Consider the following 72,089-nt stretch of genomic DNA (forward strand, 5'->3'; position numbering starts at 1 on the left):
TATTGAAATGGGTACATTTTGCAAAACTGCAAAGGAAACAGTCGGATGTTACTACTGGCGAAAATGACAAAGCAGATGACGACAGGAAGTAGTACGAGGATGATGGTTTGGTTTTGCTTTTTACAGACAATGTGTAGCTGGTTCCACCAGAGCTCTCGTATCATCACATAGTTCATAAAAAGTTGCGTGTTTTTTGAACGCGTTGGATCCATAACCCTTCTGTAAAATCACAGACTGCAATTTCCACAAAACGCCGCATAAGTAGGTGCAACTAGGCGGGGCTTGTCGCTCCAACGCTTGAATAATATTTGGTCAATAACACGGCAACGTCTCCTCACATGGCTGATAGATGAAGAGCGCTAACGCATTGCATGAATTATGAATATATCTCTGTTTACATCCATCACCACCATGATTTTTAATGGCTTATCGTGTGAACAATAAGCCGCTTGTGATTTTCATTTTATTTCGTATTCAATGGAAATACAAGTCTTTTCAACATCAGCAGAATATCTACAAAGATTTGCGCACATCAGTAATGTAAACACAGCTACATAAATCCATAAATTCCTTTAAAGTGCTGCTGGATGACTGGAGGAGTAGGGTGATATCTATTTAAGCCCATCCTCCCACATCCATGGAGTCAAGATGTTAGACCGGGGGTTCCAGGAACCTGGGGAGAGGCAACAGCCTGCTGTGGGCAAAGTTGCTCCCGGAGCCCAGAAATGCTCAGCCTCAAAAGCCACAGCTGGCTAAAAGAGCGATGACATCAGCGTCTCTCTGCACCACGTTTCTCTCTGCGCAGCACATGAGCTGCATATGTGTGGCACAATAGAAAACAGACATGGCTTGTGGTGTTGGGGCGTCGGGTGCCGGGCGGCATAGCAGGAAAGGCCTCTACTGTACGAACAAGCGCAGAGAGACGCACCCCTGCGACTGACTCCAATAAAAACCCCTTTCCAAAACGGCGCTAATAAAGCAATTAGAGCTTCTGTTTTAAGAAATTACCAACGTGTTGCTCTTTGCTTCTATGAGGTAATTATGGATGTTTTTCTTCCTCTATTGCAGGACATGTAAAAGCCAACAACTGCAACAATGGCTCGCTTTACAGGAAGCGACATAATCAAGTAGCAGGCGATTCAAAGCGAACCACCGTTTATGTAAACACGACTCTTATTGTTAAGGACAAGCCCAGTAACAGCTGCGATCAGTCCAAACGGGAGGTCAAAGCAAACCCCAGCGGTCAGCCGGGGACAACTGAAGCCCACCCTCCTACATTTGGAGGAATTCAGTGATATGGAGCACCTGTGTCAATATTATAGGGGGGGTTACAGGTCCTCTGGGTCTCCAGCTCTGAAGAGCTCGGAGCCAGATGGGCGTGAAGTAGGTTTTGGCAAAGTTGCGCGGAGAACCAAAAAATAAGAAAGACTTGATTAACTGTTGCAAATAACTTTTTGTAATAACAGTGGAGCACGCAAACACTTGTTGCTTATTATGAGAAGGCCACAAGGTAATGTTAGAACTCATGATTTTTTTAAATTAGTAAAACAATTGCTGACAATCAGTAGTAATGAGTTTTGAAAATTTGGAAAAATGAGAAACCCCACTGAAAAATTAGAAACACGAGATTGTTGCTTTTTTTTCTCATAAATTAAGCTAATGCTAAGTAAGCTAATTGTTAGCTTTTTAACAAACAATTGTTTAAGCACACCCATGCTCAAACAGTGCTTAAACTATGCTAGTTTAAGCACTCCTGTAACTATGGAGTGTTTTAACTATTTAGCTACATTGCTAAAGTGCTTAAACAATTAAGCAATTAGCTAATTAGCATTAGCTAATTAGGAGTGAAAATTAAACAAACAGCAGCTGTCTTTTTTTGGGGAGGGGGTGGGGGGGGGGGGGGGGGTAGTTTATTTTGCTAGTCTGTTCTAAATGAGGAGTTAGTGATCAAATTTACCTTTACAATAAATCAGTTTCATGCATGTAAGCTTGAGATGTCATATTAGTCGTTCTTCTCCACCACAGACTATAGTAAATTAGTCAGTAAAAACAACTGTTTGTAGTTTCACATTGAGGGCTCCACTGAAATTGGCTAACTTTATGTTAAAGTACCAAATATTTGCCTTCCAGGCAGCTGTAGAAAAACTGCATTATCCATGAATGATTGGCAGATAGACTGACGGCTCGCTCAGTGGTACCAGCTTCCTCCGCAATCATTATCCAAGGTGAGTTTTAATCTGCAGCGTGAACAGTCCTGTTGTGGATAATGGTTCTTATTGCAGCTTGCTGGAGTCCCAAAACTTTCCAACTACCTTTGCAACCGTTTCCAGACTAATAGATGTTAGTGACTTAGTTTCTAACTTGTTTTTCGAATGTTTTTCACTCTAAGGTGTACTTGGAGCGCTTCAAGTTGTCAGACACGACAAGTGTGTCACGACAGCTTAAATTGTCAGACACGTCCAATTTAAGTTATCTATTCTACAAGGTTGCAGAAATCAAAAGAAGAGGAAAACGATTGGTTTAAATAAGATTTTCCCTAATAAAAGAAATTATTTGGAGAGGGGTTTTTTTTGTAATCACCCTGACTTTAATAATGAAATTTGTTTGATTATGTGAAACATTTAGTGTGACAAAAAAACAATAGAAAAAATCTGTAAGGAGACAAACATATAGCTACTTGTCAAAGGAAAAATTATCAACCATAAGCATAAATTAGGGTTTCAAAACTCAACATAATTTGATTAAATGAACCTTCCACATGATGGAATGTTTCCTATGACAGCAATAAGTCATGTAATTTTGGTCTGCGCATATTCTGCACCACAAAGGCGCATGGTTCGCCAAGTAGGATGTTCCTTCAGAACTCTGGCCCAATCAATGTCAAGTCTCCAAGAGACAACTAAACTAAACATTAAATTGTTAAAGATGTGACAAAGGAATTGCTTATCATACAATGACTTGAGGTTTCTTAGTTAGTTAATCAGAATACTTACAAAATGCAACTGGAGGTTGGTCGGGCTTCCAGAAAATTTTGCAAGAGTGGGTCAGATGGGGGCCCATTAATACTCTTGTGGTGCCACAACACAACCAAAACTGGCAACAGAATATTAGATTTGTTTTTTGTTTTTTTTACATTTGGCTTGTTGCTATGACAGAAGTTGAAATTTAGGAGCCTTCTAAGGATTTTTAATAACATATTAAAACATTTTAAAAGTCTCTAAATTCATGTTTTCAAGTACCAACATGCCATAAACCTTCTCATTTAGCATGTTACAACCTACCTTTTTATTTTTACCTTTCTAATTCTGACTTCAGAAAATGCCGCACCATTAACTAAAGGTGGCCTCTAGTAAAATTCTCCCAGGTCCCACACAATCTTGGATCGGCCCTGATGATAAACATTCAGTGAAGGTGACTTTTTTTATTATTATTTTTTTTTTCATATCAAGCAATTCCGACCTCAGTAAGGGCCAACATCAATCAATGTCATGTCAGGCATGCAAATTGTGCAAGATTTGATTTTCCGCGCTGCGCGTGCGTCGAAATACATTTAAGGTTTTGTCCTGAAGTGCGGGAAGTAAAGTGACCTTATTGCTGGGCAGAATCCAGCTGCCTACCGGTTTAGAGAAGAGGGATGTTTCCACAGAGCTGTGCTGTAGTAAAGAGGGGCTGTTCCCTCAGCAGATCCCAGCTCAGCTCAGTCTGTCCAGACCAGCGGCTGGGTTGAAAGCTGGGGACTAGGCGGCGACGCAGCGACGCATTTCACAGGTAAAAGTGGCTCCAAGTCGAGCTACGCTCTATATTCTGACATTTATTTGTAGGGGGTTTGCACGCGCGCGTGTTTGTGTGTTATGTTGGGTTTTTTTCCCCCTCGTGTCACGACACATGCAGCGACTGAAGAGGGAAGCTGCTGCTGCTGCTGCTGTGTGGAAGCAGATAGTCGCTCTGCTTTCAACAACCTTCCAGAGGTTTTTCCCCACAAGTTAAAGCCAGCTGTCTCGGACTGAGCGCGTGCCCTTACTCGCTGTCCTTTCCTGATCCTCCGGAGAATGAAACCGTGTCTCTAACCCCGGACAGACGCGGCGTCAGGAGGCGACGCCAGCTGGAGAGGATGGCGGTCTGTTCCCCTTCCCGTCTCTCCCTCTCCCTCTCTCTCTCTCTCCGTTTCTCTCTCAGCTGAAACTTGCAGCTGCTGTTTGCGGACGCGCTCCCATCAGCTGAAGGTTAAAGATTGCCGATGGAGCTAACCGGGCTAGCCTTAGCCCGAATATGTCGGAGAAACACTTAATTTCTCCAAAAATTACGCGGTTTTATTTCCCCCCTGCTCACGCTTAAAGACTAAAATCAAACTGAACACTGATTGGAGAGTGGAATTAAAACGCTACTTCATTTGGGCTTAATGTTTAATTACTCCAAACTACAGTTAGTGACATCCAGGTTTAACTTGTGGAACAGCTCTGCCTTGTATCCTGCTCTCAGTGTTTCTGTGATGGAGGCAGAGTTCTAAAAAAAACACCGCTGTCATCAAAACACTGCATGTGTGCTGGAGCACCAACACGCCGAATTCAACCAGGGACCCTCTCCGATACGCTGATGCACTCATGACTTTGGTCGATCTGATCGGGATGTCGTTTACTCGGTGAAACCTTATTCAGACGGATATTCAGAGGGACTTTCGCCATCTCTCCACATCTGCTCACAGCGCGCTTGTTCGGGGTGGCCCGCAGTCAGACACCGACCTGCCACGGAACCAGAGCGCGAGGTTAGCATCTCTCCCGAACCCATCAATCATTCCCTTAATGACGCGGCGACCATCCTCTTCGGCCCCGGCTGCTCGTGCGGTTCTGGCCGGATGCGGGGGAGCGACCAAATGGCGATGGAAATGAGCTGCTGAATAGCCGCCTCTGGCAAACGGTGTGCCAAGTTTAGGCTGCTTTGATGTTTGCATGTTGTCACTTTGTCACACCTGCAGCATGTTTGCGTGATAATGATGCTTGACCTCTCCTCTCCTTCCTCCACATGCACTCGCTTGCACGCGGGGCGAGTTAAAGCAGCCGCCCTGCTGTCTAGCGTGGAGAAACGGCTAAAAGATGTGATTGGTTCTCCGGAATTCGGCCCTGAATTTAGCTGCTGATTTAAATATCACTCAAGGGTGGATGACCTAAAACACTTGGCTCTGATCTTCCTTCTGTGTCTGTGTTTACAATGGCTCAGTAATTCAGGAGCCAGGCGTTGAAGAAGTCAATTAAAACTTGGAATGTGATTCGGATATTTTTCAGATGGGGATAAGGGTAGAAGAAGAAAAATGGAGCGTGGAAAAGTATCTTTATTTTTAGACTTTGATCCTTGTATTGTCAATGAGTATAATGTTAGCTTCTATCTATATCTACAACATTAGGTCTTGAGTATTAGGTAAAGCATCTTCAGTTTCTAAGGTTGTTACTGAAAACTCACCTTTATACGCTCAAGCACCTCTGAAGGTTAGAAGAACAGCTGATAACAGGCGTTAATTTTTAGAGAAAACACATAAATTCTTGGAAGTGTCATATCTATCCATATGTGCGTCTGTCAATGTGACCTTTCTGCTTCTCCTATACATCCATCCATTCATCCATCTGCATCTCTCCATCTGTTCATATATCCATCAATCTATCCGTTCAGCCGTCTGTATGTTTCCTTATATCTGTATAGCTATTCATCGATTTATCTATCAATCCGTCTATCCATCCATTCAAGTGTCAGCTCATTCATACAACCATCCGTTCATCTGTCCACCCATCAAACTGTTTATATCCATCTCTCCATCCAACCATCCATTCATCCATCAGTCCTTCCATCATCCAGTTGTCTGTTTATCCATCCATCTGTCCATCTATCATCAAACTGATTATTTCATCCATCCGTCTGTCCATCCTTTCATTCATCTATCTGGCCATTTAACTGTTTATAACTGTTTATCCATCTGTCCATCCATCTATCCTTAGTCTGTGGTTTCACAATGAATGCCTGATCAACTGAAGGTTTTAACAAACCTTTTTTTTTTTGTTTTGTTTTTAGCATACACTTTCTAAGTGGACCTAAAAGTGATTGCGGCGTCTTGTCAATTTAATTCTGGAAAAGTGACATTTTCAAATGGAAGGTGTGTAGGAACCTTGGGGACCTCTAGAGGCCAGACTTTCATAATTTTAGTCTGTTCCATGACTTCCATTTTAGTCTGTTCTATTATTTGGTTATTCCAGTACCTCTTCTGTAACTGGGAACATTCCTCACATTCTCTCACTTGATCACTCGTACATGTGCTTTCACAAAAGAGCCGATACTTACAGGAGGCTTTTTGGTTCTGTTTTTACAGTATGACTCTTAACATCGGCCAGAAGTGATCCGTTCCTGCTCACTGGGACTTTTCACAGCTCAGAGAGCCAACATCAAAAGCTGTTAGGAAATGTCAGCACAGACATTATTTTCTGATCTCCATAGTGAGCTGTAGAAAGTGGGGAGTGAAACAGCTAAACCGTTACAGAAATGTAGCCCACGTCAGCACTCCTGGGTTGGCATCTTGAATATTAAATTGTGATTGAAGTATGGGCTTGTACAGAGGTGCTGCTGGAGGGATGTTTTGCACACCTCTTAAACCTGGGATGTTGTGGGAACAAGAGACCCTGCGAGTTGCCCTGAGGAAGAAGGGCGTGGAGCCTGCTGGGATGGGGAGCGTATTAGGAGGGGAAGAAGCTCATTAATTCCTTCCAGCAGTGAGAGGAAAAGGCCTGGTCAGCAAAAAGTGGAGGGGCCCTCCATGACTATGAAATGAATGGCATGGGTTCAGTTTTCACTAATGCTCCTAGTAGCCAGATAAGTTCTTCAATGATACGTGTGCATGGTTTCTACAGCGGCAAACAGCTTTGTCCTTTCTTTTCCAATCCGTAGTGTCACATCTGTAGAACAAGCATGTCTGCCACCGGGTTGCCGTAGCCTTTGAAAGTCATGCAATGTTTTGCCCGGCTACTGGAATCCCCCCTCCGAGGTCTTGCCTGATGTCGCATGGTGATGTCAGAGCAGAGGTGACGCAGCCGGGCTTCTGGCGGATGAAGCCAGCCAGAAACGTGTGAAAGCTCCTGACGTTTGACTGTGGGAGGAGGCAGAATCAGTGGTATAAAATTACCGCTCTGCGTAAATTCTGTTGGATCCCGGCTGCTGGTTGAAGGGGGGGGGGACCAAGGCGGTGTTTGTTTCTGATTCCTGTTCGTCCTCCAACGTTGGAACAGTGTTCCACGACATGGTCCAGCCTGTTTGTTATTGTGCGCTCATGTGGCCTTTTTTTCTCCTTTCCTCAGGTGAAACATGCTTGTTTTTGCAGCATGTCGGCTCCCGATTTGTGAAAGTTGCTGCTGATGAGGCATGAGTGCAATTCTGTGTTGGGGAGGACATATTTTTGCCGGATTGTTTGCTGCCTTCCCGTTCGTGGTGCTGAGAAGGAGGCATGCCAAGTCCACATCTGATTAGCAGAAAGGCAGAGCGTGCTGCCCCTTTGATCATACTGTTTCTGGCTGATAAACCATGCCACTGTCATCTCTAGCAGAGCCCCAGACCTTGACAGACACTAATTACCATGAAGCCCATTTGGCAGGCTCTGGAACAGGCGCAGGGCTCGGAGTAGTTCAGGGCAGGTGGAGCCTACGGGCCATGTGTGGTGGTGGAGATTAGCATGCTTAATAATCTTTACTTAAGAGTTAAAGCAGCTCTCAAAAAGTTTATGCTAAAAAAAAAAACACGTTTTTCTTATTTAACCCTAAGTCATTTTAGAACTTTTACCAGTTTTCCTGTGAAAGATATCCCTCAGCCATTTCTTTCCAGAGAGCTTACAAAGCATTGAAATGATCTCATTGTACAAATGTCTCAGTCAGGAGAAGAAGACAAAACAATTCCACAGCATATAAGCCACGGGAAGCATCCAAGACATCAAAACTGCACGAGCCAAGCGCTGGTTGTGTTCTACAGGTGATGGCAATCTTTTGCTCTTTGGAGACCAAAACAGGCCTTTCTTTCAAAGAAAATACGCAGATCTGCCTTAAACCTCCCAAAACCTTTTGGGCAATTGTGCTATGGTCAGATGAAATCAGACTTATGCCAGGAAGTAGGGCTTCTTCCTTTAACTTTTGGGTCACCAATTTGAACAGTCCATCTCAGTCACTTCGCTGTTGTGTCCTTGGGCAAGACACTTCACCATCAGCAAGCAAAGAAGGTAGTCAGAGGGATCCGTGGTGTCAATTCATTCATTAGACATTCCATGCTCACTGTAAATCATGGGGGTGAACAGTGGGTACAGAATCAAACATACTCAGAGTACCACTTTCACTCATTCATGTATGTTGGAGCAATTCTTGAATCTTCCGTGGCAGCCATTACGTGGTGCCTTAGCGCTTGTTCCTACAATGCACTTCCTGTTTGGAACTTCAGTTCACAGCCAAACTCCTGCCCCACACAGCACCCCTTTGTCAGGCCTCTCTCACACAGCTCCTCTAAACTAGCAGCAGCAATCAGCCAACACCTAGAGCAGGCATGTCCAAAGTCCGGCCCGGGGGCCAATCATGGCCCGCGGTCAGATTTCATACGGCCCGCAGCTTCAGTCTTATAATGTATTATTTATGGCCCGCCTGCACTGTCAAACAGAATAAATAAATCATAAAACTTGAAACTGTAATTCCTCCTTTCACCAAATGGTGGCAGTACCACTTTAATACTATCAGTCTGCCTTCGTGCAGCGAACCCCTCTCCACTCATTTCTGCCATGGCCACTGCAAAGAAAACAAGTTAACAGTGAGGGCCGCCGCTTTCAAGAGAGATGGGAATTACAATACTTCTTCACTGAAAATCAAGGCAATTGTGCTTGTCTAATTTGTGAGACGGTTGCCTTGTTTAAGGATTTCAACGTAAAGAGACACTACCAGACTAAACATGCTAACGCATACAACAAGCTAACAGGGAGTGACCGTGCTGAAAAACTGAAGCAGCTCCAAGCTGCACTGGCATCACAACAGCAATTCTTCACGCAGGCCTGAGTCAAAAGAAAATACCACCAAAGCAAGCTACGAAGTGGCCATGTTAATAGCTAAACATGGCAAACCTTTTACTGAAGATACTTTTATCAAAGACTGTGTTATGAAAATGGTGGAGAACATTTGCCCTGAGAAGAAGCAAGAATTTGCGAATGTTTGCCTGGCACGTAACAGTGTGGCACGGAGAGTTGAGGACATGAAATTGAGTATTTTGAACGATAACATCTGTCACTATCAACAGTGAAGAGCCAAAAGAACATTTATGCACTTGGATTTATGGCACTTATTTTTATTAAACTCTTGAGTAAGATTTGGTTATTACTGTTGATGTTATGAACCTGTAGATGTGACACAAACTATTACTTTCTGAAAGATATTGTAAATGACAAGAGCAAAATTAACTTGTTTTAAGATTTAATAATAACAGACAACTTTGCATTACTTATAACTCCTGTTTAAAATGTTCTTGAGGCAAAGATATTTTTAAACTCATGTAAATTTAAGGTATTTCATACAGTTTGTTCAATGTTATCTGACTCTCCAGATATGAAAGAATTGCAGAATTTGTGTTTTTAGAGTTGTTCTCATCTGCCTGAGTGGCTTATGTTTGGTTTTTTTGTCATTTGAAAGATAAAGATAATTGTGACAATGAAAATAGTTTTATAACAGAGTGTATTTGCATGAAACTTTTGTAGTTAAAAAATGTCCGAACAAACTATTGGCCCCCGGGCATCTTCACTTGATCAAATCTGGCCCTCTTTGCAAAAAGTTTGGACACCCCTGACCTAGAGGAACTGCACGTCTGCTGAGCTCATGCAAACTACCACGCTCTGAAAAACGATTGAAAACATCAATGGATGGCATGAAGAAGCGTTATTGTGATGGCGTGCTAAAAGCAGCAGTGTCGGAAGGTTCTTAAAGAGACAGAAGCAAATTTTAAGGCATCAGATGCAAAGTGAAATTTCTTTTGACTTTCTTTTAATAGCATTTTCATAACAAGTGAATGTAATATTCACACTACTTGATTATAGTATAAAATGGCACTATGTGACTGGAAAATGCATAATTCCCCATCCTTTAATATTTTTATAGGTCAATAAAATTATGAGCAGCTCCGAATATCAGTCACTTTAGATACAAAACCTTCAGGTGTCTACCAGAAAGCCAAAGATGAAGAAGGATTCTTTAGCACCAGTTTGAGTTGAATCATACAACCAAATAAAACAAAATATAATGTAAGAGAATGTTTAAAGTTTTTGGAATGTTGTAGTCGAGTCCAGAACTAAATCTTGCAGCAAGTCTACATGGTTAGCTGTGGACAAGAGATGTCCTCAAAATCTATTTGATTTGGACAACCTTTATTAGCAACTATGTATGCTGATAATTTTGTGCTAAAGAAAATCTAATGCTCAAATCACCTGAAGAAGTGCATGAACAAAGAGTTAGTTTAAGGGTGTATATACTAATTGAGCTAGAGTATGGCAGCTTTATTGTTCTGTCATGTTTCCCTTAGATTTGTTTGGTTTTTCTCAGTTATTTTTATGCAAGCTAGATTTCACAGTAAGGGTAAGAAAAAGGGTATTTCACACCATGAGCTTCACACTTTTAAGATGCAGTATGCCTTTCACACCCCTTTAGGATGCACACAGACGGAGAAAATCTCTTGACGTCAAATCGCTGCGTAAGAGCTGGACCGAGCTAAGCCTCGTTGCACAATGGAAGAGAATTCCACTGACACAATTCTCGTCACATCATCAGTATCCTTCTGTTTTTTACTCTGCCTTGAGCCTGGAAGACAAATCCAAGACTGGGCTGCTTCTCCAAAGCCTAAAATGAATCTTGCAGACTTGTGATCTTTTGGAATACGGTGGGATAAATCTACCCCACCCACCGCCTCACTAAAACACACCCCGACTCCAACCCCCCTTTTTTTCTTCTCTAACCCATCTTGCCTTTGATTTCTGTGCCAGTAGAGTCTGACTGTAATAAGTTTTGGACCAAAACGATGCAGAGGGAATATCTCAGCGGCCCACACACTATTGTCTGCCGTTCATGAAAGCAAAACAACTGGTGCCACGAAGTATGTTTAGCAAAATTATGCCAGTGGGTGTGTCTTTTTATTTATTTTTTTGGCTAAACCTTTGTTCATTAGCTCATGGTGCCGTTTGTGCTGCTCTGTCTAGGAGGGCGTGCCTTATTGAGAAAGCACATGGGGTTGCAACGTGGTGGTGAGCTCTGCTTTATATTTAACTTCTCTTGGATTGATGTGATGGTAAATTTTCATTGCTTCAGTAGGTCATGCTGTATCTGTGCCAAACTGTAATGTCTGCCGAGATCAATAGGACTCTCTTGATGGATGGCAAGTGTCCAGAGGGCGCATGAATCTTTGGGTAAACCACACGTTTTGCTGCTGAGTCACTGCCATACCTGTAGAGGGGGAAACAAACGCAGGGTCACTCTTAGTAAAATATGACTCGAACCACTTCAGGCGCTTTATTCTTCAGAAAACAGAAAAAAAAACATGCCTCCGACCTCTTCCCCTCGGGACAAACAAGTCCCTGATTGGAAACACTTGCGACAACCCTCCAGTTGAAAACAGACGCGCTTCCTCAGGAAGCGAGGCGGCCCATCCGCTGGACACAGTGATGTCACGTAGATAAACAGTCTTCCAAGCGGCGCTGCTCGCAGAGTGCGATGGGCTTGTCATGCCTCAGAAATGCCTGCACACTCTGAGCAGATGCAGCACAAGAGTCCTGCCAAGTGCACACCCATTCGGGTCGCTTAGAGATCCAAGGAGACCGGGAACAATGTGCTGAAGAGGCGCGGCTCTCTGAGGTTATTTTAGAACGAAGGCTAGTTGTCTTTTTTTTTGGTTCCAGGCAACAGTGTTTAAGCACGTAGTTGTTTTTTTTTTTTTTCAAGAAATAGCAAAACTAACAGTATAGACAGTTTTGGGAGGTTTGAAGCATTATTTGAAAATTAGTGTGTCAACGATAAATCAAAACGCTTGTCATGACAAAAAAATGATCTGTTGTTGCCTATTGTTCTCTCTTTGAATATCGCTAGACCAAGCCTTTTGTGACATTCCACAGTACAAAATAAGTGACAAAAGTATGTATGATTTGCATTGATATTGCATCGGGTCAACATCGATATTGGCCAGTGCTCAAAATTGCAATATCGGTATCGTATCGGAAGTGAAAAAGTTGTACCGTGACACCCTCAGTTGCAATCAATGACTTTTTAAATAATAGTAATAGTAACTATTATTATTTTACTGATTATTCTAACAAAAAATTGCTGATGTATCATTGAACCACTTAAGCTTATATTACGCAATATTAGAAATGTTTTAAAGTATGTCCTTTTTAGAAAAGAAAGTAAGAAAACAGTTCACTAAAAAAAAAAAATCCTAATATGCAATAACATTGAATTCTTGTAGTGTGGCAAAGAATGCATCTGCCGATAAAAATACTGCTAACATCAACATGTGAAAAGCTCGGCCCTATCTGTTTTACTGAACATCAATACACCATAGGGCTGATCTGTTGGTTATTTTTTGGACCAAATGAGTAATAACTGGACAGAAAAAGGTGCTTAATAGATTTTTTTTTTTTTCTTTTTTTCAGAACTTGAACCAAAAAATTTTTAAGCAAAATCTGTGCCACTTGAGAAGTTCTGGATTATTTACAAAAAAAAAAAAAAAAGATTTATCTTAAATCAGTCAACAGTTTTCCTGTTGACTGATTGTCCAAGTTGAGCGTTTTTTCATATACTCCCCCTTCCCTTTCTGGGAAGAGTTTTGCAATACTCTTCCTAGATAATACAAATTCATGCCTTCTACACCTGATTGTTAATTGAAACTATTCAAACTATGCATCATTCTCCTTCGATTTCTCACTTAACTCTGTGTTGGTCTATCACATGAGATTCCTTTGAGATCCATTGCTCGGTCTCCTTCAGTTTCAGTCAGGATTTCTTGACTCTTTTCATGTAGTTTATGCAATATGACAACATAAGCGTCAGTGAGTTAAATCATTCAGCCATCCTTCGCCACATTATGCGCGTTATCAGTCTATTCTCGGATGTTTGCTTAAACACGCCGACTCTGCTCTGTAGTTAGCTCCTCCCCCCGAGGGCCTGATTTAGGCATCTGTGCTGCATTGTCCTACCCAGGCTGCCCCCCGCACCCCTCGGGCTCCTCACCATGCCCCTCATCTCTGCCGGGGCCAGGAATAAGGAGCTGACACCAAACTGTCAACCTGCAACCTGTCATACCCCTGCAGCCTGGGCAAAACATTTCAAACGTTCAGCCAAAACCTCGCCGCTTCCCTGGTTTTTTATGAACCTAACAACCCCTGACAACCCTTCGTTTGACCCATTCCTACTGAATCCTGTAAGGACACTGCTGCCCCACATATGGTTAGATGTATTTTTAGTTTACATACCTGCATGTGTTATCCATATGCTTATATCAGTCTGTCTTTGACTGAGCCATATCATTAAAGACACTGCCAATCCATCTTCCCCTCTTTTCTTTTCTTTTTTTTTTGTCTCCCCGATGCCAAATCCGGATGGCTGTGGTGTCTTTTCACACAAGCGGGCATTGTAGAGGAACACAATGTTGTTGTGTTTTGGGGAATGAAAGCTGGCCATTGTTGTGGACTGTTGCATGAATCACGATTCTTATGTGATATAAAACGGGTAATTCCATTGTGTAATGGCATTAACGGTATTCTGGCAGAGGGGGGGAGGAGGAAAGGAAGAGGGAAGGTGGACGGGACGTACGACAACAGCTCAACTTTTAGAGGAAGACATACTCAACTTTTCACCGATATTGGAGATAATCCTCATTTAGTGATGACTCCGGGGGTAAGCGGCTCAGATTTGGGTTTCGGCTAGAGGGAAACCCAGGGGCTATGAGCTAGAACCAGGGTTATAATAGTTTTTATTGTAGATTAGATTTATTTTGTTGTGACCTTCTGTTTGACCTTGGTTAAAGCAAGTTGATATCTGGTAACATTAAGGACAGGTGACCTACAACTCTCTTTATTAAGCCTTTGCCTGTTTGGAATGATAGTCCTCATCTACTGCTGGCAAACCTGCGGATTGTTCTGAAATTAAATTTCAACTGAAGAAAGTTTTCAACAGCCAGGGATAGGAAAATACATATTGAATACGTCAACTTTTTTCAAGAAATATGATCTTAATGGGACTGTTGACATGAAAGTCGCATCAGATTTAAGTAACAACCCAAACCGTGTTTTTAATAATATGGCTCAGTCAAAGACAGAATGATATAAGAAATCAACTGAATTTAGTCCAATGTGCAATAACAATGGAATGGTGCAAGTATTGAACATACTTACTGAAATGTATTCAATACTTAGGCAAATGTTTCTTTGGTCATGAGAACCTCATTACATTTTCTGTTTGGAGAGACACATTGGATGAAATACTACTGTGTCATTTTGACCCTTTCTTCCACACAAAGAGTCATTTTAGTCTAAATGGTTCTGGTGCTTCTGTGAATGCACTTTCAAATTGTGTGCAATGACAGGAGACCTGAAAGCACACAATTGAACCTTCAGATCTTTTGCTGAAATGAAGATCAGCAAAAGACCTGCTGACCTTCAGGTCTTTTGAACATTTTGAGTTGTGGTTTAGTCGGGAGTTTGACTGGGCCATTAGCTTTATTTCCTTTCACCAAACCAGATTTGGTTTCTTCTCCTTTCCATGTTGGAAAAACAGCCCACTCCATGATATTTTTCTCCACCTCCAACCTTAACTGTTGCTATGGTGTTTTTGGGGTGATGCTTCATCCTCCAAACGTGTCCAAAAAAGTTAAAATTGGTCTCATTGTGGCATAACTAGTTTTAGTATCTCATTTGCTTATTTGCATGTTCTAAAGCAATCTTGAAACCAAGTTCTCCTCAGTTTTCCGTCAGCAGTGGAGTTGTGTGCAGTGATTGGGTTGAGAAACTGTCCTTACTAATTCCAGATGTTTTTAAAGCTCACTGGAAGTTGTCATTGGCTCTTCTAATCATTCTTTTGGCTCCTCTGTCAAAATTCTTGTGAGAAGAACCTGGTCATGGCCAGTTTAAGGTGTGACAAGTTTCTGTCTCCAGTCAAAGTGTCAAGTTCAGTGTTTATTTTTCCCACTATCATTATCTTTCATGATCTTTTACTGCCATTTGTAGCGTTTCCATGAGATAATGTCAGATCAAAGGCATCATGACCATGTTTTTTTTTTTTGCCCAACACAAGTTCAGCTGAAGTTCAGGAAATAATGATGAGTAAAATGCTGTGCATCCTATGTCTGCGCACTCATCCGTAAGCAAATTAATTGCAGCCCCTCCCCTTTGTTTCTTTAGCATTGACATTGCTTCAACAGGAAGGTCCTTAGAAACTCCGAACCGGCCTCTTCTTGAGGGGATTACTCAAATCACAAACGGGAAGAGTTAAACTCAACAAAAGTATTAACTGGCTAAGCGCCAAGAGTCAATCCTCCAAAACTAACAGGTTTAAGGTTTTAAATGAAAAAAAAAAAAAGAGATAATCGTATTAGAGAGCCAGATGCACAAAGGGAGCGGCGTTTTCACGGTGCCGGATCCCGTTAATCACCTAATCACCTAGCGGGCTGTCCCGGGGTTCAGGTACGAGGAAGCCATGCTGCCCTCTCAGATGGCTTTTTATAGCTCCGTTTCATTCTGCCTGTATGGAACTATGATGGCTAAACAAACACAGACGAGCAAAACAAATGCTAATCAGTTTGCAGCTGAATACATTTTGTCGAGGCTGCGTCAGCCGTCTGTTTTTTCAAAAGATGGGGGACGGAGGACGGAGGGGGGGGGAACAAGCGATTTGGCTCTGCCTTTTAACAATCCCAGTGTGATTGGCTTTAAAACCGTCTGCGCGGCGTTTGATTCTGGCAGCAAGTCACACGCCGCTTTTCTTTTATGCTGTTTCTTTTTGAGGACAGCCAGGTTGTTTGCATGAATGAGTGGGCTGCAGCAGCATCTCTGCCTCTGACAAGGCATCAAGCATGACTTCATCAAGGGCATTACATCATGAGAGGATGCACACTGGGTATCCCTAATGCAATCATTCATTAGTCCTTCAAGATAAGAGTCATTGTAATTTTTGTTGGGGGGGGGGGGGGGGGCACAGAGAGTATGTATAAGTTTGACTTTGTAAAACATTTATTGTTTGGCTTTACTTAATGGATAGGAAGAGATTTTTGTAGTTGAATCCTTTACAACTTTCTCCTGTTTAATAAGGCAGTTGTTTTAGTATTTGCTGCTAGCGAATGAATTGGAATTGAAAAAGAAAATGTTCCAGTAGATGTTCTTCTAACACACCCTTCATTTCTACTGTTTTACATATGAGGACATATTTAATAAAAAAATAAATAAAAAAGATTTGGTCGTAGCTTGACACACCAGATTCCGCACAGTTATTATTCCCTGACCAAAAATGGAACCCCAAAATGGAAAAAGCTATTTGTGAAAATACGAAATAGTCCTTGGCTCTTTCTGTAGAATTTGTAAGGGAAAGTAGTAGTTAGGTGCTGCTAATTTATTCACTTAAGTGATCGTCACCAAGCGTGTGAAGAAATTTCTACCAGCAGCAAACTTCACATCGATGATCCCAAGCACAGCAGAAAATCTACAATGGAAAGACTAATAAACAATCACTGGGTGCAACGTTCCTGTCAAAGTCTGGACCTGATCTAAGAGATGTCCCCAATGATGTGAGACTGAAAGTCATGCTATTCATTTCGGTTCAATTTAATTAAATTCGCTGAATCAATCCCAAAGAGAAATTAAGCGTAGCCATAACTCGTATCATCCAGGTGGATACACTATCCACTGGATAGTGATGCAGCAGCCAGCCTCTGTTACTGTATGACAGTCTTGTGACTGTCGTGACATGCTAACAGCTCAGTTTCCATTTAATTTCAGTGTCTGTATGGTCAGAAAGTCGGCCACCAAAACTTTGGAGTTTGCAATATGATTGTTATTTTTGTGTCGTTTCTTTTAGCAGTTATTGGTGCTGCGTCACCACAGGCGAGGAGATTCAAAGGGTTTGGTTGGTTCGACATAGTGCAGTGTGAAAGCAAACCACACCAGCTGAAAATGTAACAAATGTTGCAATTTGGGTCCCCAATCGAACCGAGTCTACCAGACTATCAGGTGTGAACCCCTTATTGTAATAGTTCTCAATTTTGTCCAGACAAACACTTATCCTGCTGGGAAGCCCATTGGCTGAGTGCATGTCTGGAAAATCCTCCATCTATTTATTTTATTCTACTTATTTGAGATTTATTCGAGGTTCTCAAATAAGTAGAGAAAAGTTCCAGTTGGGGAAACACTGACATTCCTCTCCCCCAATGACTTCCACATTATAAGGCATTCACTAACCAGAGGAGAGAGGCAACCAGGAAGCATCCTGATGAGATATCAAAACCTCCTGTACTGAACCCTTTGAATTTTTTGCTCCATCCTAGACAACAACATACATGAAATCTTCCAGTTGAGGAAGAGGCTGACCTGGATGGAGAAGTCAACCTTTCTTTTTTCTGGTTGAAAACCATGATCTTACTCTACCTCAACCCTTCACACTCAGCTGCAGGGGAAGGGTGCTGAGGGTCATAGCTTGAAGGCACCAAGAGAACCATATCATCTGAAAAGGACAAAAATGAAACCCCTAAAGTCTCAAACCAGACCCCCATACTCTCTGCGACTAATTTTCCACCCATGAACCTCGCAAACAGGATCAGGGACAAGGGGGCAGCCCTGACGGAGTCCAACCAGTGCTTTGAACAAGCTCCACTTTGTCCCGGGAGTTGGGCACAGGCTCTTGCTTGCGGACACACTTTAGTGATGCTGAGGTGAACACAAGAGGGATACTGTCCTCCAGCAGTTTTGGTGATGCAAAACATGGGCTTGGGAATGCTGGTACCAGCTGGAAGTCTGTGGGAATCCAAACGCAAACACTGGCCTTGCTTTTTACGCAGCAGCACAGGCTCTGAAACTCCTCTTGCAGCTGTTGATGATGCCGCACAGGAGGAGACGAGGGAACAGTTGGGGAGCTGGCGGGGGTTCACTTATGTCCTGGCGCCTTCTTTTTTCCCCCCGTTGTCTCAAATTTCCATAAAGGTCTTGACAACATTCGGACACGGATTTCGAGGATAATAGTTTTACCCTCACCTTTTTTTCCCCCTTCTGTCTCTCTTCAAGTGTGTTCACACTAACCTCTTTTCTGTCTGTCGCTCTCCCAGTGATGGCCTCCGCTGTGCAGCTGTGCCGGTAATCCTGCCGGTGTGTGTAAGGGAAGAAGAGGAGACGCCTTGAAAAGCAACCTTCCTAAAGGCAGAGAGGGGGTGGGAGGAAACACCAGCACCAGCAGAAACAAATGCCACCATGTACAGCGTGGAGGACCTCCTCATCTCTCATGGATACAAACTGCCCAGACATGCCGCCTCCTCCACCCCTACGCCAGTCCCCGCATCGTCATCTGCCCGTCAACCACCCTCGTCCTCGCCACCGTCCTACAGCAAACACCACGAAATCCTGGAGAACAGGTCCGGCCCCAGGACAGTGAACGGCTACGAGCGGGGGCCCGCGTCGGCCATGGGGAACAGCGGCGGAACAAGGCAGCCCCAGGTGTACGTCGGCGGCTGCCCCAGCAACAACAATGAACCCAGGGAGGGGAACCAGCCGAAACGAGACGGTGAGAACCGGGGCCAAACCGATACCCACTCCTTGGGGGAGTCGCTGACGTCGGACAGCGGGTAAGACCTGATGCTACGATGGCTTCCTGTACTGTAAAAACATATTTCTGTATGTGATTTTCATAAACGGTGTGGTTTTCTTTATTTACATATTTGTTAAAACTGTTCACCGTATCCTGACAGTACAACATGACATAGATATCTGTGAAAAATTAGAGCTCCTCTGCCTCCTCCCTGTGATCCTATTGCCATCTGCAGGGATGCACCACTTGGATAGAAACAGCCAATCATAGAAAAGAGGAGGGTCTTAGCATTGTTAGTCATGCTCATGCACGCGTTGCTCAGTGTGCTAATGGTGGAGAAACAATGTACTGTTTCAGGAAAACTGACCGTCGTCATCAGCAGCCAAGCTAACCAGCTTTAGCATTCCTATGTTATGGAAAATTGTAGCATAATTGAGCAAGGCGGAGACTATGATCTGAGTTTTGTAATAAACAATTATTCAATTAATCACCTAATAAATTAAAATGAGCTTGATAACTACTATACTGATAATTTATGTTTTATGAAGGGTAGTTATGTTTACAGAGACAAAATTAATCTATTTTATCTATTTTTTCTTTATGATTTGGGTTGTGTGTGTGTGTTTTACTTATTGTTTTTGTTGTTGTGTTTTATTTTGGATGCTTAAAAAACCTTCCAGGTCCAGTGTGGAGTTTTTGTTACAGAATTAATTATTGATCTTGAAGAAATGCTGTCATTAGCTGGAAGGTCTGTCGACATGTTACTTGAAAATGATCTCCAAACAACATTTATTTCAATAGTTATTGGGACAATAACAATAGATTGTAGAATCTATTGTTGTGACAGGCTCAAGTGTGAGGATGATGACTGGCTCCGATTGGCTGTTTCAGAGCCAAACAGCTCTGATTGGCTGTGTATTTCTGCAGATGGCTGTAGGACCACAGGAAGGAGGCGGAGCTTGATGTTTTTCAGATGATCTGTCTGACATTAAATGTCATGACATACGGACAGTTTTTATAAATATCTAGAAAAAAAATTGTTTATAAAAATTACATATATAGTTTTAATTACTGAACACTAATTTTGTATGACAGACTAACACAAAGTAGGGCATAACTTTTATTTAACTTTAGCAAAAGTATTTAACTTTTTTTATTAAAAGTTAACAATTGTGGCATTCATTTATTGACCCAACTCTGTTTTCTAGAACCACTTTTGCTGCAGTCTGTATTTGCTTCGCATGTCTGAATACTTTTTATCCATTCGCCCTCCTAAATAGGTCAAGCTCAGTCCGACAGGATGCAGGGTGCCAGAATATCAATTTAAAATCCTTGGTACTGACTCTGAAGTGGATTTAGATTGACTCATGCATACATTTTGATCTAAACCTTTCCACTGTAGCTCTGTGTGTTCTGAATTGCTCTCCTGGTGGAAGGTAAACCTCCACCGCAGGATTAACTTTAGCTCCATGTTTAACTCTGATCTGTTATACATCTCCACACCATGGTGATGATTTCACAGGAGGAATGCTGTGTTTCAGGTGATGTGCTTTGTCAGCTTCCCTCCATATGTAGCCAGAAAATTTAATTTTGGTCTCATCTAACCAGAACGCTTTCTTCCATTGCTAGTGGCAAAAATTGTAATGGCTTTCTTTCCACAAATGCTTTCATCTCGCCAATTTTTACATAAAAAACAAATTAGCAGAGTGCACATCTAATAATTGCAGATTGTCCCAGCTGAGCTGTGGATATCGGCTCCTCCTCCAGAATAACCTGGACCCCTTGGCTGCTTCCCTAATTAGTTCTGTTTTACCTGGCCAGCCAGTGTACATGGAAGGCCAAGTGCAGATGTACTGTGGTTTTCCCATTTTTGAGTGATGGATTGAGCAGGGCTCTGTTGGATGTTAAAACTTTGGAAAATTGCTTTTAAACTTCACCACAACTGTATCTGACCTGATTGATGAGTTCCTCAGACTTCTAAGAGAGCATAAAATGATTGGCAGCAATAGCTCAGCTGTTGGCCTTGTCTTTGACTGCACCACAGCTACACTTCTAAAAGAGAAACAAATCTGAGACAGAACATAAAGTAATAATGGCAGCACTCACCATCCTCTGTTGCTCTGCCATGACAGAGGTTTGACTGACAGACCCGTCCACCGCTTCTTCACAGCCACTCCACTGCAACTAATCAGACCAGTTCTGCAGTGATTCATTGAATGATTTGAGAGCCTCTATTATTAAAATTCCTCCAGGCAAATCATCTGCCTCGAAGCTTTGTTAAAGTATGTTTCACTACTTAGCACTGTGCGCTATGGTCGAACGATTATTTGTGTTGCGCAACGCAGGCGGAAGACATTTACTAATTAGGTGGCTTCTTATGGCAATTGATTGGTTGGAATTGTATTTAGGAGTATCAGAGTAAAGAGGACATGTCTTTAAAAACTTTGATAATTGACAATATTCCTTCTGTTTGGTCTGGTGGTTGTAATATTACAGATAATAGAGGCGTGTGGGTACTTCACATCATGACGCAAAACTTCTTAACACCCCAGCTTGATCCGTCGCTCACTTCTAAAATTCACCCTTGTGCGTAAACTCCTCTCATTACTTTTCTCTTCTCATCTCTCCTCTTCTTCTAAGGCCGTTTTTTTATTTTTTAAGCAGGAGAGGAATAATATATGCTCGTGTGTTAATCTCCCTTGTGGGACCTCTTGGAATTGTAATCACAGCTTTTGGGCAAACCCGCGCTGCTCTCCTCAACCCCCCGTTTCAGCGCGCCCCACGTTTACACAGGTTGCCAGGTTTGTCAGAATTCCTCCCCGCTTCCGTGTTTTCCACTCACATAAACCAATATGCCTAACTGGCTCCCGGCGTTTCACACGTAATGCACCTGTCTCCATAATGGATACGTCATGAATTAAACAGCAGTTATATAGGGAATATTTAAACATGCAGATGGAGGATTGGCTATATTTAGCCTCTCAGATAGGGAGACGCTGGAGTGTGGGATATTTTCCAGGGATGTTGCCCCACTTTAGCCAGTCTGGGACTTTTATAGCAAAGCTGTTGATCTTGTATATTTGCATCTGTTCACTGTAAATAAGACTAAAGTCAATACAGCTGTTTTCTTGTCTAGATAATTAGTCCGGGCTGCTGGATTTATTTCCCCCCCAAAATATGTTGTTAGGGCAAATTTGAGTTTTTCCTCAACAAACTGCTACCGAGGCAGACTCCTGAAATGTGTCATGTAACCCATAATTAGCTTCGGTGGTTGTGCGTTTTCTCAGCTGTTTTGTTGTATCGTGTAGCTGGGATGCCGTTGCTGTTGGGAATGTGGGAATTACAGACATATGTTCCGCAATTTCAATCTGTTGTTTGTTCATCCATCTTCGGCCCCAACGTGTTTAGCCTGGCAGCTTTGGTTTAGATAAGGACCAGACCTATCTTTACACTCCCTCCAGACCAGTTCTGTTTAACCCAATTAGACTGATGATGATGGCAACTCATCATTAAATGTCCTCAGATTTACCAGACTGTTGTGGCCCCATTCCGCCCCTACCCTCCTCTATCCTCCTCTTCCCTCCCCAATCTCTTCCAGTAAACATTCATTGGCCGGTAATGATCGCAGATGGAAATGTCAAGGACGCTCGGCAGCCGAGGCCTCTGGAGGATGTGCACATGTGCGCTTGCGTCTTGTTTACATTTCCAGTCAGTCTGGATCACCAGGAACGGTCTGAAACGACTGTGTCGCGTTGTTGCCCATGCGGCCCGCGGTTGAGCGTCATCGGAGTGAAATTTGGCTCGCTGTTTGAGGCGGGGAGCGAAAAAATGAAATCGCGACAGAAAGGCCGTCAGTGAAACAGCGTCTGAAGCCCTGATGTGTTCAGGACGGCGGTGTAGGAGTAACAGACACAGTGTGTCATTGTGTAATGTGTTCACTGTGCTCCATAGGAAAACTCAATTACCTAACATTACACGGCTATTTATAGGCATCTGTCTCCATCTAGTGGGACAGGATTTCTGTTTTTTATTTTATTTTGTTTTTTTCCCATCTGTTTATGTTTCTGAGTATTTTGTCAATATGATGGTACCTGGATTGCTGTGAAAATTTGTTGTTCTCTTATGGACTTTCTTTTTTATTTGTCACATTTAAATGTTTCAGGTCATCAAACAAATCTAATATATATCTAATCTAATAGTCAACTTGAGTGAATACAAAAATCATATTTGGCATATAAAGCATTTGTTTAACAACTGAAAGCAATTGTGCTATAAAATGGCACCTTATGCCAGGAAAGTACATAATACTGCCCCTTTAAAGGAAATTAGCTGTCCAAATAGGAGTGGGCGATTTAGATTTACAGTTCTATCAAGATATTTTGTGGTTCTATTGTGATAATGACAAAAGTGATTATAAAAACTATTTATTACTTATTTTTTAGGTCACTGTATGACTGTGACTGCATGATAGTAATCATTATTATTTTATACTATATAGTATATAGAATAAAAGTTTGTTCAGTATAACTTAGGGCTGGAAGATATGGCTGAAAAAACTTACCACGATACTAGCATTTCATATCAATATCAGTAATTATTTATACATTTTTTGTTTTAAATATCTGAAATGCCAAACTGATTTGAGCTTTCCTGTTTCAGAATGCTGTGCAGTTCTGGATCAGAGTTCAGTGAAATTAATTAATATTCTATCAGAATATTGATACTGATCTATTGCAATATAAATTGTTACTGATGTATTGTCCAGCCGTAGTATAGCTTTATTATTTCTTTTTTCTTTTGCATTATTGTTGTTTTCTAGGTATTCATTTTATAATGACTACTATCAGCACTGACTAAAGATTCTCACTAAAAAATCTTACAGAGTGTCTATAACGGGCGTATGAAACCTCTCGAATCTTGTCCACTTTTTGTTCAGTTCACAGAAGGCATTCTGACATTTTCATTTATTTGGCTTTCCTTCAAGGTTTTGTGATGGCAACAGAGGCCCACAGCCACAATCCAAGGATGTTTCATACTGGAGGAGGAGAGGACAGGATTTCAGCGTGCTGCTGGACTACGCTGACATCAGGGAACCCCATGGAAAGGGACAGGGAGGGTACAGCAGGCCAGAAGGGCCTCAGCAGGCCAGAGGTCAAGAGCTCTCTGTGGAGGACCGTCAGAGAGCAGCTCAGGAAAGGCAGCGCTGGGCAGCCCACGCCCAAGCCCAAGCCCTGGCCCAGACACAGGGCCGCTCTAGAGAAAGGGAGGCCGCCCTCCAGCAATGGAGGATGGCAACTGAGAGGAAATGCCAGAGCCTGGGGACGGAGGAGTGGCACCCAGCTGTGAGCTTCGGCCGTCAGATGTCTCAGAGCGAGGCGGAGCGTTGGGGACAGGAGCAGCAGCGACTCCATGCCAGAACGCCGGAGGGCATGGTAGTCCACCCCAGGACCAAAGCTAAGTCCCAGTCTCTGCCCAGAGTGTTGCAGCCCGAGAGCCTGCAATACGTGGACATAGCATTGTCTGGTAAGGAAATGTTCAGGCGGGTCAACGGCCACCCGCTGACCCACCAAGACTTTTACCGAGCACCTCGCTGGCCAGAAAACGGGAGGCCGGCCAGTGCCAACCAACTCTCAATCACACCAAAGGCCCGCTTCACCCGACCCCCCAGACCTCCTTCTTACGAGATGCACCAGCAGATCAGGGGAAGCTGCGAGATTCTGTCCGGCAGAGAGTCAGTGACCCCCATGGCAAGAGACAGAACTCCCATCCCCACATCGAGAAGTAAAGACCCTCAGTTGGACTATTTTGCACAGGATTCTGGGCCTCCGGGGTATATCCCTCCTCCGTCTTATAAAAGAGCTCCAATAATGGGAGGGGCGTTCCGAGGATATGGAGATGTTCCTTTTGAGTACAGGTTATTATCGCCTTTTTTCATAAGACATTTGCATTCTATTATTAAACTTAAACATGGGAGAGCTAAGTTTAAAAGAGCCACTGTTGGATTTAAATGTCTGAAAATTATCACAAAAATAACAACAGACACTGTTTAAAATGATATTTTTGTCAGGTATTTGGTTAAAACTTTAGGACCTGACTTAATTGTCTGTCATCTGTTTTATTTAAATTTGGTCTCATTCTCATGAAAATTCATTTATTAAGCAGAAACAAGGATCATAGTTTAGTTTTATCATATAACATCTCAGCATAGTCCTTTCTCATTCAAGATATTTGAATTAGCTTAGTAATAATTTCAAACATATGTTTTTGCCCCTTAAGCCTCAGTCTGTGTCTAACACACATGAACATCATTCATGTGTGTTAACCTCTGCCTTTCACTAACAGACAGGATGTTTTCTCTACAGCCTAACCAGTGCAGCGGGTTCTACATTATCTTCTCAGAGAAGAACAAAAGGAAAAGATCTCAATATAAAACTTGAAGTAAACCTAAGATGGTCCAATTCAGGGTATTTTAATAGATTGACACTAGAGTCCCCATGAAATGCAAATCCTATCGACTGTTGTTAGTCTGCTATAAGTAATTTTGTAATCTGCTGCACCCATAGTGTTGATTAGCAAAAGATCCTGCTAGCTAACACTGTGGTATTAGCTATAGCAGCATCGAATGGGTTTCAAAAATCCACATCCGATTTGTCAAGTGTCCTATAATTTCATGGCTTCCTACACTTGAAAAGGAGGACTTGAAGACTTCAGGAATTCACTCAATCTTTTTTATTTTCACCAATGAGTGAGAACCAATGAACAGAACAGGTGAAAAACCTACAAAACACATACAAAATATTTTAACATACATTTTTAGACATTTGGGTCAAAGTTAATAATTTATCTTAATGACTAATTCCATTTTTAACCTTAAACATACATTTCTCTTACAATTTTAACCATAAATTCACAGTATTAAATTATTAAATTTCATGTCTGGTTGAATTTGAATCAAACAAATCCACACATTTTAGAATTACATTTTTTTTCTTTTCCTTAGGACATGAGGTTTTCCATTAAATATTAGTTGCTGTGAGTTTAACATACATTTAGTGGAACCAAACTATAAAACTAGCAATGCAAACTGTTACTTCAATAAATTCTTCATTTCATTTCTCAAATGCAAAACTACAGTCAAATTACATTCAATTAAGCCCAGTTAGTGGCTTACCGGTAGTCCTTATAAGTCCTTTTCCATGAAATGCTGCTTTGGAGGCTGTGTTTGCCTTCCTCAGCTCTGTTGCAAAACCAGTAAAGTGGTTAGTGGATTCCTTATATACCTGAGTTGAGGGTGCTGCTGATTGGGCCAGATTTCTTTCACCTGCTGAGAAGTGCTGCAGAGTGGCACACTAATGTGTGTATGTGTGCACACACAAATGTCTCTTCATGCACCCACATCTGAACTAATGAGCAGATCTGCACAACACGATTTGAAACATTTTGGACCAGTTCCTAGTGCATTCCTCATAATACATGCATGTATCAAAGTGATGTAAGTGAATTATCAGACAATTTAAACATAAGCCAATAAAATTTCAAAAGGCCAAGATTAAAAAGCAGGCAAGCAACTTGTTCTATTTGTCCAACTGACGAAAACTGCATTAAACTATCTTAAGAGCCAAATTGTCAGTCATTTCAATCGACTAATTCAGATGAAAACATTGTCAGCTGTAACAAGTTGTGGGTTTATTGCATAAAGATAAAAAAATACAGTAGTCCAATCAGATATTTGAGACGGAAACATTTTTTTTATTAATAATCTTTAATTATTGATGCTTTATATGTCTAAATGTGCAGCAGAATAGTGCTACATATTTATTCAAGTGTATCTGTTCATAAAACCGTTGTATTGATTTTTATGTTTTCTTTGTTCCTTTAACTTTTAGGTACAGAGGGGATATGTATCCACAGGTACAAGTGGCTCCTGATGGATCTCATTGGTTCATCAGGCATCCAGCTTGTTCCTGGCCTGGTCCCCACAGAGACAGAAGTGCATCCAGCCAGAAGCAGCTTTACCCTGTGTATTCGACCCAGGAGCATTCAGGAGGAGGAGTTCAGTATATCTCCTTTGATGATCCTCGCATTCGTCACATTTCCTCAGCTCTGGGTGGTAACTCTCTGACGGACGCTGACAAAATCCGCCACATCCGTAATGAGCTTCCCAGCGTCACCGTATCAGAGCCTGCACCCGACGACAGTGCCTTTTTGCCCCCGCCACTGGGGCCTTTTGTCTCTGCCAAACTGGCAGGTGAAAATAACCAGACGTCTTCTAGCAATGTGGACAATGAAAATAAAAGGTGGCGAAGTGATTTGCACAAAGACTCTATAAGTAACTTCCGAGCACCTGACCAAAACTGCAACAACAGACATCTCAACACTCTACCATCGCCGTCGTCCCCCTCTTCAGCTTTTCAGCTCCCATTAACAAGGACCTTTTCTCGTCAGGGGTCCAGTTCGGACCAGGTCTTTGCAGAAACTATCACACAAGTAAAGACAATTGTTCCAGAGTCAGGACAAGAAATCCAAAGGAACACCAAAAGAAGAGTGAGTGAAACCATTTTTTGCCTCGTGTCCGTCCCCGTTCACACGCCGACAAACATTAATAAAGGCTTAGCAGCTGATCAGAACAATAATGAGGCAATGCCAAACCTGACCGTTACGAACACTGACACTTTTGCTGTAGGTCTCAAAGAAAGCCCCAACATCCGTAGCAAGTCTGTGAATGAGATACCTATCAAGTCACACTACTCTCACTACCACACTACCAGCACGTCCTCAATGAGGAATTACAAAAGAGCTCCGTTAAGAAAGGAGGTCATAGACGCCTGGGTACTTCAAGCAAATGAGGACAAAGAGTTAGGCTATGGTGGATCTTGGCCTGGAAACCAATACCGTAACCAGGAAACCCAAACAGGCTCACCCGTGACAGGTTTTAAAAGTCCAGAAACCCAAAGCCCCACCAAGAGACAGGAGGCTATTCATTCAGCCTCAGATACAACTATGGATAGTGCCTCCTCTTATGGATACCCAATGACGGGTCAAAAGAACCTTCATCTTTCCAGTAACAGCGCCTTCTCCCGTCTTAGCCTAAGCCCAACACAAACAGAATCACTTCAGCACACACAACAGGACTCATCATCTCCTACCAAGACACATAATCAGGGAGAACATCAGTTATCTTCTCCTAAGAAGAGCAGTCCACCTGAAAGTGAAGAACAACTGGTCTTTGGGCAATTTCTCTTGAAGCCAGTGAACCGACGACCCTGTGACGCAATTGGTGAATTGGAGACTATTAACAAAGAGATGGAAGATACGATTAGCAAAAGACCAAATGTGAGTCGATTTAAAAATGACAGTGTGGATGAAAGACTGGCTTGTTTTAAATCAGGAGAACATTTCACTGGTGGGCCAGAACCAGGCCGGGAAGCAATTAGTCTCCCACCAATGCACATCGAAAGGCCCAATAATATAAAAAAGCGATCAAAGTCCTTTGCCTCTAGTGCTGATCTAGAATCGATGGAAATGCGTGGAACTTTCTCCAAGCCACAGGCCAATAACATCCCACTAACAAGTAAGCAGCCCCCTCTTCCCAAACCAACCCGAAGCAACAATTTTCTCTTGTCTTTTGTCCCCCCTTGCAGTGATTCAAACCATCTCTACAGGCAGGACATCCCAGTTCCTCAAGAGTCCTTGTTGAGGGATGTGGGGCTTACTGTCTACACAGAAACTCCTGGTGGTCCTGGAGAGCCAATGCAGCGCTCACTTTCAGTCCCATCTCCACTCAATCATAAAGATCATAGTCAGTCCATGACAGCTCTTGTGAGAAGTAGTGGCATCTTTGAGCACAATTCAAGAGAAGAAGTTGATCGTAACTTGAAAGGACACTCTAAATCAGACCTCTCACCATACGGTGGTGAGTCAAAGGTCTGCGGAATAGACAGGGAAAGTTGCATATCGCCTGAAAAAGGCAACTCGCTACATACTACAAGACGGACAATGGAGGTGTCTTATGCGTTTAGAGATGATGATAATGATGAAAGATATGCGCTCTCTGAACCTCTAACATATAAAAATGACTCAACAATAGCAGATAAGCACTTAGAGAGCCTACTTATTCAGGAAAAAGCTAACACTTTGCCTACGGAAGACCTCAGCAACCTGTATGAGGTGAAATTTGCAAAAGGAATCCCTGAAAATGAGTCTATAGAGGAGAGGGCTGCAAGGATCTTAGGTATTACTGTTCCAGTTGAGGCTTTATGTGTTGAAGACAAACAGTCTGATGGCGACGAGCCTGAAATAGACACTGCTTTGGTTGACAAACAGCTAAGTTCCAATGAAGAAACACAGCAAGTAACAAGAGCGATTGTGCAAGTCCAAGAGGGATCCCTGATGGTCCAGGGACCAGATATGGAGGAGATCAAGGAGACAGGGTCTAGAGTGGTGCAAGAGGAAGAAGACAGACTAAAGCACACAAATGACCACAGTGATGGCCAGCAGAATCAGGATATAGAAACTCCATCAGTTCTAGACATCCCCGAGTTCCCACCAAGTAAGCTTCCTCTGTCCCTACCCGTCACACCAGACAAGACCTTATCACTGAGCATATGTAGTGGGGAGAAGAAAGGGAGAGGCGGAACATGCAAACTTATTGAATCGCTGCAAGATAAGCTGAACTGTTCTGCAGCTTCATCTGCTGCTGCTTCGACTGGGTTGACTACAGACAGAATGGCCCGTTTTAAAGAACTGGACTCTGTGTCTAGAATAAGACGCCTTAGCCTGAAAACCCCAGAGCCTGTACAGGAACCAGAATCTAAAGTAGTAGAAGATCTAACAATGAAAGTTTGTAACGAGACAAGGGAGAATGTTGCGCAGCAAGGCATTGACAAGGAGGAGCAGGAAGAGAATCGAAAAATAAGTCAAGAAGAGGAAAGCCAGGAAGAATGTGTCAACTTAAAGAAGTTTGAAGAACCAAAAGAAGTGGCTGATGAAATCTGTAGGGAAGAGCAAAGACATTTAGAGGTGGTACATGACATGACCGATGAAACTGGACAAAAGGCAAGCATCGAGATGATTGAAGAGCATTTTAAACATGAAGCTGAGGAAAGAATGATGGAATTGAGAATTGTAGAAGATGTTGAAAACACCTCGGAGAACGTGCCAGAAGCATTGGTATGTACAGCTGAGACTACCAAACATGCAGAGGAAGGAAAGTTACCAATACCAAAGCAGCGCACCAAGCTCCAGAAGCCTCCTCTGCTTCCTAAACCTCGCAGCGTTCCCAAGAGAGAAATCACTCTGCCACTGAGCTTCAGTACCGGAACCTGTGGCACCTCCGATGTGGAGGATGAAGAAATGCTCTCTGTCTCAGGTGGGTGTGAAAATCATTAGAGGATTATGACTTTTCATACATACATGTCCCCATCATAGTGAGTCATCCATTATAAAAAACATAAATATGTCATGTTTGTTACTTTACATGTACTGTATATGATATTACCCATTCTCTTATATAACGTCAGTGCTCTTTGCCCAGCAGCTTGGGTGGATGCATTGTCATCTTGAAAAATAGCTTCATCATCACCAGACCTACTTTAGATTAATTGAGTTAGTAAAGTGTCCAAAGGTTCAATGCCCTTCCTGCAGAAGTAATGACTGCCATCTGTCCTACTCCGTTGTCTGACGTGCAGTCTTGTATTATTAGTGGCTGTGGAAATGTGCTTGTTTTTTGCATGCAGTCACTGTTATACAGTGCTGCAAAAATGTTAAGAGAAACGTGCTATCCCAACCCAACCTGGCCTTTTGTGAAAAGTAGACAGTTGACAGGGAGCCTTTTATATCACTGTGGAGGATTATTGGCCCACTCCTTTTTGCAGAATTGTTTTTATTCAATAAAAAGCATGAACTTATTTGATTGAAGTTATCCCATAGCTTCTAAGTCATATTCAAGTCCAACCTTTGACTAGGCCAGTCCAAAGCCTTCCCATTGCATTGTGGTAAGCTATTTAGAGGTGGTTTTGCTTGTGTGCTTCAGAATATTGTCCTGCTGCATGGTGGCTTGACAATTAGGGGTATACGAGCCAGTTTAATGCTGTACTAGTTAAGTGTTGATCCGTTGCTGATTTGTTATGACATGCTGAGCGTGCGTACCGTACGTTGTTCCGGGTGTGTAAAGTCAATCCCAGGGGTCTTTTTTGAAGAGCAAATTCAGAATTTATTCTGTTCAAATGAAACCAGTTGTGCACAAATCCAGTTACTCCGCATGGCAACAGCATTAAAAATGACTCCACCACAGCTGTCAAAAACTTGTATGCCCTTCCGGGTTCAACACCTGTCTACTACCTGTCACCCATTGGCTTATATACTGGAGGCCACAGCCCCATCTAGTGACCACACCCAAAAATACACATATTTGGCTCCTATAAGGGGTTTTTGCAAGGGAGCAGAATTCATTGTTCCATTTGTTACAGCAAGTTGTCCAGGTCTCAAAGCAGCAAAACATCCGGAGCATCACAGAACACCACCATGTTTGACTGTTTGTGTGAGGTTTTTTGTCTGAAAAGTGGGTTAATTTTACACCTGGTTCATTTTGCACTAAACTAATCTTTTAGTTACGGGAACCTGTAACTAAAAGATTGGCATTCTGTTGGCCGGCATTTGCAAAGCAGCCAATCTGAAAGCGCCATTCACTCTCCTTGATGCGGATTGGTTGTATCCAAAAGAGCAACGATGAGGAAGACTGTTAAATAGGCAGTTCAGAGTGTTTCTAGAGGTAATCTCGAGTATTTTGGGAGTTCATGGGTGGGTGTAGTCCTTAGTCATTGCGAGTACCAGAGGTTCACCATATGTTAAAATTCAAACAAAGATGCTGAGCCTAGCTAAACCACTGCTTGGCTAAAGTAGGAAAATGTGGAAAGGTAAACAGAAAAACTAGTGGGCATGTTCTATGTTGGCCCCTTTGACATTGCATCATTGAGGTCATCATAGCAAACGTTTACTTTGGAAAGCCTGATGATCTGTGTATACCTAAACCCAGAAGCAAGTGGAGTATTAATATCCAGGTCAGTGTGGACAGGCCCTGAATCCTGCTAATATTTGCTACCACGAAAAGAGAATCATAGTTGACAGTGTCTGTTTTATTTTTTCTCCGACGTTTTACTGAGTTAGCCTCGGCATGAAATGGAAACACACTTTTCTGTAGATGAAATGAAATAAAAACAAATCTGATCTTTTTAGATGACTCTTGGACCCAATCTGACCAAGCTGTGACTCCAGCTCTCTCTCTCTCTCTCTCTCTCTCTTTCTCTCTGTAACAAAGCAAACACTGTTGAACTCTTCCTTTCAGGTCCCATTTGCTGAAAGTCTGCCCTCGTTTTCAGGGATGCCCTCTCATCTCTTCTTTCCTCTCCTTTTCTCATCAGACTCATACGACCCCAGTCGAGTAGAAAGGGTGTGACCTCCAACCACTGCCTTCACCACTGCGGAAATCTGTTTTTCTCCCATTAACAGCTTTTTTACCACCGACAAAGACTTCCATCTCGCCTCGTAGCTCAGTCGGCTCTCCCTCCCACCTCCTTCCAACATCTCCAAGAACCGACTGTCCTGGTGCTGAAAGAGCATATTTACAGCCAATAAAAGCTACAGCTGGGTGCTGCTTCTTTAGGTCGTATCAGACATGTCACCCCGTCGTCTTCGCCTCTAAAACAAGAGGCAAGAACTCAAGCAAGTGGACTTCCTCCTCTCAGAAGTCGTCTTTCCGTTTCAGAAGAATGTGTGTCGTTGATTCCCGTCCGCACTTCTTGGGAGCTTCCTTGTCGAAACCTGAATGTAAGAGTGCTTCTGTTTATCGAGCGAGCAAAAGAAATGTAACAGAAAAAAAAACACACACGCCCACAAGGTGACAGTATTGCATTACAATCAGTATTAACCTACACCAAATGTAAATAAAAGAGTTATAAGATTTTATTAAGATTATAAAGAAAAAAATATCAATCTAAGACAATAAATTGAAATGTATATTTTCTTATGTATGTTGAGAGATTAGATTTGTTTTTCAAAGTGTAATCCTTACGTGTATGAGCAGTAATAAAACTCCTAACCGTTTTTGTTCCCCCCTCCTATACGTGTGTGATCGAGAATGTACTAAGAGTTTGGGTTGCAAAGAGAAACACTGTGGTCCTTGAATAGTTTCACTCAAGAGCAATATAGTCGTCATATACAGGGCATAATACCAGTAGTAAAGTCTATTTCAAGGAGCTAATCTCATTTGCTTTGAAGCTCTACCTTTAGGTACAAGTGTTAGATTTGCACTGCGGAGATTATTGGCTCCGTGTTATTCCCAAACACCTGGTAATCTCCTCACGTACTCGGAGATTACGCTCAGAGCGATCCCCCTTTGTTCGCTCGCAGTATCAGCAAGCCTCACTGTGTTAGAAATGTCTTTAGTTAAACCGCATACTGTTCCAAAAAAAAAAAAAAAGTCATTCCATGCGTAATGTGTGGCATTAAGAGATCTGTACATGCAGTTCCGCCGAGAAGTTTACATCTTAACTTTGGGCTTTTAATGATTTATTTCAACCAGGTTTTCCACCAGAGCGAATAACTTTAGAAAGGGATTTAGGTGCCTGGGTTTGAGTAAAAGGGTCAAATTATGTGTTTGCAGGCTCATATGTATCCACATACTTTGACTAATCTTTGGTTAAATTTACCTCAAGCAGAAACTTGTCATGGCCAACACCACGTTTTTGGCATAACTTTGGCCTCTTATCACCAATGGTTGTTTTCTAATTGATGTTAGGACATTAAAGGCGTTTATTGGTAGCCATCTTTCTTCCATTTCAAAATCAGTGTTGGTGCAACAAGCTACTGTCAGCAAGTTTCAGTCGTCTAGTTGTTATTTGAGATACATTTGTAGAATTTGGAACTACCTCTCTTTCTTCACACACCAGAACCACTGGCAGCAGAGCGACCGCATCGTGTTGCTGCCCCTTCTATGTTCAGTATCATATAATTGCGCAATTTGACATTTTCACTTAATGGAAACGCGGCAAGTTAAAAAAAACAACTAATTTTTGATGAAGGGTTTGGTGCTAGGATGAGGTGTTTTTATTTGGCAGTAGCGAAACTGCAATGGAAAGACTTTTCTCGCATCACATGATCAACAACCAGATGTAGCCGCTGGCACAAACCATGAAGAAGAAAACGGCAGGAAGTGGTAGGAGGATGATGGGGTAACATGTTTTATGAATATTGTGTGAATAAACATATTCACGTGTGATTTTGTATTTCTTAGTCAATGAAAACATTTCAATTTCAAAAGTTGTGTCTTTTCAACACAATTTCACAATATTTGTCAATATTTAGCGATACTGACAAAGTTTCGCCCACGTTTGCATTAGAAGCGCAGCTCAGTTTTTGTTTTGTCTGACCCTAAAATTCTCCAGAATTTATTTGATTTGTTCATGTGAGAAACTAGCGGGGAAAAAACAGCCATGTTTTGAAGGTGTTGAATATGCAGACTGGTATAATTCTTGGTTGGTAACCTGTTAATCAGTGGTAATGTAAAAATCTTTCAATTATGAACAGTTACACCGATAATACAGCAATATCCAGTTTGTGGTGGGTTTGAGTTTTGTTGGTGTCTGGGTTGTTCCTAACCAGTTTTCGTTGATCCGAGGGGTACAGTGACCCGGCAAACTGATTTGGAGTCGTATCCAAATAACTTACACACAAATTAAATATATTTGTTGGAACAAATAGTCTTAGAATGTCCAGTTGTGAATTTCTTTTTTTAAAGGTTGCATTGGCTCTAGAGGCCTTTATTTGATAGTGAACTGACAGGAAAGTGGATAACAAGAGAAGGGGGAAGACAATGCGGCAAAGGTCATCGAACCTGCAACAGCCACAACAAAGACTAAGACCTCCATATGTGGGTTGTGCTAAACCCCTGCACCACCACAGCAGCCCTAGTTGTGTAGAAATGACTCCGAAAAAACTTTCCAATTCTTGGTTGTTCCCTTGGACGTTTCCATTGTTCTTAGTATTGGTTTTCCGTTGAGTGCTGCCAAACAAAGACAGCATAGAACTTATGCACCTTATTTTCTTAAAAAATATTGAACCTGTATGTTGCATAAATATTCCACAGAGTGGCTACAATAAATCATTAAACGCCCAAAAAAGTGCTCTGATATTCAAAGCCCGCGATGGGTTTATGCAAACGTCCGACTGGAACTGTTGAGATTTCCTCGCCAGTTTGCTGCGTTTGTGTTGTTTTTTGCGGAAAGACAGAGATGTAGCGCTACAGATCGCAGTGTGCCTTGTACACACTGTCTCAGTGGAGATGTTCGTCTGTGTGTCCCCTGTCCAGTTTGGGCAGCAGCAACTCCATTTCATTTCAACAGATAAGACACGTGAAGTTGTTTAGGCAATAATAGTATTAAGCTAAAGACGCTTAGTAACGATGCTGTACAGAATCTTGCTGTTGGAATACTAGTCACGGTATCATAAGTTGATGCTGACATATCAGTATTGTAAAAGTTGCGGGTAGAACTGGCAGTTGGTTAGCAATAGAAAAAAAATTGACAAACATGCCAAACCGAACTTTATGCTATGCATTGAATTTTTTTTTTTTTTTTTTTGGATTTTTTTTTTAACTAGCAAAGTTCAAGGCTAAAATGCTATTATCCACTTTGCTTGTGCAACCATATCACTCTGTGATCCAGCTGTATTAAACTGTGTGGGTAAAACCTGTTTGGACCGGCGTGAGGCTCGCTTGGAAGCAGCTCTGTCCGCGGTTCACAACCAGGTTCCGTGCGGGTCCGGACTCCAGCTCAGTATTCCTGCACCTCCGTGCTCCAGGTGAGGCGTTATCCGGTTCATCCCCGTTAGGTCTTTTTGTACCGCGACGTCTTTGTAACATAATCTAGACAACTGGTGCACATCCTGCTTTGATATTTTCTATTTTCATACAGAAGTATGTACAGCTTTTTTTTGTAAGTGCCGCATTTCTCCTTCCCCCTCCCCCCCTCTTTTTATTTCGGTGCATGTAACAACGCAACAAGCCACAGAGGAGGTGTATTTGAATATAATAATTGCATTTGGTACAATATAGTCTATCCAATAAACAACTGTTATATTTCATACAATGTATATTTTATTTTACAAAATGTTAAGCTACATATTTAAAACAGAACAAGGTATTTTTAGATTATTGTGAAGGCGGAGGTGTTTTCGGAGGCACAGTATTTGTCCGTACTTGGTATGATTATTGAGGCTGATCAGAAATCGAGACAAATCTGTGCTGTTGTACCCGTGCTACAGACTGTTCATAAATAAAAGTCTTTGCATGAAATGTTTTGTCAGTGTGTTAGTTTCATGTCTTTTACAAAGAGTTTGAACTCTCAAAAACACTTTTTAACAATGACACACTTAGTTTACACTAAACTTAGTTTAGTGTAATGACTTTTGAAAGAATGTTGCAACCCTACCAAAAATATATCTATAAATAGTAAACAAGGTAGGGACAGATGGGTTCAGTTGGTTATTTCTTTGTTGCCTCTTTGCAATAAGTCTTTCACTGTTGAAAGGTCTGTGTATGATTATTTATATTTGTAAGGGAAATGAATTTATTAGTTGAGCAGCAGAGTTGGATGCGGGTTGCCAAATCCTTAAACAACTTGGGTGGAAGCAGTGTGAAGGTCTCAACCTCTAATTGGAAGAGCAAGGCTTGCTGTCATTAAAAGTGACATCAGGTCAGACTCGGAGACGTCCAGATGAGATTCTAAAGTCAGGGGCAATATCTCCACTCTTAGGGAGAAAACTCTTCTCTGCGCTCTCTTCCCCCACCGAGCGAAGTTGATCAGCAATTGCTTCTACATTTGGGGGAAGATGCTGGAATTGGCTGTCTGCACTCCTGACTTCAACCTCTTTGAAGACTTGTAGCATCAGCTTGGGCGCACTGGTTGTGCCAGTCTCACTTGCAAGAAATGTGCTGTTTGAAGAATGGGACTCCATCTCACTGTAGCATGTGACCAAGCTGGTGACCTCACTGCTTGTTACATGAATGGAGTTAAAAATCACTAATTCATCTTCCGATCCAATGAGTGTCACCAAACAAGAGTCAATGGCAGAATATGCTCCTTGGTATCGGTAAGTATTTGACTCAACTTTGCTGCTCTGCTCACAAATGTATTTTTGTAAAGCTTAATCTTAATTTCCCCATGGGATTAATAAAGTTTAACCTACCTACCTACCTTTAAAAAAAAACCACAATGGAGATTAAGACCTATTTTCCAAAAGTGACATGGCCAAACAGCAGCATAAGACCAGCCCCACATGATCACGCAAACGAGAGACACAGTGTTAAACATTATGGCAGTTAAAGGAGCCAAATGAGTTGATGTCTGTCTTTTAAAATTGATTCGAACTGCCCGAAGGTTAGAAGAGATAATTATAGTTTTTAAGTTCATGTAGACGTGTTTTCACTTTCTCACTGTCATAGTCATCTATGCCTGAAAGTCTTTCATATGCAGCTTTGATAATGTCATTGGTGACGCCTTCGCATGCATCTATAAGTCGCCTTGTGTCACTGCAGGGAGCAAAGATTTCCCTTATTCCTGTATATAGGTTTATGACACCATCTCTTTCTTTTTCTAAGATGTCCATGAGTGAAGCTATTTGACTGTTTATGTCTCCTTTTAATTGTTCTCGTGCCGTACATACATCTGTTTCAAGCCCTTTCAAGGTAAAAGCATCGACTCTCATGTCAACAAATACTCCTTATTTACATGAGGAAACACAAAATACTAGTAAGGCCATTTACAATAATCATTTTAAACTGTCATGCATATTCTTGACGATACTGCAGATCAGAGTGATCCAAAATGGCGTTTGTTTATGAGAAGTAAAGCTTAAAATAATGGTTGTAAGAAGTATTGAGAACAATGTCTATGGGGGTCGCCATGTTAGAAACCTGACGTCTCCGACCACATTTCTGACGTCAAACCAAGATCAGAGTTCTGACTTCCAAGGGAATTGGAATGCAGCGTTGGCTTAATGACATTTAGCAGAGATGTAGTCTGAAAAATAGCAAAACATGAAAATTTTTTTGATGTCCAATAAATGCACTTGCGTCCGTGCAGAGAAGCGCAAACTGCAACGGTGTGAGGTGTCTTCTTAACAAATACAGTCTAAAAGCCTGTTAGATAAGACGAACCTGGACTGACAGCACCACTGTCTAAATATGAGCATTACAAAAAGAGGGAGCTTTGAATGCTGCACGTCACAGAAGCCTGGAGTGTGTTTGGTTTCAGTCAAAAACGGGATAAAAGAAGCGTAAACATGATAAAATTCCAATTAAGAATACGGCTGACAGCGCCGCTCCTCCCCCACTGGCTGCAGCCCCGTATTTAAAAGAGCATCAAAAAGCTGAATCACTGCTTTGAACACTTTCAGAAAACATGTAGGTGGAGCTTTGATTCCTCTCCGTTCACATCAAAGTGTTGCAGCCTATATGCCACATGATTTATTATTTCTGATGAAGCTGTTAATGTGGAAGGAGCGGTCTTTAAATGCTACATCTTTTATGCGCTTTTATGCATGAGGCAAGTAAACTGAATACAGCAGCTTTTAAAAATGACTTTTGGCTTTTCAGCTTTTTGTGTGTCCCCCAGTATATCTAAATATTGCAGTGTAGTCTAGTTTTATTCTTTTATTTGGAGGTTAAAAGTTTATTGCCTTTTATTTCACATGATTGAAGCAACAGAGAAATGTTTCAACATGACTCCGCTGCCAATCATACGACATTCTGCATCATACCTGAGGGATTCAATCTTACATGGTAATATGAAGCACAGTAGATCAAGCAGGAGTGTGATCCAATATTCACTATTAAATATTATAGGAGTCCTTCCAAATTTATTTATTGAAAGTCTCCTTCCTCTCCCTTTCAAACTTGGCCGCATTAGCTCAGTTTCCATAACAATTGTGCGCAAAACTTTGTCTATGTTCCGCTAATATTGAAAATATTCAATTTCACAATTGCCATGTTTTTATTAAATATGAGTAAAAACCACACGTGGATAAGTTTGTTCACGTGACAAGTCGTTAAAAAAACCCCTCCTTCTACCACTTCCCGTCGTCTTCTCCGTCTTTTCCGCCAGAAGACGGAAAAGACGTCTTCGGAAAAAGCCGGTTGTCGATCACGTGACTCCCGTAATTAAAAAAAAAAAAAGTGTTTCCCTTACAGAATAAGTGAAGTATGCGCACTCACTTTGCTGTATCCATATTTTCTTAAATTAGTGCTGTCATTTGATTTTCTTTTTTAATTACCAGATTAATCACGTTCTGGCGCTGTGATTAATCAAGATTAATCACTATACTCAACTCTGTAAGCTTTAAAATAGGTATGTTTTTAAACAAATATTTAAAAAAATGTGCTATTGTCTCAAACCAAACGTGTGTTTTATTGCTCACACACTAGATTGCCTCAGGCTCGATAACGCCAAGCACTCTGTCAAGTCATTGCAGTTTATTTGAAGATTACTGCTGATATTTTCTGTTGGGTTGCGCCATCTGCTGGAGACAACGAGTATTTCAACTTTGTTTAGAAGAGCTCATCGATTGAAAAATGACGTTTTCTAATGCCAGGATAAAACCCGCATCACAGTCTGGCTAATGTAAAAACGGCTATGACGCACTAGTAATTACATTAAAAAGAAGCAGGGGAGAAATGGACAAAATGATAGAAAAAGCTAGTTGCGATGGCCGGGAATCGAACCCGGGTCAACTGCTTGGAAGGCAGCTATGCTCACCACTATACCACCATCGCATGAAAGAAACTGTAATCCTCGACAATAAGATGGAACAGCCCATTTTTTTCGGTCGAGGGAAAAAAAGAGGGAGGGTGCAGAATGAGAATGAGTCTGGAGGAACTCCGATAGTTTATTTGTAACGAGAAAGTTTCAATTTGTAGCAAAAAGTGAAACATTTTAAAGTAAAATGTTTCTGTCTCCAAATTACTGAGCAGTTCTGTACAGCTGTCCAGACGTACTGTATCTTTTTTGCTAAAAAATTTTTTATTTTATTTTTTATTTTAAAGGAAAACAATAAAGATTATCTGTCTAAAAACAGGGGCGTCTAAACTGAGGTCTAAACAGAGAGAGGTCTGAAAATACGGAGAGTTGAAAAAAAGGTCTTGTTTAGCGCCTCTGGCCTGGGAAAACGGAAGAGAAGGACGGTTTTGTACCGGGACTGGTTGGGAAAGACGACGTTTACGGCCATTAAAGGTAAAATGAAGGATTTTCGGTAATTAATGTTTTACTTTCCATTTAAAAGCTAAAGTAATAACGCTGCTGACATAATGTCACTCTGTTTTGTCGAGGTGCCACAGCCGTTTTTACACGGTCTTATTTCAGTTTTCTGTGAAGCTGTATTGTAGCGATGCTGTTAATGCGCCATTTTGTTGAAGCTGTTGTTGGTTAGGAGCTTTAAATTAATATCTTACGGACTCTTTACGTAACAAAAGACTGTATTTTTGCTCTTGAAATTTATTTTTTTTATTTTTGCAAAAGAAAATAGTTCTTTTGGATAATAAAGAACCCCTTTTTTATTTTAAGTTAGTGCTGCGCGCTGTATTGGTCCCTGCTGCTTCATATAAATATATATTTTTTAATTCTGGGGACTGTTTGCAAAGGAAAATAAAAAACAACAACAACAACAAAGGCAGAAAATACGGAGTATCTTCTGTGATATCGTTATCGTGGTATTTAAAAATATACATCGAGATATCATTTTTTGGCAGTATCGCCCACACCTAAATGGTGCGCAATAAATATTTATATAAATTTAAGTGCAATCAAATTTCTATGGTAGAGTAATATTTTGGCATAGTGATATTTTACATTATATAACAGAGAGAATGAAGGTTTATCAGTAATGTATTTCATACTGTAATCTCAGTATGAAATACTTCTATTAATTCCTAATCCATCAGATTGTGGTTTTTAGGATAATCCCACATGGTGGCTTTCTGGAAAGTCAATGTTTGTGTTTCTCACTAATGGAAGCCGTGGTATTAATATTTTGTTTTGTAAACTAAAGTAGAAAGATGGAGATTTTTGGAGATGACAAGAGGCATAAATGGTGTGATAGTTCCAAAGCCACATGCAACACATTTTTACTAAACACTTGAGCCGGATTCCTGCCTTGTACTCATAATCCAGAACACGAAGCACACTAAGAAGTAGTACAGCCTCTTCTGAATCGTTTTATTTTGGATAAATTGGAAGGTTTCCAAGCACAAACAGCTAGTTTAAGGTCTCGGCACGGCATTATCAACAGCAGCCCAGTTTGTGACACTACAAAAAACATTATTTTATCATTTCTTTTTGGAATTCTTTGCATGTTCTGTCCAAGATTTAGTTTTCATTGCTATTTAGATGATATCAAGAGTATTTTTCATTAAAAATTTGATACTTTTGTTAAACACTTCATTGCAGCCATTATGGATTAAGATGGAACTTGTAACTTAGCTTAAAAGAATTTTAGTCAAGTTGACTGAAAAACGACACAGATTCATTTTGGGTCTTTGCTATTGAAGTTGGTATGAAACACTAATCATGGCCACCTGATAACAGGAGTGTGAAAACATGAACACGAGTTTCTTAAACACAATTGGCCTTTGGATTTTATTGAATGTTCACAAACCTGTGTATGGGCTGGCTCCTGTTCACTTAAAGGCCGGTTTAGACCACTAGAACACCTTTGGTGCCCCATAAAAAAACAAATAAAAACAAGACAAAGCTAAAAATGTATATAAAGTTTTCAATTTTTAATAAAAAGTCGTATGTTGTTTAATTAGTGTGTTTTCGGTTTGCTTCATTTTGCCATATGACACATTGCTCCCAAAATACTTGGAAAAGTTGGCAATAAATACTGCTGCTACAGCTCCATCTAGTGGAGCCTGACTGTAAACGCCTCTTAATGACGGCTGGTGGGTAAAATGATGTATAAAAGTGATCACATTCTAATATCTGATTTTCTTTTTTTCTTAAGGAAAGCCGGAAAAACACACCTACCGTAATTTGTTTTGTCAGAAGAGAAAAGTGCTGCCATGCAACAAGTGGTAAGGTAGAGACAAAGCTATTCATTTGGAATTTTTATAAATATGCTAGTTAAGCTCTAAGATACCCATAACCTTAGGTATTAGGAGGTATTTTATTCATTCGCGTCATCGGGTTGCCATATTTTCCCTCATGTTGACTGAAGAGAGGGTGGTGTATTTACGTTAGACATACATGTTTTTTAGCTTTTGAAATATTAACATTGTTTGTCAGTGATGTCATGAAAATTACATTTGTTGATTGATTAAAATTAGAAAATGGATAAGATGGTGTCATACGGGTGTGTAGGTTCAACACGATTGGTAAAAAAAAAAAAAAAAAAAAATTCATTTCGTTGTCGGCAGGATTTGAACCTGCGCGGGGAGACCCCAATGGATTTCTAGTCCATCGCCTTAACCACTCGGCCACGACAACACAAGATGTCAGTGACGTCATCAGTCTCGCCTTATATACCAGGTAGTGTGTCACTTAGACTGTGTAAAAGTGCAATATTTCTTGCCAGTCATCTCAAAATGTGAAGCTCATATTATATATATATAATAATTATGCAAAGTGATATTATACAAGTCTTTGATTTTTTAAATTTTGATGATTATTATGAAAACCCAAAATGGAGTGTCAGAAAATTTGAATACTGTGAAAAAGGTCATTATTGAAAACTCATTGTGCCACACCCTAATCAACTAATTAAGCCAAACCGCCTGACGGTCACATGCTGCGATAGCGTGGAGGATTGATGCTGTAATCCATGTAAAAGGAGCCCAACCAAATATTGAGTGTGCACACATTTCAGAAGCCTGACATTTGTACTTAAAACATCTGTTTTTGTTTGGTCTAATATGATATTGAAATTTTCTTAGACAGTGAATTTCGTGTTTTCTTTACCAGTGAACCACAATCATTAAAATTGCAAAAAAACTAAACGCTTGAAATATTTTACTCTGTATGTAATGACGTTGTATAAAACAAACCATTCGCTTTCTGAGATCGTGGATTATATCGTGGATATAATATTTTACGAAGCGTTCAAACGACCAAACAACTTTCAACACAAGCGCCTGTAAGTATTGCTGATGTTACCTTTGTCCAGCAGATGGCGGCATTTGCCCATACTTTGTAGACAGTCGAATTTTGAAATGTGCCTTCTTTAGTTTATATTTTAATAAGGTGGCTATTATTTCAGTTTTTACTTCTGTACTTTTTTACTACAGATATTCACAGTCTTTCAGCCATTTAATTAACTAATAACCAAGAAATGAATAACTTAAAACAACAATATGGCAGCAGGTTAAGCAGCTTAAACCAACGCTATTGGTGTGACAGCCTGTTAGTCAAAGCGGTGTGTTTGTATATATATCTGTGACATTGTGCCTGTGTGAGTATTAATCTCAGCCAGTGGAATCCAGCTGGTCACAATGAGGGCTTTGTGTGGAGCTACAGCCTGCAGGTGAAAGCTCAGCCTCAGACCTCAGAGAAAGAATGTGATGTAAAGGTGGAGCAGTGTGCAAACCATTGGCTTATCTGCACAGATTTATGTCCAAACTCGACACGGAGCGCTACACGCTCCAGTGGCTGTGCATCTGACGACGCGTTGAGCTTATTTGCACAGGAGAGCGCACGCAAAGCAAAGCTTAGCGATGTTTGGATCTTATAGGATTAATAGATCTTTAAACTCGTCTTGGATCGCTGCGCCTGAAGTGAAGCGCAGCTGCTTCGACTTGAGAGAAATAACACGTTTTCTTCTTGTCGGAACGATTCATTCATTGATAGATTTTATAAAATCAATCAGTTTGATGGGACAGTGTGTATTAATGAACATATGCTGTCGTAAATATACCAGATATAGCAAAATGCTATTTTCCATCCATAGTTCCGTGAAACCAACACAAGATACAAACATTCATTCAATTTCATTCATATAAGTAAGAAATACAATAACAACAAATAAGAACTATATATATATATATATATATATATATATATATATATATATATATATAATGTTGGAGACAACCCATTTTTATTTTTAAAAAAATGTTTACAAAACCGAGTCTCAAAAATATTAACTAAGACATGAAATACCTCAAGATTCAATGATCACTCTGCTTATTACTAACCAACCATTCTTTAAGCAGACAAGTAGTAGTGTGTTTCAGCACACGCATCATTAAAAGGGATTTGATAGCACAGTCAACTAACTATGTAAGCTTCAGCTATAAAAATGCTGTACATGTATCATACAGTATATGACGTGAAGTAAAATTTACTTCCTGATTCAACACCTTCAAATTTTGCCTTTGTCTCTCTAAATAATTCCTGCCTTTTCTAAAACTCCACCTTCAGGAAGTCATCACAACATCACTCTTCTATTAACCATTTAACTTTGTTTTTACCACTGAGAAGTAGCTTGTTTAACGGTTTATAAAGGTTTTTTTGGCTCTAGTGGCCTTTATTTGAAAGTATTAAGACAGAAAAGTAGACAGAGAGAGAGGGGGAAGACGTGTGGCAAAGGTCACCAGGCCAGGAATTGAACCTGCGACGTCGGCATTCTTATGTGGATTGTGCTTAACCCCTGTGCCACCACAGATTTGCAGTTCTACCAGGTGTTTGCTAATTGCTGCTGACTAGACTGAAGGAGCTGAATGGGGATACTGTGGGGAAGGGCTGCTCTGTGAGGTCGGAAGTTTGGAATTTGCAGTTCTGAGGAGGAGCTGTGCCCCGTAGGCAGAGCTAGGTCCACAGCTGAATGGTTGCCATGGGAGATTAAAGGATTTCTCAAACATGCACGAAAGAATCAAAGCAACGCTCCAGTTACTTTTTTGAATTGAAACTCAAAAAGTTGGTACTACATAATACTGTCCCTTTAAATACTTGGAAATGGTTCAGAGCGAAATGGTGATAATTAAAAAATTGAAATGAACTGAAATAAACCTAACCCACAGAGAGATGCCACGTTGTTTCGGGGCATTTCTCGGACCGTCCGTCATCACGTCCAAATCCAGGAGCGGGGCCAGGTCTCCTCTGCTGCCGTACAAAGCTGCGCCTGTGAAACACGACAGCCTTGGCATGAGAGCACCACATTCAGCCACCGACATTTCAACAGCCGCCATAAAGACACTTTTCCATCAATGAAGCGAACAGCTGCCTGTGCTTACAGCGGGGGATCTGGTGCTCCTTTAAGTGGCTCATTTTCCTGCCTGTGGCCTCCTTTAAAAAGATCCATCAAGGAATCAGTGGGGTTTTATCAGCGGTTCCACAGGCAAACCTGCCCGCATAGGCTTGTTTATTTGCTCCTACCTAAAATGGTTTGCGCTGTTTGCTTTAACTAAGAAAGGTGTTTGACGGATAATTGCTTGTGTACACTGAAAGCTGTGTGTTTTGGACCCAGGTGTGTGCAGGCAGCGCCGGCCTTTCGCATTCGTCTGCGTGCGCAGGACCAGCGTGCGCAGGACCAGCGTGCATGAATCCTGCGAGTTTTGTTTGACTTGGCTGCAGCTCGCCTGTTTGTGTTACCCTCCGTCTCCGACGCTGTGGCACAGCAGGAGTGACTCAGGCGGATGTGACACATATTCTCTGAGGTGACTTACCCCGACGCGTCTTGGCGTCGGGGGCAGGATTGGAAGCCTGGCAGGGAGTTCAGGCAGCTGAATGGAGATCTGCAGCAGTGCTCCTAATGAACGAGGTTCACTCTTCCCCGTCAAATGCCCTGCAAACATATTTGTACCTATTGAACTCGTTCAAATGTTGTCGTGTCAGAGCAACAAACTACGTTATGACTTTTATGAGGTTGACCGACATAAAGGAGGGCATTTTTGTGAAGTAGAAGGAAAATGGTACATGGTTTTAAAATTTTTTGACAATTCTTAAAACCATAAAGTCTTTTGGGTCTTTACTACCAACTTCTGTACCAGAGATATTACCTTCTTTTCACAAGTCATTTTTTTCAAGTCTAAGTCAAGTCTGAATCTTTCACCCAAATTCATACAACACAAACATTTATAATTGTCTTTCAGACTTTTCTTAGCAGTTATCTTTTAATCATTTAAGATTTAAAGGGGTGGTATTATGTATTTTCCAGTCACATAGTGCAATTTTATAGTACAATGAGGTAACTGTTACCTTCATTTTTTTATATATGTATAAAAATGTGATATAAATGAAATATGACATAAAAGAAAATTGACTTTCTAATCTATAGCCTTGAAATTGGGCCTCTGTCTCTTTAAAAACTTCTGCTCTTGCTAAACGCCACCTTCAGGTAGTCATCACAACATTTTTCCTTTATTAACTCTTTTACAAAGTTTTTACCAGTGTTACACTGAGTAGTATCCGGTATAATGAGCTCAGCAGATGCACAGTTCCACCAGGTGTTTGCTAATTGCTGTTGGCTAGTCTGAAGGAGCTGAGCGTGGGAGTCACAGGGGAGGGCTGCTCTGTGAAGGCAGAAGCTCTGAAACCTAGAAACTGTAGCTCAGAGGAAGAGCTGCGCCTCGAAGGCGGGGCTAGTTCTCTCCAAGCGTTTTGCACAGCTTAATGGTTGCCATGGGAGAGTGAAGGATTTTGGAAGCAACACTCCATTTATGTGTTTGATGAGGGAATAATATTATAACATGATGTAAAGCTCAAAAAAGCAGATGTCATGTAATACTGGCCCTTTAAGGAGAAGGCGATGGACAACATGCAGGAAAATTGAAACAACCCTGATTTCATGCCCTTACCGCAGAAATGCTGCTTGTTTTCATGTGAAGCAATGCTGGTGCGGCTGCTCACCCAGGGGAACTTCAAACCCCCCCCCCGCCCCCCCCAAGCCTCCCCTCACTCTCCGTCTGCCCTTTCGCATTGAGAAACTCAATAGAGGCACAGGACCAACTTTTAAATGAAAGAAAAACTAACTTCACCACCATTTTTCTGTCACACAAACAGCTCTGATGCTAAACATTTCTGAGGACTTTCCCAGCTCTGAAGGCCGCAGTGTGGAAGCTTGTATGTTGTCACTGGCAGTATGATCTAGTCACGCCAGGGGTAACTATTACATTTACAAACCAATAAACTGGATTCTTTTCATTGTCAATAAACATCAGAAAATGAATTCTTTCTGGGTTTCAAGATGTATTTATTGCCCAGAATTACCCAGATTACACTCCTTAGGTGTTTTTTGCTCCGTTGCATTTCTCCGGATACCGACATGGTCCAGTCACTGGTATCAGGATGTCAAAGAGTCAGTGTTGTGCAAAATCTGCTTTTTGAGCTTTATTTTGTGTTATGATGTTATTCCCTCATCAAAAACATACCCGGAGTGTTGTTTTGATTCTTTCATGCATGTTTAAGAAATCCTTTAATCTCCCTTGGCAACCATTCAGGTGTGAAAAATGCTTGGATGAACCGAGCCCTGCCTTTCAGACTAGCCAGAGGGTTATTTGCAAACACCTGGTTGAACTGCATATCTGCTAAGTTTATTATATGAGCTACTTCTCAGTGAAACGCTGGTAAAAACGTTAAAGGGTTAATAGAGGAGCCATGTTGTGATGACTTCCTGGAAGTGGAGTTCCAGAAAGAGCAGGAGGTTTTAAAGAGACAGAGGCCCAATTTCAAGGTGGTAATTCCTGAGTAAAACAACTGAGGGTAATATAGTCACTTGATTGTGCTGTAAAATGGCATGATATGCCTGAAAATACATAATACCGTCCCTTTAAAATAGTCTTATTTTGTCGTTTGTACAATTCAAACTCCTTTCCATGCAAACTGGATGAGCTGGAAGGCCTCATGTAGCACACAGTACTTACCCATCCCTTCCCAATTCGTTGCTGGTTACTGCTGGTCAGCCGGCTGATGAACGGCTACTAATATGATTTCCTGGTGCGCAAAAGAAAGTTAAATTTGGCTGTTTGGAAGTAGATACATTTTTGTGTGAACATCCTTACATCTTGAAACTGTGACATTTTAACTCATACTTACTGCACCTACTCAAAGACACCCTTTTTCAAACACTTCAACCAGACTGTTTTCAGAGGGTCAATAAAGCAGCGTCAGTAGGAGCTAAAGCGACAAACAATGGTGAGCATAAAAGAAACAAAAAAAGTAATTTAACAAAGGAAACATTCATATTTATCTAATGGTGTGGTAGTGTTAGCATAAAAGAACATATGCATGGACGTAAACTGCAACATAATGTTACCACAAACAAACCTGGGATAGCGAGTTAAGCAAAGATGAAACAAATCAGAAATACATTTAAGAGATTAGTGGTAAATAAACACAAACTTAATCACTTTTCACACTGACCACCTTGAAGTCTTTCTTAAAAACAACACAATTCAGTTGACAAATATCTCTGAATTAACATTTGTTTTCTTGCTATCTAGATTTTAGCAACATTAGCATCATTCACACAGTTTGCCCCTCTCTGCGCCGTAATCTAGGCACCTTCCTTTTCCTATAGATGTCAGAGCTGTAAACATGAACATCCCCAGCCCTTCTGCTGATCCCAGTGGAACCCCCTCTAAGATGGAAACACCTGACATTAGCTGCAGACACAAAGCAGGAGAACTATCACAGCTGGCTTCTGTAGGGCCCCAGTAGCAGAAATCCTGACATGAGGCTGACAGAGGTTCCTCTGTGAGTTTGAAAAGAGCTAAATGATTGGGGTTCCTGACACCAAGCGAGTCCAGTAAACATTTACATACCATACAAATACCACATATATGTTTGATATTGGCAAATGCCCAGCTTCTCCAGCTGTTGTAAACAAATATTTTAGTAATCGCGTAATCTATCGATTATTCTTACGATTAATCGAGTAATCGGATTAAAAAAAAGATAAAGTAAAACATTGGTAAATCTAACATCAGTATTACTATCGCATATCAACATCAGTCCAATTTTTCACAGTTGAGCTTCCCTAACAATAACTTTTCTGTAGTTTAGAAAATTAACTCTTAACAATAATAGTTCACTTTCCAAGTTAACCTGAATAAAAGTTATACAAAAACCAGAAATTATATTCAATTCAATAATAAAAAGGCAGGCTCACAAATACGCTTATAAAAATGTCTGTACTCCAGCTTTTACTTTATGCATTCATCTTCAGTCAATTTAATAGATGAATTCTCACCTTGCCCAGACATTTATAGCTTTTGTGTTTATGTTAGCGACGGGATTTAACACCTTCGTTCGTCACACACAGAAACTCATCTACCAGCTACGTGCCGCCACGATGAGCTCCGCCACCCATTTGTTGAGACCGGGATGATATGAAATAAATTTTCCGTTTCGTCCGTAAAGCTACACTTACGTTAATTATCTAATGCACAGCTGCCCGCAGTGTTCATTCTATCCACTCACCTGTATAAATACACCTGCAGCGCTCTTCCCCTCTGTTCGCTCTGAACCGCCACCAGGCAGCAGCTCCGGGAGGAGAAAAGCTGCCGTACTCCAGGCATCGCGCCAGTCATTTTAAAGATGCTTATTGGTCCCCCGAAAAATGACAAAGACCCAGACATTATCATCAATCAATAAAATTCTCCCAGGCAGAGCTTGAAAACTGGACATTATGCTGCTAACACTTAGATTCCATCAACAACTCAGGCGAAAGTGAGAGCTCCGCGCAACGGAAATAACAACCTGGCCGGAAAACGGTGTGTTAAATAATAAAATATAATTTAACGAAGCTTCGAGGCAGATAAATTTTCCTTGAGGAATTTTAATAATCGAGGTACTGGAATCACTCGAGGAATCGTTTCAGCCCTACTCCAGATGATGCTGTAGGTTATACATTATTGTATTTGATTTGCTATGACTATTTGCTGTGTCCAGAGAAAAACTGTGCAACTTAGCAACTGTGTCCAGTTTGCTAACTTCTTGTATTTACAGAATTTATTCTCTATTTAATCTTAAAGTTTAATCAATTTGCCGCTAAACATTTATCCATCCATGATCCATTCATTGTAAACTGTTCCAGAATCTTGAAATACATATGTTCCTTGAAGACCACAGGGTTTGATATTGATAAAGTAATTTGTACCCTTTTCTTTTAAACTATAGCCTGAGAGAAAAACAGTCCCTTGTTATATGCTTTGCTTCTTCAAAAGGGTCTGGACACTCAACTTTCGAGAACCGATTGCTAGCTGGAGGCGTGAATTCTTGAAGTTTTAAATGATTGGATCTGATTTCACCCGATCACTAAAGTTTGGCCATGATGTATGTGATGCATCTGCTTGATTATTTGCTTGCGTCTCTTAACATTTAGCCTCTAGCGTTTAGGATCTAGCATTTAGCCTCTAGTATTTAGGCTCTGGCGATGAGCCCTTAACATTTAGCCTCTAGCACTTAGCTTCTAGCGATTAGCTTCTAGCACTTAGCTATTAGTGTTGATTCTCTAGTGTTTAATATCTAATAGTTAGCTTCTATTATTTAGCCCATCCACATCCTTTGCTATTAACAGAGCCAACTGGAAAATAGGACTTATGCTGAACTCCATGGTAAGTATGGCCATGACATCTTTGCCAGTAGTAAAGATGTCATGGCCATCTTAACGTTCCTCTCGCTCTGACTTTTATTGCTCAATATTTGGAAGCGTGGCCAACAGGACCGGACGGCTTTGTTCACTTCCTCCGCTGCCATTACCAACCATAGGCAAACTGCAATTCTAAAACAATGCAAATAAAATGATCAAATTATCATCATTGCCAACTTCTGTTCTGTTCGTTGAATTGCCCTGTTGACATTCATCCAGAGAAATCGAGCTCTGTGGGAGAAACCCCAGAAGGGAGATGAGAATCTAGCAGAATTGCGTAGGAAGGCGACTGCCGCGTTAATTAAAGCCATCTGAGATCTCCCGTTGAAGATGAGATCAATGGAGTATGTTCAAGAAAAATCTCCAGAGCTGGACAGAAGATGATGCTTTTTGACCTCTTTAAATTCAGCTGTTATGGCTCAAGTGAAACTAAAAGACGACTCTATGCTTTCCTTAGGTGGCTTGATAAAAATGTTAATGCGTGCGTAAACAGACAGCTGTTTCACTTTGGTCAAACATCCAACCGCTCTTCTCCTGTAACTTTGGAAAACACAGTTCATTTAGCTTTAATCCTCCACCGTCTCACATTGAAGCGAGTTAAGTTTATGACTTCCTCTGTGTCCTTCTCTGAAATAAAAACCTCCACACCCTCCTCCTACTTTTCCTCTCCCATGAAAATCTACTCAAGAAGCCAGCTCAGTATTTATTCTCTACTATTTGAAACAGTGTGTGAAGCTTGTCTGTGTGAATACAGGAGAAATAAGAGATATGCCCCAGGGACTCAGGGGTGTAGTTTGGACTCAACAGGTCATACTGTAGCTATTTTACCTTCTCATTCACTCTAATCCTGACTCAAGATAACTTGGCACATATTTGCTGTCAAACATTGCACAATTGATGTTAATTTAAGCACTAAATCTCAATTAGAGTCATGGAAGGACAGGAGGATCTTCCTTGGGGTAATCAGGAGAGACCGATTATAGGAGATTTCTACTTTAACACACTTGAGCATGGAATTCACACATGTAGAATCATATGATTTATCTTTTAAAGCTTACCTCTTTAAAAGATAAGATAAGCTTATCTTTTAAAGCTTACCTTTTAAAGCTTCTGGTTTGTGAGCCAGAATGCGTTCACAAACGCATTCTGGCTCACAAACCTCGTAAAAGCAATTTTCACTCCACCCTCATGGGGTATTAATGTGCTGCTTTAACAACTCCTTTCACAGAAGAGAAGAAGAAAGGACATTTAAGACAAATGAACTGATTCTTCAGGCTGCACAGTGGCACAGTTAGTAGCACTGTTGCCTTGCAGCAAGAAGGTCCTGGGTTTGATTCCCGTTTTTCATGTCCTGTTTGTCTCTGTGTTGCCCTGCAACAGACTATCGACCTGTCCAGGGTGTACCCCGCCTCTTGCCTGAAAAGTTTGCTGGAGTTAGGCACCAGCACCCCTCCTGACCCCACTAGGGACAAGGGTGTTAGAAAATGGATGGATGGAACTGATTGTTCTAGAAGTTCACAAAAAAATTGGTTAGCCATTTACAGCATAAAGTTCTGGATACGCAGGAGGAAACGTCACTCCCTACTTATTTAAGTTTGTAATTTAATGGATTTGGTAGAGACAACACACATTCACATTTCTGTAAATGTGCCAGAATTAGCCTAAAGACTTTTTTTTTGTCTGTTGTCCCAGACAAATTTGTCATGCTAAAACTAAACAAAGGCTCTACAAAGAAGGTTAAAATGACTTAATTGCATAAATATTGTCAATAAATACAAAAAAAAACCTTCTGGTAGAACTTACACAATGAGGTGACAATCAAGCTTGGTACTTGTGACAACAAAGTTGAAAAATATTAAACTTTTGTTGCTTCTGTTTCTCTCAAGTCCAAGATAGCAAGATACTGTGTGTTGGATTTCACCCTAGGCGGTAGAAACCTGCCTGTTGTTGTTCGTCACAGTGTGTGATGTGCAAAATGATGCTGTCAAATGGAAGTGAGAAGAAGCTCCAAGATGGAAGAAGCTATTTACAAGGAAACTGTAGTTTCTACATATTGAGTCTTTTCTGCTGTTTAACCAAACTGTGAAAGAGAAAGAGCAAGAGAGAGAGAGCAAGACTATCGGATGGCTTCACCGGGTACTGCAAAGTTCCTCTGTTTTATCCTCTTGAACTTTAAATTTGCAAAGATCTAGCTTACACTTAGCAAAGCTAACTGCACTGTTGGCTCATGTAGGATGTTAACAACAAGTCATTGTGGAAGGTCAAAGCTATAAAAACAGTTTGGAAATCTGCTGTTGACTTCTCACCATAAAACCAAATCATTTGGTGTCTAATGTTGTCCCTGACATTTAACATATCCGGAAGACAACAGTAAACCACTCCACAGTGCATTTAAGAGAACCACAACATTGTTGTTATTTTGTTCTTCTTCTTTTACTTGCGGTTTGACTCAAGTGTTTTCTTCATCTGATGTAGGAACGGTGCCGCCATGTGAGTAACAGTTTTTGCATCCCTCTCGGCAAGTATGGTGAGTTTACTGTCACAAATCTGTGGTGCATGTGGAGAGACTTAGAGGTCCCTAGTGGGCCAGTACAGGCGACAAAATTATAAAAAGACGTCTTGGTGTGAGTTTATTTAATACCATTGCACTTTAGGTGCTGTTTTTCTAAAATACTGTATCTATGTAAATAATAGTGTTTTTAAATAAATTGTTTGCTGATGCCTAAATCAAAAGTCATGGTAAGTTCCTGTTTGGTGAATCAGCTAACATTCCAGTCTGAAATCACTTTTCAGACTTTTCTTACTTACCTAACATAACTGGTGCAAGGATAAGTGTTGAGATAACTGAAGGAATAAATAAAATTAATCGTACACATGGTCCAAAGAAATTTGAAATATGTTACTTAAATTTTTGGGTATATAAATTAGGTAAATATTTTGTGATCAACTTGCATTGCTATGAAGAATGACGCTGCTACGTTGGGAGTAAAGTTACTCACACATCCAGTTACTTTTGTTCTCATTTTCATCTGGTTACCACCCGTCAACTTTTGTATTACATTTCTATGACAGAAGGGTTTTTCACCTTTGCCACTTCCTTATTTGAGATATACGAGCGCTCAGGCCAACACTGACCTCTGACCTCCCCGCAAGGATGTTTCTTTCCATTCTCCACTGACTCAAGAGAACCGGCTCCTTATGGAGCCCTCATTGTTCTGCGGGCACCCTGCTGCTGCCACTCCCATTCAAACTTCCTCCTCCTCCTCAGACTTGGTTCAAACTGTGGCTCTCTGTCTTGCTGCGTGCCTTCCTGCCATCCTCTGTTCCCTGTTTGAGGGCTGTATAAGCCAGAGGCTTTCTCCTCCAGGGGCCACCACCCGGATAGTACACGCCAGCTAAGCATGACTTCAAAAGTCGCTAGCTTGGGACCATTTCCCTGGGTGTGTTTTTTTGGGTCAACAAAAATTTGGTTTTCATTTATTTATGCCTCAAAAACCGAGTAGTAAAATATGTTCAGGCTGAGGTGATGGTGACGGTGGTGGACTTCAAAAAATTCAATATGAAAGGACATCCTTCTGTCAAGTAAATGAAGTGATAAACTGTAGTGCGTTAGTAATGCAATGTGCGGCACAGACAATAATTGCCTGGTCTCATGGAACACATTTTTTTTGGGGATGTTTGTCTTTGATTCTAACCCTGTGACTAATCAAACCAACTATAAATGAAAGACCAAAGGAAATAAAAGTTGTGGCTTTAACCTTTCCATGGTCTTAAGAGACAGAGTGAATTGGACCCTGCAAGCTTTTTATCCTGTGTGCGGTCCAGTGGGGTCGCATTGAGCCTGCGTGCTCTCTTACAAGATTTTTTTTTGTGTGTGTGTGTGGTTTCGGAAACTGACAGTCTGATGGGATACTCCCCCTGTGTTCCTACTGTCTGACTTTGACATCTGCCGTGCTTCTCCTGGGCATCTGCCAACAATCAATAAATCATTCAAACAATGCTGAGTTTGGTAACTTAGATTTGTGTTTTATTATTTTGAGTGCCAACAAATTTTCATTTTAGGAATACAATGACTGAATCCTTGAATCCTTGCTTTGATATCAGGGATAGCTTTCACAATGCCACATTTTGATCCAAAACCTTTGATGCATTACATATTACAGTCATCTACTGTACATTGTTAAGGTAACCAATTACAGCAAACGCGTTTTGTAAATTTTTCCAAAATATTACATAAAATAACCTTTCTCTGCTAAAATATCTTTCCTCAACAACAAAATTGCCATCTTATCTGATATATTCTAATGTATCATAGTTAGAATTGTTTTTGTCAGAAGCACTGCTTACATAAAATAAACACTGACACACTACCTGCCTAATAGCACTTAGATGTATTATTTACTGCCAAAAAGGCCCCTGACCTTTGAGGCTTGGACTCCACTAGACCCTGAATTTGGGTCTCTATGGCCCTAAGTTTGTATCAACAAATCGTGTAAATTACATAGTGGTGCCTCCAATGCTTAAACTTATTTGTCCAGGACATTTCACAAACCTTCAGTTTGAATGAGATCTAGAGAATTCAGATGATCACAACCTCAAAGCATTCTTGAACCTTTCTTTGGTACGATCCTCCTGGAAGAGGCCACAGCAGTCAGTGAATGCTACTCAACGTGAAAGTGTTTACATGGCTCCCAACAATTCTTAGGTAGGTGGCACACGCTGATGAACACATGGTTGGCAAGACTCACATGGCTAGCAGGCCTCTGCTACTTTGAGTACTTTCCTTATAGATTCTTAAAGAGCTCCAAAAGCAACACACCACGCTCTAAACTAAAGAAACTGAAGAACAGGTAAGAAACAAATGAATTGACATCCACCTGTCTGCAAGTGGGTACAATGCCTTTTTTAGGGCTTTGGGGCAACAAGTGCACTCATTAGAGACTTCTGATGTAAAAACCCATCAGCTGACCACAGACAGCACAGAATATAGAGAGTTGTTCAACATTTGCCAAAGACAATTTCTTGAGAGTTTGGGGAAAATATTCTGTGAACTGTTGAGAGAAAAGTAAATTGTGTGTTCTGTTACATCTTGTGTCCAACTCATTGTAGGTCCAGCATGACCTACAACGAGTGTTACATCTAAAATCAAAGTAACAGTGATTGTTTGATGGTCCGGAGCAGCTTTGTTGATTCAGGACTTGAAGAAGTTGCTGTAACTGATGGAATTATGAATTTTGCACTCCATTAAAAATCCTTTAAATGACTGTTCAACCAGTTTGTGGTCTTAATCTGAGACTGGAAAATGATCTGAAGAACACCATCCAGTTTGCCCCTGAATGGTTCCAAAAACGACAAAACAATAAAAGTTTTGGAGTTGACCAGTCAAGATTTAAACCGCCCCTGTGTGTGTTCACAGTGATGTCAAAGACTCATTGCCAGTTATTGCAAATGACTGATGACAGCTGCTGCTGCTAAAAGCTCCAAGAACAACTGATTTTTAACATATGACTAAGTTGGTTTAGGCAAGTTAAGGCAATTTTATTTGAATAACAAGTTTTCAGCAACAGGCCAATTCAAAATGCTTTACATGATTAGAAGGAAAATAAAACAACAAACAGGCAAAAACATGAGAGGGCTGCCAGTAAAGTAAAGAGAAGCTACGACGGGTTGAAAAACAGACTACGGTTTACAATGCTGCTGTTGTAATTAATCAAAGACAGCTCTGGGTTTTCCGTCTTAATTTCTGGAAATTTGTTCCAGATTAGAAGAGTATAAGAACTAACAACAGTATTTTAAAGCCTAATTCTCTAGAGCTTTCTGGGACTCTCGTGCTTTAATCCTGGAATTGTTCTTCAGGTGACAGAAGGCCGACTTGCTAACTGTCTTTATGTGTTGTTTAGGTTCAGGTCTGATTTCTCGTGGCGTTTGAAACTGTAACTGTAGTTTCAAACTTCAGCTGAAGATGTGCGTTGACTCTTGATCATTTCTCTTTAAAATTAATTTTTTCAGTTTTATTTCTGTTCAGATGAAGAAAGTCCTGGCACACCCACACATTGATTTGCTCTATGATTCTGCTCAGCGCTCTGATGGATCAAATATTCTAAGTCTTATAAATGTTTGGAAAACGGTTCCCTGTCAAACACATTATAATGTGATACTTTCTCTTCTGTTTATTTTTCTTTAAGCCTGACTCAATATTGAAATGAAGCAGCTGGGAAATCCTTGTTTTTTGGGGTTTTTTTCCAGTGAGTTTGCTCATAACAATGCACTTGCATGCGAGTGATTGTAATCGCCTCCCCTGCTCTCGTCTGTCCGGTGTGTTTGCTTTGCCCCTGACACATGGTGCCACCGCCGTTTATCTGCGCTCTCACCAGACACACGGCCTGCCGGGAACGTGTGGGAGCGGACAGCGCTGGGCCAACTGGCTCTTCTTCCAGGGTCACCTCTGTTTACCTGCCATTGTTCTTCAGCTTCGGCGTGGAGATGAAGAGAAAGGCGTGATTTATGTGTGCAGTGACAACGACAAGTGTTTTGGCTGCGGTGGCGCCGATGCTCTTCTTTGTCCCGTGGAATCGTCTGAAGCCCAGAGGGTCTGTTACTTTGTGGAAACTCTTACCAGAAATGGCTGAGTGAAAATCTAAGACACACTTTCCGCAAGACTAGTTGTAGGATTATTTAACTACATGCACAAACAAGGGGAGCTTTAAAGGGGAAGTGTTATGCAAAATCGACTTTTTTGAGCTTTACATCATGTTGTGATGTCATTCCCTCATCAACAACATACCTGGAGTGTTGCCTTGATTCTTTCATGCATGTTTGAGAAATCCTTTAGTCTCCCATGGCAACCATTCAGCTGTGAAAAACACCTGGGATGAAGCTCCTCCTTGAAGCTGCAGTTTCAAAGTACCCCTCCACCCCCATTGACTCCACCGCTCAGCTCCTTCAGACTAGCCAGCAGCAATTAGCAAACAACTGGTGGAACTGGGCATATGCAGAGCTCATTACAGCAGCTACTTCTCATTGCAACAATGGTAAAGACATTATTAAAGGGTTAATAGAGAAGTGATGTTATGATGACTTTCTGAATGCGGAGTTTCAGAAAGAAGAGGAGCCTTGAAATTGGGACAGGAGCCCAATTTCAAAGCATTAAATTAGAAAATCAAATTTCTTTTAAGTCATATTTGACATATACTGTACAATGTTTTTGTAACAACTGAAGGAAACATAGTTACTTGATTGTTCTATAAAATGGCACTATATGCCTGGAAAACACATAATACTGCCCCTTTAAGCAAATTAGTTATTTTTTGCAGTTTTTAGCTAACTATTAGAAAAGGACAGGCACTATCCTGTAATGAAGTCAAGTTGCTCCACTGCTTGCTCTCCTTTTGGTACCCCCTTCTCCATCTTCCATGCTGCATCTGATATTGTTGATGTTTTTCTTTCTTTCTTTCTTCCTGCAAAATGAATAGCGGCTCTGTCACGTTGGGGAGTTAGGGGCTTCTGGGTAGTCTCCATCCTGTTGCCTGTCTTATCTCGCCCACAGATCCCGACTTGACCTGCTTTGGTGTCGGGCCTCAGCCTGCTCCCCCTCTGTGGAGATAGTTAAGAGCGGGTTGATGGGGAGGAGTGTTTGGTATTGCCCCCGTTCTCTTTTTTCATTTTCAGCTCCCTGAGAGTTTAGAGCAAGGCAGGAAGTTCCTACCAGCTCCTTCCTGTCTCGAGACCCCACTGGGGACATATGAAGGGTTTTAATGGGAAAGGGGGGAGGGGGAGGAGATAGAAGACAGAGAGAAGCTCGCTGTGTGAGGGCTTCTTCTTGAAGCCCCCCGCCATGAGGTCCTCATTTGTTCCAGAGGCCATTACTGTGACAGACTGTTTACAATCACTGACAGATTGGGTTTACTTAAGGATTTATGTTATTCCTTTAGCTGAAACGTATAAACACGGCTGATGCTTTTCCACAACCCTGCTGCTAGAAATTAATACATCTTTTTGAAGGATTGAGCCTTACTTTAAGTACACAAGAAATGTGTAATTTACTCAGTTGTGCTGAGGAAAGTATGTTCTAAATCACAGATGCAGAGTTTTCACCGTGTGACCAATGATGTTACCATTGATGAAGCTTCACCCTCTCTTATTTTTCCACCAAAATTTAGCACGTTATTTACAAACCTTCCTCAGACTTGATGGTGTAATGGAAAAGTAATGAATGATTAGAAGATGGATTTATTTATAAAGTGCTTTCCACATAGTCAAAAGTGCTGTGCATGATATAAATATCACAAGGCCTAAGTAAAATAAAAATGTGCATCTAAGGGTCTATTCACACTAGCTCTGTTTAGTCTGTCTTAATCCAACTAGTTTGTCTCTCTAGACAGTCTAGTTTGTTTGCAGAGGTGTGAATGTGTATTTGAATTCTGGTCTGGCTGCAGGACTTTGTTGGATTGAAGTGAACTTTGGTGTGGCTCAAATGCTGATGTGAATGGCAAGTGGATGGGAGAGTGCTCCGAAAGCAGGAAGTGGACTATAGCACAGGGCATTCTGGGTAAATACAACTAAAACAAGTGCTCGAGTCTAGCGATAGCTGGAGAAATGACTGATGATATTTTACCAGACAGTCGTCAGATTTTAGCTTTTCGTAAAATTTGCTCTTTACATCATACTATAATGTCATTGCCTCATCAAAAACAACTATCATGATAGTTGTTTTTGATGAGGGAATGCATTCTCTCATGCATTCTTGAGAAATCCTTTATCCATGGCAACCATTCAGCTGTGCAAAATGCCTGATGCAACTGTGCATCTGCTGATTTCATTATGCGAGCTACTTCTCAGGGAAACGTTGGTAAAAACTTTGTTAAAGGGTTAATAGAGGAGCCATGTTGTGATGACTTCCTGAAGGCGGAGTTTCAGAAAGAGCAGAAGTTTTTAAAGTGAAAGAGGCCCAATTTCAAAGGATTAAATTACAAAGTCAAATTCTTTGTAAGTCGTACTTAATATATATTTGTTATCTGTATTAACTGAAGGTAACATAGTTACTTGATAGTGCTTTAAAATGGCATTATGTGCCTGGAAAATACTACTGCCCCTTTAAAAGGAAGGTATCCTGTTGTATTCATTCTGAGCGCAAGAACTGGATTTGGGTTACTCTTTCTCTAAAAACACCTGCTGTATTTGGTCAATTTAATAACGTAATTAAACTCGGTTTTGGGTGCATTCAAGTCTGCCTGATAGTAAAAGCCACCAGATAAATATAGTCAGGTTTACCATGCAATCAAAAAGTTGTAAAAGCCTTGGTAATAAAACTGTGTTGTGTCTAACTTTTTTTTGTCGCTTATAATTTTTTCCTAGAAAAAATAATTACCATCTAAGCCAAAATTGTTCTAGTCTATTATAGAAAATCAGTTCAGGGGCCACAAATGGCCTCCTGGAATGCATTATAGGTGCTCTTTTGTTAAACTATCCAATTTTTATAAAGTAATTTATTTTTTAAGGTTGAAGGAGAAGTTGTAAATTCTCCCCCAGTAAAAGTTGCCTCACTTGCAAAACCTTAGACCTGACACAGAACGATTCCCTTTGGTAAACTGAACCTTCACAGAGCTTTGCCTGCGTCTCGCTCGGGGATGGGCGAGGCTGTTTAACCGCGACAGAAACCGGCCCGGCGGCTCTTGAAAACAGAAACAATAACTTCAGCAGACAGAGGGAGAAACTGGACTGTGTTTCCAACCTTTGTCATCGCTGGGGAATAATGACATTTCAGAAGGAAATGACAAACACATGCAACAATCGCCCTGTATGACGAATTCGGCGTAAATCAGACACACTGCTTTTTAAGTTCACATCTGTGGACCGGAGCTGTCATTCTCAGTTTGACTGAAAGAACTGAAAGCAAAATATTAAGTACAATTATTCTTCTAACTCTTCTCTGTTTCTTTTTAATCCATCTTTGTTTTCCTTCTGCTGCAGCCCAAAAACCACACAACTTGAAAGCCAGACTTCATTAAGGAGCTGGCTTCTAATCCAGCTCTTTTCAAATCAGGGGAAACTTTGGCTGACCTCTCGCCCACCTGCTTGTAGACGTTTTTAATTAATTCATGTTGTTCTCTATAGGTCATTTACTCTGGGGGAGGAAAAAAAGGAGGCGAAACACAGCATCCCAGAGCGGGTTGGTATCCGGAGTAAGGCTTGGCATGCGGCTCAATGAGACCACAGATATTCCCTGGTCCTCCGTTTCCTCCATTCTCCCTCTCTTCGTCAGCGTCTCCTACACCCTCTCCTTTTCTTCCAGGGTCTTTACACACTCAGGCTTTAGCTCACAGTGAGGTGCTTTCAGTTCTCTGCTTTTTCTCCTCACCGGGGTCCTGACCTTTCCCCAACAATGCGGCGCTCTGCCTTTTCTTTGGGCGCGAGGAGGGCGATGATGCTCCGACAGGGACGGCCGTCTTCCATTCAGGCTCTTTGGAGACACAGCGTGCACACACGCACGTCAAAACACACACAGAGCCATTTGTCTCGTTTTAACCTGGAAACAACTGGGTTCTCTGTGGGGAGGCTCATCCTTCTTTATCGCAGTCACATCGGATTTATAGTGTGTGTTTTCCCAACAAAAAACAGAAGCATCACTTGTTTTTATTCTATTGTGTAAAACGTTAGCCTGGCCGTTGCCATCCTACGCAATTTCGCTCAATTCATATCTCACTTCCAACTCTGTCTGGATTTTCTCCAACTCACATGGATTCCCTTCGGCAGATTTTCATCTCGGACAATCAGCGAACAGAAGAAGAAGTCGTGAAGGATGATGTTAATTTGCTGTTCTTCTTTAGAATAGCAATCTGCCTGTAGTTCAATCAACAAAGCCATTCAGTCTGCGTTGGCCATGATTCCAAATCGTGACTTGCCATTATCAGCCGCCTCGTTCAGATCAGATGTTCCCTCTACGCAGTGGAGGATGGTTGTTTACAGCGCAGACAGGTTTTCCAAGCACCAATGTGTTGACTTTAGTACAACAGAATTTGGGAAAAATCTCTATGATTAAAAGAAACATGCAGCTTCATCAGACGTTTCAGTTTTATGCAGAAATTCAAAGTTTGAGAACTTAGAATAACAGTTGAGCTGAAATGAAAATTCCTGAAAGTCTTGGAAAATTCTCATCAAGCCTCTCCTCAAAGTCCAATATGGCTGCCTTATGTAGAAAATTCACAGATATCTGCAGTACAAGAAGGCCTTGTTCTTAACGTTTTTTTTTTTTTTATCACATTGAATATTTCAGCCAACTGCTGTGAAATAAAGGCATGCAGATTGTAGATTTGGTTGTTGCTATTTGGCTGTAGAACTTTGAGAATTTTGTAAATGTAAAGAGCGTTATAAATTGAATGTGTTAATATTATTGTTGACAAGGCCAGTTCAGAAAGCCTTGGGGATGCATACAATCAGGTCGAGCCTTTCATTGTGAGTCGTAAAAGAGGGAGTAAGATTACATCCGGACGGCAGAATGGCTCCACACTAACTCACTCACTCCTATCCCAACGGCTGAATCACTGCATTGTGTTTTTGTAATTTCTTCATTCTGGTAATCATTTGAAGAATCGGGCTCCAGTTAATCTGTTTAGGAAAGTGAGTGTAACTCCATTTTAGAGAGGCCAGGTCTTAACAAGGATCCAATCAAAATACAGTCAACAGACAAGGGAGCTGTCCCATCCCTTCCCTGCATCCCCTTCCTTCCTGTTTTGTCTCAACCAAAGGGTATTGAAGCCCAGGTCTGTGTGTGATTTGGGCGTGGGTTTGTGATTTGTGGAGGAACTTTGGCAAAGCATCGGACTTTATTAACGCTAGGAAGGAAACGACTTAGGGCTCTGGGGAAACCTGCTTAAATCCAAAAGAGTGGGCTGCATCAGTATTCCAAGATAAAATCTCTTTCTCTGGAAGCCATCATAAACACTGCTTATTTAGTAACGTGGAAGCAAAGATGCTTAAAGTCCCGAATTGGTTAATGATGCTAACCAACGATTTTTTTGTTAGTATCATTAAATGTAATGCAACACTACCATATTTTGCCTCCATTTAATTCAGAGGATTTGGTTACATGTTGCATCATGACATAACACTTGCAATAACCCTGCCACCGCTAAGCTCTCAGCTGTAGGACAAAAAAAACTGCTTAGCAACGATGACTACCATTGGTTTTAGCTGTCAAGTTTAGGGCTGTTGTAAATGAATATTTTAGTAATTGAGTAATCTATTGATTATTCTTATGATTAATCGAGTATTTGAATAAAAAAATTATAAATAAAATATTGGTAAATCTAGCATAACACCGGTGTTACTATCGGATATCAATATCAGTTAAATTTTTCATTTTATAGCATCCCTAACAGTTAGTTTTTTGTAGTTTAGAAATCTAACCTGTAACAATAATAGCTCATGTTCTAATTTAACCAGAAGAAAAGTTATACATAGATCTGAAATTAAATTCAATTTAATAATAAAGAGGCAGGCTCACAAATACGCTTATAAAAAATGTCTATAATCCAGCTTTTAGTTTATGTATTCATCTTCAGTGAGTTTAATAGATGGATTCTCACCTTGCCCCATACCTCTCAAGCTTTGGGTTTGAGAATACAGGAAATGTCACCTGGAGTGGTGGTGGTGGGGGGCAGGCAAACGAACGAACGTAAGATGGGGTGGAAGGGAGGCAATAGACCAGGGGACAGACGAACCTAAGTCCGGGGACCAGCCATGTAACCGGCCATGTAAGCCATGTAAACCCGGGCATTATCATCAATCAATAAAATCCCCATGGGCCAAACTTGAAAATTGGACGTTATGCCGCCAACACTTAGCTTTCGTCAACAACTCAGAGGCGGAAGTCAGAGCTACGCGCAACGCAAATAATGTTCTGGCCAGAACACGGTGCGCTAAATAATAAAACATAAATTAGCGAAGCTTCGAGGCATTTAAATTTTCCTCATGGAATTTTAATAATCGAGGTACTCAAATCGTTTGAGAAATCGTTTCAGCCCTAGTCAAGTTGTCAATGTAGCGCGCTAAATCTTAAATGTTTGTGTGAAATATAAAAGAAAAAGGGACTTGGTGTTTTGCTTGTAATTGTCAACACTATGACATCTAGATAATAAGGTCAGGAAAACGTTTTAATTAAACAAAATGGCAAAAGGAGAGAGAAGTTAGGTCAGTTATGCTAGCTTGACCTTGACAAAATTAACATGTAGACGTGCTGCAGAATTTGGTGTGTCCGTTCATTAAAAAAAGAGTCAACCCACATGCCAATTCTGTCAGATTGTCAGTAGAACAGGGGTTTAAGTTAGCTAATCAACCACCACTGTGCTCAGACTATCACTTATTAATAATTGCAATATAAACATCAAGCCTGAAAAACATAAAACTGTCCTGCTCTTTGGGAAATGTTTGCATATTTTTCTGTGAATCCTAATACATTAGAGGAGCTGTCGTCAGTCAGTTGCTACGGCAATGAGTTGCCAACACAGAGAGTGAAAACAAATGAAGGATAAGAGTGGTTTTGAGTTGTTCTCTTTGAGTTGTTTGCTGGGCAAAGCTGTCGAATCTGAATCACGAGTGCCGCTTTAACACAGGTAAGCTTCCCTTTGATGACGAGCAATAAAACACATCAACAGTCCTGGCGTTTTGACACCTCCAGTTGTTGTCGAGTGACAGCTGATAAATCTCTGCTCCCATAATTGATTGACCTGTTTGCACATAAAACACAGGCAAAGGGAAGATTTATGCGGGCTGGAGCAGTGAAACCTCTCGGTTACGGTGAGAAGCACAATAAGAATCAGTGTCTCACCGGTGAACGCAGATCAGAGCCGATTTTCCGCTTGTTGAGGGTCATGTGGGTCTGCTCAGGGACTTACCCTCTGTCCTCAGCTGCTGCACAGTCTGCAGACACTCTAAACCTGTTCTTACAATATCAAATCCTATGGGTGGAGTTAGATTACGTACTCCTTATTTCAAACAAATGCTAATGATTGAAAAGAAACTTGCGGCTGAATCACTGCCATGACAGGATTGCGGAAATTGATTTCTTTTTCATTATCATTTGAGTGCATGGCGACATTTTAACTACTGTATTTTTATTAGCTTTATTTATTATTTTTTGTGGCATCAGTGACAAACTCAGCTGGATGAAGGAGCAACTGTCGCCTTATCACACAACTTCCATAGGAAATAAATGGAGAGGGACGTTTCTAAATTAACACGTAAAACAAAATGACTTCCTTTAACCCTTCCTGAATATAAAAACCTGAAAAACTGCAAATATTCCGACATGGCTGGTTTGAAATAATTAAATACTGTCTTAATACTCGTGCATATAGTGGGGGTTTCTGATATCGGCAGTAGCCCAGAGCGCCATCAGACAGTGGTGGGGCACTCAAGAAACAGAAAATAACATATTTTATGTGTGAATGTGTTGTGGAGTAAGTTTCGCTTAGTTGGTGTTAGGAGAGATAAAAAAAAATTGCTTGCATTTTGATTGATTGAAGTGCGGCAGAAGGAGGGGCTTTCCCACGGCAACAACCACAACTGCGTGTGCATTTATTTTTCAATCTCGCAAAGGTAGGCATCACGATTATTCGTGATTAGTGATTATTTGTGATTGATCACAGGGCCAGAGTGTGATTACATTTACATTTACATTACATTTTTTAATCAATTGACAGCACTATTAATTACTGATTTAGTTGATGGTAATGTAATTATTTCTGGAGTCTAATCAAACAAATTTTTTATTTATTTTGTTTTGTTAGCTGGACGCCACAGCTTGGAGGTCCAGATGATTCCTAACCATCTAGTCCCTCCAAAAAGTGCTCTCAGTCTCATTGTGGACAGCTTACACTCCATCTCTGTCAGTTTCCCCCTCACACACACAAACATGTACAGCTCCTTCATAAAGTCACGCTTCTGAGTGATGGGGTCAGCTGGTCTGGTCTCACGAGGAAAAAACACCTTCCCAGGCTGACTGCTGGGGTGGCGTGGTATGGGGGGTGGAGAGCGGTTCCCCTTCTTCTCTGTCAGCCCTCCTGGTTCTTTAATAAGTTCTGTCTCTAGGTGTCAAAAAGAGACGGGGCAGCAGGGGCCCCTTGGTGGAGACGAGGATCAAAAACAATACAAAGTGCTAAGAGTATTTGGACAGTTCAGCTCTTAAGCTCATGAAGTCCACCTGTGATGAATCATACGAGCTGGAAGTGACCTGAAACTAAAACACAACCTCCACTGCGCCGCCGCTTGTCTTTACACGCAAACCCAGACGCGGCTCCCTCCGGCCCGTACGGGACCTCCGGGGGCGCTTTCTGAACCTGCACTGCTTTATTAGTCGTAACACATCCATCACGTTCACGGGGGGAACGGTGACCTTTTCAAATTCCTACCTGTGATTAAACAGCAGAAACAGTCGTCAGGGCCGCGAGCCGTCGGGGTTATTAGCGCGCTGAAAAGTGAAAACGGCGACCCGAGGAGCAAGAGGGAACTTGCTGAGGCGGAGAGAACAGGTTAACTGCAGCCATTCATTCTGTCGATGGCTTTTCAAAAGTGATATGTTTCTAATTCCTCCGACTCAGGAGCGGTTTAATTAAGAAGAGAGAGGAAGTCACGCTGGGCTGGAAAATAGGATTATAATTATAAAAAAAAATGGCAGCATAAGCAAATGTTATGAATAGACCCTTTTCACAGTGACGTCAGACAATGGCCGCCATAACTCAAAACTGGGTATCTTTACTTCCGGTGTGATTTTGCCTTGGGAACCAAGCTGAAAACTTCCCGCATTCTCATAATCTTAAGGATATAATAAAAGGTAAGTTTAATAATAACAGCATTTAAGTGTTAGATAGCTGTTACTAATCATTGTAAATTCACCATTCTCTATCTGTGTATAAAATAAACAGCCTCCGATCGGAGAGTAAACCACCTAGCAGCAGCTTTAGCCACATTTAGGAAAAATATACTCTCTGTCAGCGCTGTAACGTTTAGAGGTTCACTTTCTGTGTTTTATAAAACAGTGTTTACGTGCTAGATAACCGTTATAAGTCATTGTCAATTTACCATTCTCCAACTGTATTCAAAGGAACCAGCCTCTGATCATGAGTAAACCAGCTAGCAGCAGCTTTAGCCACAGTTAGGAAAGATATACACGGCCGCCTGTCAGCGCTGTAACGTTAGAGGTTCACTTTTTTATTACTTTTTTATAAGTTTAGAAAAAACAAGACAAAAGCCACAAATAACAGTTGGGCTTGACGATATTTCTGTTTTTCCAGCAACAAAATGCGCATCTCCATGCACTGTTCATGTTTCTGTCACTGCTAACTGTCACAGAGTCTCTCCCAAAGACGCAAAGAAGGAATAAAAATAAATACACAAGAAAATATTAATGTGCAATGATTTGGATAAATAACTTTAATCTGATTACTGGATTTGAAATACGAACTCGTTAGATTATTCGTTACCGAAAAAGTGGTCCGATTAAAGGCATTACAAAGCAGCGGCGGCACCGGACATCTCTGCTTATAACAAACAAATCCCTATTTTATGGGATGAGTGGCAACTCCAGTCTATAATTTAATAATCTGATCAAGATTAGAGCCTAAAACGTTATAGTTCAAAAACAGTAAAAAGTTCTGGTTAAGGAACAGTTATGTCACGTAGTTAGCTAGCTAACAAAATTCACTAATGCTAAGCTAACGGTTACGCAAAACAAAAATACCTACCTTCATAGTCAAACAGGTATTGTTCGGTGAAGAATTTGTAGCCTTTGTCTAATTTAGATTTTTTTGTCAGAGAGAACTGGTTTGCAAATCGTGATATATCTTCAAATCTTATTTTAGGCAAATGTTTTAGAGACTGTGTAAACTCCATGCTCCGGTGATCTGTCTGATCAACATATGCTGTCAGATTTATACCTCTCTCTCTCTCTCTCTCTCTCTCTCTCTCTCTCTACATATATATATATATATATATATATATATATATATATATATATATATATATATATATATGACATATATATATATATGAAATAGACAACTTTATCATTACTTACTATGTACACCGGAACTAAGGATACACAGCTTCGAGCCAAAACGGAAGTTGTGTGACGTCATGTGAAAAGGGTCTATTAGGGCTAAACACAAGGTGTGCCTTTTTTAGGGATGCGACTTTCTCACAGAAACACTCACACCCAAACGGCTTGCTATTATTAAAGGGGTAGTGTTATGTAAAATCTTGGGCTTCACATCATGTTTTAATGTTATTCCCTCATCAGAAACATACCTGGAATGTTTCCTTGATTCTTTTATGCATGTTTGAGAAATCCTTTAATTTCCCATTCAGCTGTGGGTGGATCTAGTGCCCCCTTGATAAAAACACTGCAACGAGGAACCATGTTGTGATGACTTCCTGAAGGCGGAGTTTCAGATAGAGCAGGAGTTTCTTAAAGAGACAGAGGCCCAATTTCAAAGTGTTAAAATACAAGGTAAAATTTGATACACAGCATTTTTTAACAACTGAAGTTGACGTAGTTACTTGATTGTGCTATAAAATGGCATTTTGTACCTAGGATGGATATAATATTGCTGCTCCATTAACCGTTTTCGCAGCTTCAGCATTTCCACAAGAAGGCTGCGTTTATGTTCAAATAGCCGCCGCGCTAAAACGCGGTCGGGGGGCCCCCCTTAAATTCTTTCAGCCACTCTAAAAATATTCAATATACAGCAAAGGCACAAAGAGCAACAAGTTGCCTCTCCGCCTCCCTCACTGGCGGCGCTTTAAAACAACACACTCAGACGTGTGGAATGTGACCATATCTGCATGATAAATCCCCACTTTTGATTTTTTTTTTTTTCTGGTGACGCCTTTTGAGCAGAAATTCCCCCTTCTCTCAGTGTTTGCTTCACTCATATGTGAGCGATATTGCTTTAAAAAAAACCCGAAAATGAATACAGACATTGTTAAGCTGGTTTGGGGGGTTGGAGGGAGGAAGAAAGGGGCCAATAATGTTGCCGTTGTGCTGGCCCAGGTCTTACTTTTTCCATGTGAGGCTTTATCTTCTCCTCTCATCGGGGAAAGTCTGCTTTGGGTTATTACTGCTGACCTGCTGGTCCTCTTTGCCAGCAGAGATAAAAAGTATTTAACCCTTCAGTAATTTCCATCATGATGTGACTGTGCACAAAGACTAGTTGATGCTGGGTTTAGCTTTGCTATGAGAAACATTTCTTCGTCTTTTTGTGCTCATGTTCCAAGTTAAGCTAATTTAATAATCTGGCAAATGTGATCCGAGTGAATCCAAAACTTGGTTTTCAAATGATGATGATTTATTTACTAAAGGAAAAACAGAAAAGAATCTAACAGTTAAACTGATTTTGCCATCTAGTCCCAGTTTGGGTTAACTGGTTGGGTTAACAGTACAGTCTACAAGAGAAACTGACTCACTCTGATGTGCAAAATTGTTCTAATCCAGCTGAACTGGAAAATTCAAGGTCAAACTACAATATCTTGGGCAAGTTTAAGTCTAGACTTTAGCTAGGCCACTACAAAACATTTTTTCTTTGAGGCAATCAAAGGTTTACTTACTGGTATGGTTTATATCATTGTGCTGCTACATAATTCTAGTGCGCTTGGGCTTAAAGAACTGGAATCCAATCTCAAAATATTGACATTGCAAAAGTGCAATGTCAATATGCACTTCTACAAAACACTTCCACAAAACATGGACCAACTTCTCTAACTTGTGACATAAATAATTAGTTTTTAGCGGTTTTGACAAAAAAATGTCAAAGTATGGTGATTTTGGGGGGCGGAGTCACCGTCCACTACAGTCCTTGGTTCATGATGTTCAGTACTCCTCGGGCAGCCACTGAAGCGACGCTACGGTCCAGTCTTCATCCAGACAAAGTTGTTGTGTGTGAAGAAATGCCGGAAGACTTTATGGGAGTCAATGATATACAAACAAACAAACCAGTATGAACCTGAATAGACAGCAGAATGTCCAGAATTGAGGGATAATGATTCAGATTCTGATGATCAGGACTGTCATGGCTGACAAGACAGCACTCACAGCAATAGAGTTGGGAGCATAGAATGGTGAGAACCTGGGTACCATTTATAACGTACAAAGTTGTGTATTTAAGGGATTAATTTGAATTTCTATTCTGGTAATTACATGCAACACATCTCACTTGAGATAAGCCCATTGTGACTTTTTCAGTATTCAGTGTTAAAAAGAAAATCATAGTATTAGTTTATCATTACTATTTTTTTTATTATTTTACAGCAAGCATTCTTCAAAGCTGTCTTTTAAAATATGCTTTTATGCAAAGCTTTATAATACCACTGGCATAGATGACCGTTACTACTAGAATGTTGCCCAGAATGTCCTAAAGCTGCAGTATATAACTTGTTTGTTTTTGTTTGTTTTTTAGTACATAAGAGCCAGGAGGAGGGTCTTAGTGCTGTCAATCACCCTCGTGTGAGAAACAACTTACAGTTCCAGGAAAACTGTTTATCCACCGTCATCGGTATCCCTCCTCTTGGCTCTGATTGGTTGTTCCCATTTAGCACTGGGGCTAGATGGGAACAGAGGTACTCCATTTTTTCACATTCTGTTTAAGTTATCTTTTGATTATATAAGTCATGCATTAATAAGTAGTACTTGGGTATAGTGAAATTGAAAATCATTTTTTAACTACCTGGGCAGAGGCATTTTCACATAAAGCCAGGCCTTTATCTTTTAATAAATTACATAAGTTGAAAGCTTCTTGTTTTCACTCAGCTTATCATTGACTAATATCAACATTTCTTTGATAATCTGAAACTTTTAATTAAGTAAAGACATTTTTTTCTCAGCACTTCAAGAACGTCAATCTGTTTTTCACACAGAACGTCTAATCACCCGCTCTGTCATCCGATAGATCCTGTGTTCTCCACACAAGCAAAAATAACGCTCTGTCCCTCGGCCGCTTTAGGAGATATAAGCAAAAACATCCGCTTCTGTACGACCCCCAAACACAAACACATCATTCAGAATTTCTTCCTAAATAAACAAGACGCTCTCTCTGAACTCCCGGGGAGCCATGTACAGTGGAACATAATCTGGATTCAAAGTATGGGACATACAGAGGTCTGCTCTGTCCCACAGCGGTGCCCTTCTGCTCCACTCCAAACAGCGACACACACTGAGAGCAGCACTGTCATCCCCTTGTCTCACTCTCAGCCGTAACCCTTAAAACCCACGCCTAACCCCGCCGGTCCTGACAGGTTGGAAGAAAGCGGCCCATTGTGCAGCCTGCTTGTTGTGGCAGTGGGGTGTCGCTGTGCCTGGGCCGGAGGGTGCCGAATTTCCGTCTCAGAGGAGCAGGCATCACTACCTTGTTGTGACTTCAGCCACTTCAGAACCAACCTCAAGGATGAAACCAACTATCAGAAGCTGTGTTTCCTTTGTCATTATTCCAAAACACAATTTAGGAATTGTGATTTTTCCATTAAATAAGAAATGCATCTTAGTCACATGTGACTAAGTTGTTACAAAACCTTCTGCACCATTGTCCTCCCAGGACTTCCTGTCGTCTTTTTCGTCCAGTAGATCATGTGACTGGTGTGATGTGAAAAAAGTGTTTCCATTGCAGTTTTGCGAAATAAACCAATTTTGATCTGGCCAACAAAACGTCTCATCTTAGTGCAAAATCTTTTTATTGAAAAAAATGGGGGTTTTTTTGTTTGTTTTTTAAATTGCCATGTTTTGCGGAAGCAGATTTACTTTTGTAAATCCAATTTGCACAATTATATTGTCAATAAAAATGCATCTACTTTCAACTTAAGCATGTGATACAAATTCTTCTACTTTCAATACGAAACATGTTTTTTCTAACTCTAGTTTCATGAACTCATCATTGTAATTTTTTAGTAGCATTGCTGAAAATATTAGCGATTTTTCTCCATTTTGTTTGCGGTTTACTATTTCTGCAATCGTAAGGATCAATCAATCAATCATAAGGACTGACACCCTGCTTATGACACAGTGGCATAACTTGTCGCATTCAGGCAAAGTCCATGATTTGATCAAACCAACAATCATGTCAGGAGGGAGAAGATGTGTTTGGATTCTAATCTAGCTACATCCAAATTTTGTAAATACTGGGTGTGATCCTTCCACAGACAAATTAGACCAAGTGAAACTCATGGCTATGGTGACAAAGGCAACTCTGGAAAACAATCGAACTGCACTACCGTCCAACACTTCTGACATCCGTCATAGCTTCTCAACATGATTAGGCGACCGTCAATATTCTTGAGTTTTGAATTAGTTTCCTAATCCACCATCGTACTATTTTACTTCATTGATTGTTCACCATTGCTTCCTTAGACATACCGCTATGCCTCAGGTGTGTGAACGCAGCCATTCAGGGCCTTGGCTAACTTTTTAGAGCTTTTCTTTTGCCTTTGCTATCTGATTATATCGCTCCTGCCAAAAGAATTCAAAATACTAACGTAGTGTTAGTTATTTATATGGTGGTGGATGAGGTCGGGAAGATGCCAAAATTTAAGTTTCTGCAACAGAGAAACAGGAGATACAGCAGTAAAGCAGCATTGCAGATTAAGAATTACAATTAAAGTTAGTTATGA

General features: G+C 41.0%; 1 protein-coding gene and 2 non-coding genes across 5 annotated transcripts; 1 reads left to right on the forward strand and 2 right to left on the reverse strand.

Moving 5' to 3' along the window:
• Positions 1 to 3,641: 3,641 nt before the first annotated feature.
• Positions 3,642 to 36,159, forward strand: jcada (junctional cadherin 5 associated a). 3 transcript variants are annotated; one of them, XM_032551190.1, is made up of 5 exons: positions 3,642 to 3,768; positions 18,337 to 18,849; positions 23,797 to 24,726; positions 26,699 to 30,180; positions 32,231 to 36,159. In XM_032551190.1, the coding sequence occupies exons 2-5, from the start codon at positions 18,479 to 18,481 to the stop codon at positions 32,263 to 32,265; spliced, it is 4,818 nt and encodes a 1,605-aa protein (XP_032407081.1). In that variant the 5' UTR covers positions 3,642 to 3,768; positions 18,337 to 18,478; the 3' UTR covers positions 32,266 to 36,159. The 3 variants fall into 3 exon arrangements, with proteins under 3 accessions (XP_032407081.1, XP_032407083.1, XP_032407082.1); XM_032551192.1 differs by lacking the exon at positions 3,642 to 3,768 and adding an exon at positions 4,423 to 4,762; XM_032551191.1 differs by lacking the exon at positions 3,642 to 3,768 and adding an exon at positions 13,817 to 13,925.
• A 3,405-nt stretch (positions 36,160 to 39,564) lies between these two features.
• trnag-ucc (transfer RNA glycine (anticodon UCC)) lies at positions 39,565 to 39,636 on the reverse strand. The gene has a single exon. It is a non-coding gene; the product is annotated as a tRNA-Gly (tRNA).
• Positions 39,637 to 42,261: 2,625 nt separating this feature from the next.
• trnas-aga (transfer RNA serine (anticodon AGA)) lies at positions 42,262 to 42,343 on the reverse strand. The gene has a single exon. It is a non-coding gene; the product is annotated as a tRNA-Ser (tRNA).
• Between the last annotated feature and the right edge of the window lie 29,746 nt (positions 42,344 to 72,089).

This window comes from Xiphophorus hellerii, chromosome 21 (assembly GCF_003331165.1).
Source record: "Xiphophorus hellerii strain 12219 chromosome 21, Xiphophorus_hellerii-4.1, whole genome shotgun sequence".
Classification (NCBI taxonomy): Eukaryota; Metazoa; Chordata; class Actinopteri; order Cyprinodontiformes; family Poeciliidae; genus Xiphophorus; species Xiphophorus hellerii.

Coding starts and splice junctions, on each gene's coding strand:
- jcada (XM_032551190.1), top strand. CDS start 18,479: ATGTACAGCGTGGAGGACCTCCTCATCTCTCATGGATACAAACTGCCC. Junction 18,850..23,796: donor TCGCTGACGTCGGACAGCGG/GTAAGACCTGAT, acceptor CTTTCCTTCAAG/GTTTTGTGATGGCAACAGAG. Junction 24,727..26,698: donor GATGTTCCTTTTGAGTACAG/GTTATTATCGCC, acceptor TTTAACTTTTAG/GTACAGAGGGGATATGTATC.